This window comes from Electrophorus electricus, chromosome 23 (genome assembly GCF_013358815.1).
Source record: "Electrophorus electricus isolate fEleEle1 chromosome 23, fEleEle1.pri, whole genome shotgun sequence".
Taxonomy (NCBI): Eukaryota; Metazoa; Chordata; class Actinopteri; order Gymnotiformes; family Gymnotidae; genus Electrophorus; species Electrophorus electricus.
Genome location: NC_049557.1, coordinates 458,125 through 530,213, shown reverse-complemented (window position 1 = coordinate 530,213; position 72,089 = coordinate 458,125). Strand labels below are relative to the sequence as shown.

The window sequence follows — 72,089 nt, the reverse complement described above, 5'->3', positions numbered from 1 at the left end:
GAGCTCATCTACCAGTTTGTGAAGAGGTACGGTATTGAAAGCAAAGGTAAAATCAACAAATAGCATCCTGACATGCTGGAATGTTCCAGATGTGACAGGGTTATCTGAAGTGCAATTGAGGTTACATCCTCTATCGAACTGCTTTCATGATAGTCAAATTGGTAGCTGTGCAGATCAGTGGGGATATTGGCCTTGATGTGAAATATAACAACCTCCTCAAAGCACCTCATAATAATTGGTATTAGGGTAACCCAACAAACATACAAGTAATGGCACTGTTGGTAGTGCCTTTCTCACTCTGCGTCGGAGAGGCAGGTGTTACCAAGCTGCATGGGTTCAGCCAGGTGTGAGCTCTTGCATACTAGTTCGGACACTCCTTGTTGATGAGACTGGGGCTACAGTCCATGTTCGCCATATCATGTGTCAAATAAACATAACCAGATCACTAATAACAAGCAAAACTAAAAAAGCACAAAGAGAAAGGAAGGAAGCAGGAAGCTAACCAGGTGCTTGTGTAGTGTCTTAAAGCTAGACTACTGCAACTCGCTACTTGCTGGTCTTCCTCTAAGAGCCATCAAACCTCTTCAACTTGTCCAGAATGCCGCAGCACGACTGGTCTTCAATCTTCAGAAGTTCACACAAGTTACTCCACTGCTGCGCTCCCTTCATTGGCTCCCTGTAGCTGCACACATCAGATTTAAAACCTTGATGCTTGCCTACAAAGCCAAAAATGGACCAGCCCCTTCATACATGATGTCAATGGTCAAAGCCCGATCTGTACCTCGAGTACTTCAAACCTCAAGGCTTGGCTTGAAATACCTTGCTTCAGGTCTTATGGACGACAAGCATTGGTGGAATGAACTCCAGACAGCAGAGTCCCTTGCAGTCTTCAAACGCAGACTGAAGACCCATCTATTTGTAGAATATTTAAAGAACAACTGACACAACTCCCATATTGACTGACTAAATTAATACTTATTGTAGGGTATTGTTTATGTTGTTTAATAAACTCTAGAACGTTTTGTTTATTGCACTTATCATTGTTTAAAATAGACCTTATGTATTTTGTACTTCTAGGTATCAGCATTCATCCCTGTATTCTACAGTATTCTAGTTCATTGGTATGTTTGATTCTAACCTACTGTACTGTACTTGGATATATTCTATGAGTAAACGACAAAGCACTTTTGTAAGTCTCTCTGGATAAGAGTGTCTGCTAAATGCCATAAATGAAATGAATGAAATAAATAAATGAAATAGATAGCTAAACATACAGAGAAGGCCACAGTACAGTCATAATTTCAGTAGTTACAATAATTATCAACACCCAAGAAACACCCAAGAACAATTAGCCAGGGAAGGAAAACAGGGTGGAGACAGAAACAAAAACAAAAGAGCACATAACACCAGAGAGGGAACCATGACACCTACAAAAAACATCCTAGGAACTTACACATCTACACATTCTGTCAGTACTGTATTTATACGGTCAGTATAAATTAAGAAAACTGAACACTTTCTTGTCAATGAAACATTTTTAAACCATTGTTTCCACAACCATTTTTAAAACCATGTCTAAAACCTAAATTTCTGAGCTGGAAATCTAAGGATGTAACAACTGAACAGTTTGTCAGATAAACATTCTACGTTTACATGTATGGCTTGTTATACACCCCAACCACCCCCCTTCCCCCAGCTATAGCGCTGTTCTTCATGGAACAAATGGGAAGAGTCACAGATCAAAGCTTCTGAGTGATGGTCATGCTCTAAGGATTTTCAGTAACAGTGCACTAATGTGGGGTAAAGACCAGATCAACAGGATTACAAGAACTTGTACAAGAGCGGTGGGTAACTGATGAGCTAGGAAAATGGTGCGGGAAATGAGCTCCTCCAAGTCCAGTCCTTCATCCTTAAAAGTCAACTTGGACAGAATGTTGGTATGCAGTCCGTTGTGATACACTACCAATAAAGCAGACTCACTCTATCTGCTCAAATTTCATACATTGGTGGTCAGTAATTGCTTGGTATACCCATAATAAACTGAATAATTGCCTTGGTGGATTCTAGCCAGTAGTTCACAGTTTCAGCTCCCTTCATGGGGATGATCAAAGGACGCCCTGAATTCTTGCAAAAAACAGACATTTGAGCCTGTATAATGAGCCAAATCCAGTGACTTGCCTATTAAATGAGATACTACAAACAAAATGCATGCTTGAGTCGAGCTTGGGGGAGGGTTGTTAAAATAGAGGACATTGCAATCATTGGGTTTCTTATTATATTTATCAGGCTTGATCACTGGGAATATTACCTTTAACAGTACAGAGTGGAAACACTCCTGACCACCGGTGCAGCATCAGGAAAGCACATAGACTGCAAAGCAATGGACATATTCTTCATGCTGTCTGCAGTGTGAACCATCTGTTTATGCTGTTCACCTTGATGCTGGATGTGGATCTTATCAGACTAGGTAAAACATAGGAGCCATCCCTGTTTGTTGACTCCCATATTGAAAGAGTCTATATCTGCATGTTGGTGAAGCATTCTGTAGTGTGACATACACTAGTGTAGTGGGAGCTGCTGCCCGCTCCTGAAATTAACCCTAAGATAGCCCCAACACCCCTCACAGAAAGGCTCTATATCAAGAGGCTCTGGAATACCAGTCTCTGCCCTACTAACCGACCAGACCTTCACATCTAGGACAACTCATTACACTCTCTCTGAGAGGCCTAGTTTTACAAATACCAGAACTCTTTTTGCTCAGCTAAAAGGGCATTCCCTTCCCTTATCAGGTCTCCAAAACCACTCTGTAAGGAAGGTTTATTACTTTGCCAGGACACATTGCCCAAAACTTTATGACCTCCGATCTGGGCTGAGGAACTAAAAGGCCATAAAGTACCCCGCTTGGAATTTAGGGATGACTTCACAGCCTGGAATGCTTAAATCAAGAGAAACTTATAAAGACCGTATTCTTGAAAGACTATTGGAAATGTATCTTACCCATCCAAAAGGCCTTCTCACGAGCATTGCAACAAGACCAGATTCATATACAGAATATAACTTTAAAAACAAGATGTTATAGTCCATACTTATTGCACAGACAATGGATCCATAACACCCTTTAGTGATTCCAGACTCCCCCATCTGGATTTGTTAACGATGTATGGCCAACAATGCATTGTTATATACATAACAGTCTCAACACATTCAATTCTGCGTGAATTCTAACTAGCCATCATCATTGAACTGTTATGAAAGCCCATCTCTCTAAATTTATGTTAAATTTCTTATGCCTTGTTATTTCAGTCACTCATACTCATTTTTATATGTATGCTTAACCCTTGATCTTATTCTAGTGTTTCCATATTAACCTTTATACTTGTATTACTTAGTGTTTACCTCCTCATCTCAAGTATAATAGACAGGAAAACTCCTTATTCTATGCTGTTCTATCTGTCTAAATGACTCACTTTGTCTCTAAGTGGTGTATCTTGATAATAATGTAACTGCTCTCTTATATATATATATATATATATATATATATATATATATATATATATATATATATATATATATATATATATATATATATATATATATATGTGTGTGTGTGTGTGTGTGTGTGTGTGTGTGCTTTACATTGCTTACAAAAACGTCTGCACTCTATGCATATGTGGACCAAATGGCTTAGGTGATATTAAGGTAACTGATCCCACCTGTTATAGTTTAAAAGACATACCTTAAGGGATATACCTTAACCAAATATCACTACTTAGTTGTTTTATTCCCCTCTTTCTCTTTTTATAATTTTTTTTTTTAATCATTCCACCAAAGCCTTGGATGAGACAAAGACACATGAATATGCATGAGCAAGCCTTGGCATGATATCTTCACTCTCCCTCCCATGAGCCAGGGGTTATAAAAACAAAACTCAGTAACAATGGGTTAGGTTAAGGTGGTAAAAGTTGGAGTTAAAAGTTGAGAAAAAGTTGGAAATTGAAACTTCTCACAAGGAGAATTAAATACTTAGAATAAGTGTATTATTTTATGTCCATTTTATATCTAGTGTGCTAGTCTGTCGTAACCCATTTTGTTTTCCTCTACTTCGTCAACAAAATTTTTGTTTTTGCATCATTAGTAAAGTTAGACTTAATCCTGTTTGGCCAACAGTAATTAGTGCTGGTTATCAAACCTTAGATATTTACAAAGCTATGTCTAGGATATGTATTCACTTTGACACCTGCGAAGTCAAGGTACCGTCCATCCCAGCTCTACACTCTCGGTGAAGCTCAGGCTCACCAGTCCTGGAAAACCTTTGGTGCAGGATTGTCGACAGCATAGAGAAGATTGGGGATCAGGTGTTATTTTCACCCAAACATGGCCACACCTAAACTTCAATGACCCCCTTGTGCTGACGGACCGGCCAACAGAGAATTTTCCCTTGAAATTGACATAAGAGCTATATTTCCATTTATATGCTCTCTCGGGGTGTCTATAGCAAGTTGCATTTCAAGTTCAAGTTCGGTTTATTCGTCACATACATACAGAGATAATTCTGTCCAGGTTAATATTTCCTCCCCTCATTAGTCTATATAATGATAGGAATAGGAATCTCCTCCCCTTCAGGCAAGCCTCCAGTAGTGATGCTAATCACTAGCTCCGTTTGATTTTTGGGATTGGATAGTTTAGCTGAGTTAGCACTATAGCTAAACAGTTCTCTGCTTGTGCAAAAGCTCTCCCCTCTAATCCTCTAATCAGTTATTTGCTATGTTGTTTGATTATTTGGGAATACAAGAATATGTAGCAGTTCAAAGTACAACTTCCACAACAAAACCAGCTATCATATGGAGATCTAGAAAACACTAATCTATCAACAAACTGTATTGTATAAATATTACATTTCACCTGGTTATACTCATGAATGGCATGTAATAATGAAGAACTGTTTTTTGTTATTATTCAACACATATTCTAGTTCATCTATTATAAAACATTAGAAATGTTTTAAAATAGTTACTGGCAAAGTAAACTTTTTTCCTTGATTTGAACAAAATGATCTAATTGAATTAATCAAGAGGTTTGGTTATGTAAGAAAGGGAAAGAAATAAGAAAAAACATTTGCTGCAAATTATTTTGACTTTAAAGTGCAAATTATTTAGCTTGCTTAATACATCACACAGTGATTGCAGAGAGAGGGTGGGGCTAGAGAAGGAACACCTTTCTGTTTGTTTCAGGTAAACAAGAAGGACGAGGAGATCTGAGGGAAAGCCAGTAATCAAACTTGTCACAGAGTTCTTTTGGATTACGTAGGTTCTGATCTCTGTATAAAGGTAAATATTTCATTTAACTTTCTTCTGTATTTTTCTGCAATAATTGGAATAAAAGAGAGCTGGACTAGCTGTTAATACCTGAAGCGAGTTTGGACTTTGTACTTTTATCCATTCATAAAGTAATGTATTCATAGTCATGCACCCTTAAATCTCTGCTCAGTCTCTGTCAGGTGTATTCTTTCACTCTATTTCTCACTCTTTTTGCTTAAAGATCCAGAAATATTAGCAACTTGAAAACAAAACCTGGATGAAATAAAAAAAAATTTGTGAATTAGCACAGGCTTTAGCAAATGGCTTCTTTGTTCGACACCTGCTATTTGTTTTTCTGTGATTCCCACTTTCTTCCTAAAGAAAGCAGTTTTTTAAATGCAGTACTCCTCGTAGCCTCCTTTAGCCTAGATAATAGCATTCTGTTATTTTCTTGCAATATTTGATATTTGGCGTGGTGAACAAATATGATCTATAATAAAGGAACTAAAACATATAGAAGGCCTTTTGGTCCTTTGCCTGTTTGAAAAGGGATTCAAAATGGATTCTATGGTCAGTGAAACATACATATATAATTCTGGAAGACCCAGCTATGTTTTGTTCTAAAATGTTCTAGAACTTGATGGAGTTCATAATGTTATGTATCCTAATAAGGTTCTCAGGGAACCAAACAGAAAAGTCAAAGGGAGCAATAAAGTTCTGCAATAGCTTATATATGCATTACTTTACTTCATAGTGCAGATTAGAATCTTTTTACCTTATCATTCCTCCTTGTGCCAAACATGGCTCTGATGTTTGTAAGCAAAATGTTCTGTTCTGTATAATAGCATGAGCCTTGATCAGACTAGCAACTTTGCTCTTGTCTCAGTTTATTTTTCATGTTTATGTAAGAGTTTTATGTGTTATCTCATATTTACACACTAGTTTAATAGGAAGTCCTAGGCCATTGTTAAGGTGTCCTAAAGACCCTGAATATGTAACTAACTAACCAAATGCATAAATAATAAGCACTGGATAAGAGCATCTGCTAAATACCTTAAATGTAACTGTAAATGTACTAAATAAACAGTACAATTCAATATGCCTAATTATATGTATTTACTCATGATGTTTAATGACAGAGGCATATAAATCATTTTGCCTTCTCCTATACAGTAGGTTAACTTAAAATCTATATGCAATAGGAAGTGGTATAAATCTCTAATATTGTGATGTTCCCTTTGTTCCATGCAAGCTTTTCTCTGACAGTGACGTTTGACCATGGTAAAGCATTGTAATGATTTCAGAGTTTCCTTGGCTGTGCTATATGCTACAACAATTTATTTAAACTATGCAGGTAAGTACTATTTCTTTATTTTCTCTCAAAGGTCAGCATTTGCTAAACATCAATATTTCAGCTTTTGTGTCATCAGATGAAGTTCCTTTACGAAAATGAGTGTAACTGTAATATGTAAAATTAGATCTGATCATCATGAATCTGCATTGGCTACATCACCATTGTAAGCCAGACTGAATAAATGGCATGGATTTTTTTAAAAATCCAATATCCAATGTTGGGCAGTAGCACTGCCACTAGTTTAAAGACATTTCTCAGTACTGTAGTGATAATATTGCTGTTTTCATTACCAAATAGCTTTTCAGTAGTGAAGTTCTTTTATTTGTCAAGCAGTGTAGTGGCATCTACACAAATTACATTTCCAGAACATTTCTGAAGCTCAAGCACAGCAAAGTTTTCTACTGCTGTCTGAAATAAAACTGAGGATCTTGTTTAGGACACACACAAACACACAAACTACAGAAGCACTTCTGTATGACAGTGACATTGCGTGCTAAGCCTCAGGCTGATGCCTATGACAGGGGGATACTGACACACACTCCTAAGTTTAGCTGCTTAAAAGATGGCAGAGGGAAGGTGTAATGCTAAGGATGGAAAGGAACTGACTGAGAAGGTGTCACCGTGGCAATATCTTAAAAAAATACATGATTTTAACTGCTTACTGTGAATCCCATGAAAAACCTGCTCACAACTCCAAGACATCTAACACTAGTTTAATAACACACAATCAGATGATTACTGAATAAGTTAAAACAACCATTGTCGAGTGAAGTCAAGACAAATATATTTATATAGCGCTTTTTACAACAGATGTTGTCACAAAGCAGCTTTACAAATGTTTGTGTCCAAACACCCAATGACCAAGCCAAGGATGGCAGTGGCAAGGAAAATCTCCCTAGAGCATGAGGAGGAAACCTTGAGAGGAACCAAGACTCAGAGAGGAGGTCATCCTCGTCTGGCTGACAATGGTCACCACAATAGTAACAATATAGACAATAAGGAGCAGGATAAATAGTGAAAGAGAAAAATAACTAAATAATATTAAAATGAAAAAATAAGCACTTGATGTCTAGTCTGGTTTTCTAGAAGTCCTAGTCTGGTCCTGATAATGTGCGCATGTACGAAACCCATCCTGCATGAGAATGTCCATCATGGGCAATGGACAAGAATTTGGCTGGGGTGGAGGTGTGGTGACCTACAGCAGGGGCATCAGGGGGTGGTGGGAGTAGCCATGGCAGCTGAGATGGGTTGAGGCTCAGTAACATCATGTCAGGGGTAGGTGTACCTCGGCAGAAGAAGAGAATAGATTATTAGGCATGTCCAGGTACGAGGGTGTGTAAATTAGGAAACTATAATGTGTTAACCAAATTAATCAACAGCAATTTGTTAACAGCTAAATGCTAGCTAGCTATTCTAGTTTTGTTTTCACCTCTGTAGGCAAAATTGGTTTTGTAGCAGTTGGTTGCTGTTTAATAAACAATTTAACAATATTTTTACCTGCATATTGTTTTGACTGACATTTACATTGATCACTGAAATAACATTGGCTTGGCATAAAGTTGGTTGAATTTTTAAAATAAATAAAGTTGCTTCTCATGTAGCAAACTACTTTTGACATGTTGGTGTGATGTGGCTTGCTATATTTCTCTGGGGTGGCTTCACTGTAGGCTTCATTTAAGGTAGCTTAGCTCACTACACTTTCCAAGTAGCTTGCCCAACGCTGCCAATATGTTAATCCACTGTGTGCACATTATAGTATATGGTTGTAGAAGAGTTATTAATTTGCATTGAATTATACAATGTTGGAGTTATAGGCCTTATTAAGCCACACGGTCTTGTTATGTGTGAAGTGCTACTTCTTACTGTAGAGTGTGTTTTCCATGTGTGTGTGTGTGTGTGTGTGTGTGTGTGTGTGTGTGTGTGTGTGTGTGTGTGTCTGTGTGTCTGTGTGTCTGTGTACTTATTAGCTAGAAGAAATGTAACATGACAACAGCAGTTATCCATTTTTGGATATCATTTAATTTTTGTTGTCATCTACATGTCCATTCACTCTATAAAGTATGTGGATATATATATATATATATATATATATATATATATATTTATATATAGATATAGATAGATAGATAGATAGATAGATAGATAGATAGATAGATAGATAGATAGATAGATAGATAGATAGATAGATAGATAGATAGATAAAGTATTAAGTATTCTTTTATAGGCGGTCCATTTATACTAATATAAACTAAAAGTATGAAATGTACATATGAACATAATTTATGTACACATACGTAACATTTAAACTGTGGCTTTTGTCAGTGCCAATTTATCTTATTTATATAGAATTGTACATTTTAATTATTAAGTGATTTTTTAACTAATTTGAAAATAAACTTTCTCTCTGTTTTCTAGTTTTCTCTCTCTAATGTAAAAATAACTATCAGTGATATTTGAATGATATTCGATTTTTGTTTGGAGAAAGAGATTAATGAGATGTGTCAATTTAAAGCAAACCATAACTCCATAACTTCTTTTCACCCCCTAAACATTCAGAAAGCATACAGGTGATATCCACGGGGCCCCAGACCATCAAGAAAGCCCAGGGAGAGAATGTAACACTGGGTTGTACATATGTTCAGAGCCCATCAGACACTGGACAGCTGGATGTTGAGTGGTCCAATGTCAGTCCAGACATGACCCAGAAAGACAGACTGGTGAGAATACAAGGAGCTAGGGCATACAGTGAGAAATTAATAGCCTGTGATCAGTACTTCAGTGTTCAAACAGTGCTCACACCTTTGCATGAAGGGCATGGCTTTGTGGCATGCACCTTAAATGCATTGTCTCGTGTTGGTTCACAGGTTTACAAGAGCCCTGCCACTTCAGAACTCCACCCCAGTAAATTGCCACTTCTCTGATGAATACAGTGCATAGTTAGTCAGGTTGGACAACATATGACGTGTCAGCTTTTTGTCAGCTATTCAACACATCAAAGTTTATAGCAGGAGACCAGTTCATAAAACACTAATTGCTTTCTCAGTGCCAACACATCAACTTCATGTTATGAAATAATTTTATGAAATAATTTTACATAAACAATCTGTGTAACTGTTGCTTTTAATTATTTACTTCTTTAATTCTTTATACAATAGCATATTAGAGACAACATGACAACAGATTGACGTGACTGTTATAGATCTTATGACTTGAAACTCGATAAACTCTGCTATTTTTGTAGTTTTGTTTTGGAACAGTGCTATACATATGTATATACATGTATATACATCAGTGCTATGATATACATATATATACATCAGTGCTATGATGTATATTAATACATATTAATGTATGTATGCTCTATATTGCGATATGATGGATTTATAATTGTATTTAGTATCTTGCTTTTGTTCAAATAGTGACAACACTACACAAGTCAATCTTCATAGAAAGACTGTAAAGTAAGGAGTTAAGTTAGTTGTACTGAAAAAGTGATTATATAAGAAATTGTAAAAGTTTGTAGCTTTTTTAAAACTGTAAAGATATTTATGTTTCTATAAAAACATTGCATTTTGCTTACCTAGTACATATTTGTACTGGACTTTTATACTTGATCACACATGGATTTTACATCCAATTATTTCTAAATTCAGCCACAGTTACATATGTTTTGACAAATGTGTTTATATTTTTACTGTTGCTAAGTAACTGAAGAAAATGTAAGTAAATGAGAAAAACTAGTTTTCTCAGGTACTTTATGTTACATGTACAGTAAGAATTTTAAACATTCCTCCAGCTGTGGGTGTTTAGGGACTATGTCATGTATGCTGGGTGGATAAACCTGTTTTTCAGATAAGACTGGTCTCTGTGTTAACGCCCCAAATCTGCGCTGAATCTCTTTTCCTGCCTATCTCTAAGATCTTATCCTACTCTGGAGGGACGGTGTACAAACTGGGTGACCCAGGCCTGATGAGTCGGCTGAAATGTGTGGGTGACCCCGGCCAAGGAGATGCTAGCATCTTTATCTCCCCACTGCAAGCCTCAGATACAGCCACCTATGAGTGCAAAGTGAAGAAGCCACCTGGAATTGACTCACGGAAGGTCACTTTAGTTGTGCTTGGTAAAGATCAAGACATGCGTGTTTCTCACAGTTCTTTCTAGTTTCTGTTTTACCGGTTCTCCTCCTCTCCACCCATTCATGAGTCATTGACCTCCCTATTATTTAGTTATTCACTGTGGGGGAGCAATGGGTGGAGGATACACTCCCTATAAATCCTTATACAAATTTTGTTACAATCATAATTCAACCAGTCCAGTCTTGGTCAGATGGTTTATAAAAAAAATGGTTTATGATGGAAGTCAGTAACAGAAACCAGTGATCTCTTTCACCATTTCACCCAAACATTTACTCTTTTTACCCTTCAGTGCGACCCTCTGTGCCTAAATGCTGGGTGGACAATGGTGAGGAAATAGGAAGCACCATCATACTACGCTGCAAATCCTCTGAGGGCACCAGTCCTCTAAAGTACAACTGGATCAGAGAGAGTGGTGGGAGTTTGCCACCCACAGCAACCCAAAGTAAGCTAGTATAGGAAAAGAAGTCAACAAAGTTCAACTTTCTCTGACAGACATGAAATCTGTACGCTGTTTCATTTGAAAAAAACAGATTCTGATCATAGCAACATGTATGCTGTAAACTGAAAATGCAGCAAGCACTGAGTATTTTAAAATATACTTTCTTTCTACCTTATCTAAAGTAAAGTTTATTAATTTGGTCATTGTCTGGTTGATTTCTGTGTTTGAAGATCCTCAGACTGGGGAACTATTGATCCAAAACCACTCACAGAGCTACACAGGCAGCTACCTGTGTGAGGTCACCAATGAAGTAGGCAAGGAGCAGTGCAAATATTCTTTGAGAGCATACAGCTGTAAGTCTGGGTGTGGCATGAGAGTAAAGACATTTCTTGCAGCTTGAGTGTGTGCTGTGTGTATATGTAAACATACACAGTATATATGTGACAAAGGCTGACATTTGAAGCTAATCAAAAACACCTAATAATATACAAGGTATTTGCTATATTACAAGATTTTGTGTGCAAATTGCTTTCCTCTTACCCTTTTGTTACTGAAAAACAATATGGTAGAAAAGTATGTTCTGACTAAGACACCATACTTTTAATAATAATACATAGTTTTAATTTTTTTGACAACCTCCTTTTTAATATAAAATTGGTATTTTGTTTTCTAGCAGCCAATAAGGCAGGAGTAATTGCAGGTGCTGTGATAGGTGCTCTGTTGCTGCTCCTCCTTCTCCTATTGCTGATCTGGCTTCTCATTTGCTGTTGTCAGAAGCGTCGAAAGGAAAAGGACACTGCCAATGAGATTAGGTGAGATTTTTCTTCTTTTCATCCAATAAAGTATCAATTAAATCTATTAGAAAGACAATAGGATGAAAGAAAGGACAAAAGGGTTAAACACACATACTATTAGTATGAAATGGAGACAGTTTATTATGGAAAAATATGGAGGCCATGTATTAGCATGGAGAAATTTTAGTGAAATCTTTGAGGGTTTAAGTTTCTAGTCTCTAGAGAAGGAAGGAAAGAAGAAAGAAAGGATGAAAGATAGGATAAAAGGGTTAGAGAGATCATTGCCATAAGTATGAATTACAGTTTGGTCATTGGGGTCAGGAGCTGATGCTTTATACAAAGTTTGATGAACATTGCTGTAAATGTTGGTATCAAAATCAGAGGGTTCCTACTGCAATGTGGAAGGGTGAAAGAAAGGGTTAGATAGATGAATGTTACAAGTATAAAATGCACTTTGATGTTTGGGGTCACTTATTGAGGCTTTATGCTTAGTCTGGTTGTTGTAGCTTGGAAATTCAAGACTACATAATCATGTGTTGACTGAATAAAATATATATGCTTCTATTTGCTCAGTTGATTCACTGGAGGGAAAGAAAATGTTTATATTTGAAGCCTACTTACTTTCACCATTTCAGTGGATGCATTTTTTTTTTTTCCATCAAGTGTACCTTGAGTTGGTGCCCAGATAAGTGTTCTGAATAACCTGCATTTAGGAAGGGCAAAAGCACCTTACACATTATGTACCTAACCTGGCACCATATACAGGCCAGATATAGTCTGTCTGTGTTTACAGTAAGTTTTTTATTTACCTATTTCATCCAAAATCCACCTCACATCAATAAAATGAAATTAGTGATTTAAAATGAAAAATGTTATTAGTAATTTATCATTCCCTATATTATCATCTTATAGGGAAGATGCTGCAGCACCAGAGAGCCGGTACTCCAGTTTCCGCTCCATGATGGGCTACCACCCTCATCAGGGGTTGGCCTATAGCTCAGTGAGGAATGCCCAACCCTACAGGGCTGAGTCTAACCGCAGCAGTAGCTATACCAATCACAGCAAAGGACCTCCTCAAGGAAGCTCCTCTGCCAATAACTATAAGCCCCCACAAAGATACAGCAGCAAACATGGATACCCTGTATAAGTTCTGTGACCTTGGAAAGACAGCCTGAATAAAAATTCCTCTAGAATGGGACAGATTACAATGCATAAACATTACAGGTTGGCTTTCCAAAAAAATTGACTAAGCCTAAGCTAATATAGACTAAGCCTACACAAAGAAACAAGCTGTAAGAGTAAAGGTTTCATCTGTTCTTTACAGAAAATAAGATATACACCACTGATTTATTTTACATGTGTATGTTGGTGGGGAGGGTGAGTGAGAGAGAGAAAGACAGGCAGTTAAGAATATATCTATATGTAAATGATTGCATAATCTTTGTACATTTGGAAGCAGTATGAAATGGGGAAAAAAATGTACAATGGCTATGCTAGAAGTTGTAAATATTTGGAAACCTACATACTTTTTCCACCCTTCTTTTCCAAACAATACATTTATTTATATATTATTAGCAATTGATCCAAAAGAAATAGTGGAAATAATTATTCTTCAGAGAGCTTTTAAAAGGCAAGATGTAAAAGTAAATGTTAAAACAGTTCAGGTTTTGACAAAGTGAAGAAAAAAAGTCTTAAATTAGCCAAACAGCAACTTATTACCAGTTATTATTATTTATTTAAAAATCTATTTAAAATCTGCTCAAAGTTCAAAATGTGCAAAATCTTCCCTGTTTTGATAGTTTGAGTGAGTCCAAACTTTACAATTTCTTTTACTAACTTTATTAAGTAATTTCATAAATACTACTGATTAGCATGCTAATTTGATGCAATTTGCTAACATAGTGCTTTACATGATATAAAAAGATATTTATGATCTAAGAAATATCAGTCCCATTGAATATTTAGGATAAGAAATTCAATTTAATCAGTGCAATGAATTGTGTGACACAGCATTACACAAATTACTTCATCACTTTGCTTTCTTCTTCCCTTTTAAACCTAAATGGCATTGTCAAATGCACTTTTCAAACTTGTCATTGGCCTTTCACTTAATCATTGCAATGAGGGTCTATAAACAAACTGGCAATCTTTCTTGTAACCTATGAAAGTGCTGACTATAACATGTACTAGGACTGCCACATATCAGTCAGCCTTCAAGAGAAGGCGTCATCAATTCTTATAGATCCATCTCATTACATAGGCAATCCTGTCTTTTGATATAACACTTTTTTGGCTACCCTGAAAGACTAAGGAACTCTATTTAGTGTGCCCTGTAGATCACAGAGCATTGTGCTAAAACCAAGGTTGCATATTCATTTGTCAGGGAACAAATATAGTAAAAAAATATAGACCAAGTGTAGCTATCACATCTCTGTGTTGTCCTGAATGTCTGTACATAGTTTATATATTATAATAATAATGTGATAATCTTGTATTGTAAAGTATTACATATATTGTGTATATATAAAATGTTATCACTGAAGGCAACAATGTATTTTTATTATTATTGTTATTATTCAAAGCAAAACATCTCATGAACCTGGCTTGTAACTCATATTCACTCTCAACACAATTCACCGCAAGGGGTGCTGTTAACACTTAAATAGTGTTGCACTTAATACTCCACATCAGTGACGCTATGTGACACCCTTGTTTTTGTAATGTGCAGACCCTAAACAATATTCTTAAAATGAAAATAAATCAGTTATTGATCATTATTTAGCTAATGAAAGAGGTAGATGGAAGAATAAACCACAGAGTGAGAGAGTTTGTAAATATTTTTTAATTAATTATGAAATCCCATCTGACGGAAGACAAGAAGCATTTTTATTTTTTCTGTACCAAGATTTATGGAATAAATATTTAAATGATCTCTCTCTAACACACCTTTTTTATATATGCTGTGTTTATATTTTCACGTGTTATATTTAACTGTTAAATGTGACTTTATAGTTGTATAGTGAACATGAAGCAAATACCTTTGGTTACATACTTGGTATACACAAATGTATGCAGAACTATGTGCCAACTGGCCTACTGATTGATTGAAATACTGATTGATATATGGCACACTCATTGGCCACTTTATTATGTACATCTATTCAACTGCTTATTATTTCAGAAACTGCTGCTCTACTGGGATTTTCATGCAAACTATCTCTAGGGTTTACAGAGAATTGTTTGATAAAGAGAAAATATCCAGTGAGCAGCTGATCTCTGGGCAATAAATGCCTTCTTGATGCCAGAGGTCAGAGAAGAATGGCCAGACTTGTTAAAGTTAACAGACATGAAACACTAACTTAAATCATTACAACCAACATATGCAGATGAGCATCTCTGAATGCATAACATTTTGAACCTTGAAGCAGATGTGCAGGGAAGCAGGAAAGACCTCAAAGGGTGCCCATCCTTTCAGCTAAGAACAGGTAACTGAGACTACAATTCAAATGGTTTAAGCAAAACTGGATAATAGAAGATAGGGAAAATGTTGCCGGAGTCTGATTTCTGGTTGGTAGGGTCAGAATAGACCTCTATCACACTTCCTGTTTCCTGTTTTTAGGAACTGAGAGGAGCAGTGTGTCCACACTTCTGGTTTTGATTAGCAATGGCTCAATCATATTGTTAGTGTTATTGTGACGTACCTGGCTGCTCTACCTCAAAACATAGACGCCCATATCTGAGTTTTCATGATTTCATGAAAGACCAAGAATTGTGGAGCACATGGGTGAGGTTAATGCAAAGGGATGAAGGTCCATTTATATAGCAAGGTGGCAATGTTTACATTTCAAAAAGTGGTAGGAAAAGACTGAAAACTGGTTCTGTATCATGCTTTTTTTCCTGGAATAACTGGGAGAAAGACCAGTAGTCTCAGGGGTCTGCTTATGACTGGGCTAGTCAACGTTCGAATAGGGAGTACTGCTATGCAAGCTAGCAAAGTTTCTGCTGGGGGGAGGAATCCAAGGAGGTCCAGCTCGTAGATGACGACAACTATGTATGTCATCCTTCTTATGCTAAGTACATGATATCTAAGTGTAGGTACCATGCGTCCATAGATAAGGCGTCGCTCTTCCGAGTACTGCCCCAAGTACAGGACACATGTACATCACCAGGTTGACCTCTTTAAAATAAATAATTGAATCAACCATTGAGGTGAACTACCCAGCTAGAAAATGAAATTAGCCAGACGGAATAATGTGATCCAACAGAACTTTCATCATAAAGCACACTAAAGAATTCAACCCACAAATCTACATGGAATACTGTGCGGGCTGTGAACAAAGGAAGAAAGACACTAAGTAACCATACATGTGGCAGAACTATGTTAAAGCAGTGCAGCTGAGATCCATGAATGTACATGCTTTTGGTCCATTGTGTTAAATGTAGAGATTTCTTACAACACGGTAGATTCAAATTAAGGGAATTGATTGTTTTTATCTCTCTCCCTCTATGACTCCACTAAAGTTGTATCAGATAAGCTGCACAAAGTCTTGCAAATTCCTGGTTGTAGCATAATGTCTCTAGCTGACAAGAGTGCTGGGTCAGGAAATAGTCCTAAAAAATTAAAAAATGTCATTACTACCACCTTACTGCTAAATAGAAGTAGGCAATATGGCAAAAATATTTAACCATGATATTTAAAGACATTTTCAAAATACACAATATCTATCTCAAAATTTTCAAACAGACAAAATGTAGAGCCAAATTTTAGTAGAACTGCTGCAGAAATGAGGCTAAGATACACATACAGGCTTTCAGATATTCATACATAATTAAAAGATCATGCTACTGTCATATATCACTAAACACAAACAATTGATCTTATATTATTAAACAGTAGTAATACACTAATTCTTGGATGATTCACATGAACCTTTATGGCAAACAAGCATAAATATGGACTGCAATAACATGCAAAACACCGATTCTCCATGATCACATTTTTCACATTTTGCCAATCCTGGTAATAACTGAGAACCAGTGAAACACAGCAGGTTTTGCAGGTTTAGCAGGTTATGAACTGACTCATGCCTTGTCTAGGGCCAATAAATCTCTCTCTTCCCTTGTACCTTTGCCAATAGCAAAACAATCATTATTTACTATTTGAAAACCATAAACTGCATTTAATAATATGCATCTGTTTGTTTTTGTGCACAAACTATCTAAGAAAGTTCCTAATGAATTTAAAGCATTTTAGTTATGTATGTATTTGATCTAGGAACAGTTGATATCATTTTAGATATGCTGCCTCACTTTAGGAATCCAAATTGTCAATCTTTGCAAAGTACAAAAACAATGTAAAAGGGATTGACATTAAAAAGAATGACAGAAAAATGTCTTGTGGTAATTGTGTAATAATATGCAATTCATTTATTTTTCATTTATTTTTTGGTGAAAAGTTAAATCACCACAATTAAAAATTGTGTTGGATCAACATAATTCTAACAGCAGCTGTCATGACTCAAAAAGACAAATGTAAAATGTTGCCTCTGTTGCCTTTTTTTTTTGTTGGGCAAATGTTTTGGGTCATTGTATGGTTTTGCAGGGTGTCATTAGTACCAAACAAACCACAAAGTCACATGTCTTGTTAGGGGTGACATGAGTCCATTCAGGCACTGAAACTTGGTCTGGCCTATGCTTCTATCTTGATCCTGACATTGTCATTGCCTGCATATTAATGATATAGATAGATTTCTATTCACATAAATTGCCTACTGAAAGAGCAGTAAGAGGAATGTTGGTCTATCCAGGATATTGAAGTAATAAAATGATATTGTAAGCAGAAAAATAGGGATGGTCCAGAATAAACTGGCTTCATGCAGGAAAGGCCTCTGTAGGCTTCAGCGTAAATCCTCTTTGACAGGCCTCTAGGGGCCTCAGTCGAGGGGGGAGCCTGGGTTCAAGGATGGGACATCCCAGTCTAGCACCAGAAGAAACAATGTGGGCAGCCGGTGATATAGAATATGATTGCCTTTCAAAAAATAGAAGTAGTCCAGGATGAACCTAATGTTACCAAGAACTGGTTGGTGTAAGTATTGAATATCAATTTACACACATTGAATAATGTATGGTTTGGAGAACAATACTGGAACTTGGCCAAGTTTTTATGAAAAAATAAAAATGGTTATGAAGAAAATAAAAGGTGTGCCCACCTGAGACTGTTAGACATTCTCCAGACAATGTCTCATTTGTAACACTGATTTCAGAATAAAGACGGGACCAGCTCTGCTCTTCAATTAATTCCAGAGGTTGCATCTTTATTTCTATTTAGTGTGTATTGAGTAAACAGTCTTGAATTTAGGAAGATCTAGGAATGACAATATAAGAAATAAAAGATTCATAGTAAGATTCACATAGGTAAACTGGACAAGCCATGTTTAATTAAAATGATAAGATCCTTTTTTAAAGATTTATACCCAGGAAAACATGAGTGCTAAGTAAGCTGAATGACATACTTTTTGAATAGACCAATGTACAACAGCAAAAAGTAATTGCCCTATGTTATGTTACTCCTCTGTCTCTTTTAACAAAAACAAACTTAAAGTAGTAAATATACAAAATGCCGATGCATATAAAACTAAGGATGAGTCCGCAATGTGAAAGCATTTTTGAAGCATTTTTAAGAACATACTGGACATGTAGCATTAGGATTACTAAGATACATTGATGACATTTTTGGTCATCAATGTATCTCAGAAATGCTAATGACTCCAAGTGTTCTTGACTTCTCCAAGTCAAGTTCCACACAGCTATGGAATATAGCACATCCTGGCATGAGGATACCTTTTTTTAAAGGTTCAGCTAAGTCAGAAAATTCTGGTTTAAATACCACCATCTATTATAAACCTACAGAGTGTAATTATATTTTACAGTACAACTCTTCACATTGCATGGCATGTGACCTGCAAAAACACCTTCCCTTGCTATTAAAAAAGACACCCTCCAGAAAAGAATGGAAATGTGTATATATTTTCATAACTGTGAATTTCCTAAGAAAGTTGGATGACTTTGTGTTTTACAAATTCAGACAATAGATGCAATGATTAATAAACAATCTATTCATAAGTCAATTATTCCTTAACTACTCTCTTATCCAGTTGTTTGTATTAAGAAACATGATCCATTCCACTGGGGTTGGACAATTTCTCCTCTTGCTCAAAATTTTCAGGCTTTGAAGAATCAGTCACATGATACTGAGGTTGCTAGAACTGAGATATGTTTTTATTAAATGGAATAAATATGGAAAGATGGCAGAGTCATCTGGCACAGTAGTCCATAGGGTCCTCTCCTCTGGGCAGATATGGAGATGAGAGATACCACTGAACCTCAACAGTGGCATCAGTAGTGCCATTCTGCTTCTGGGCTGTTTCACCCACTCACTGTAAAATAAATCCGTAGGGATTTGATTCAGCTTGATGTTTTGATTCAGCTGACTGGCCAGACCTGTTATAGCTGCTGATGTTAATGGCTGACAATGACTGCTTTAGGTGTTGAACAAATGATAGCACAGCACTCCAGTGTTAAATTCTTGACTGATTTGTTTACATCAAAAACCCAGAACCTTGAATCTATGATCCAGTAAAGTTGCCATTGCAAGGACCCTCACAGATTCCACTCAACATCGTACCCTCAAGTTATTCTGAAGGTTATGGCACAACTGTAAAGCTGTTGGATTTGTTAACTTTTGTATTTTCCCATGGACCTTGTGAAGTAGCATCCAAACTACGGGAATAATTTTAGAAGTGGAAATTCTTCTGACAATTGAAACAGTGTCTTGATTAAAATGGACAAGAACTTGACACTGACTGACTATAATTCATTCATGATGGCCACTATTTACGAGGTGTTACACTGGTGCTGAGGGAGGCCAATGCTGCTGCTACTGAGCCACGCTGCTCAAGCAAACACTACATCAGAAAGGTGCTATTCAATCTGGCCCAAAGTGTTTGAAGTGTTTGTTTTTGAGAGCTTCTTTTTCTGCAGTGGTGCTAGACCTAAACCGGCAAAGTTTTGAGTTTGTTCTCTGGCCTTTTTCTAGATTCATTGTGAGCAAAACAAGGCACATGTACCTGTAAAAGATGTGCTCAGGTAACAATATATTAGCAGCAGTGTCTGTAACAAGACATGTGGCTTTGTCCTTTATTCCCCATGAAACCAGAAGTGCAGTCTTGGCCTCTCTTATGTCCTCTGCTGTGTGGGTCTCAGGAAATTTTGAAAAATGAGTTGTCCAGAGCAAGCTCTGGTTGTTGATTTAATGACACAATTCTGTTAGATAGGCACCCATGTTTACTGAGATACATATATTAGATGTCATGCTCATCACTGTTGCTTTCATGACTTCTGTCATTTGCTTTAAGGGCCTTTCTACATGGACGTACATAATATTATGTTTAAGCTTGTGAACAAAATCTCTGAAGCACTCATCTTCCACAACAAAAAATGGTTGTGAGTCCTTTATTATTAAGTTGATCAGAGCCTCATCTAGCTAGTTTTGCCTTCCTGTCAAAAATGATAACATGAATACAATATGTAAAAAATTGCTATGAAATCGAGTGTATTTCACACTAAGCAGGCTAAATATTAATTTTTGTACTGACAATACACAAGTAATATAATGTTTATTGTATATATAGGCTGCTTAAAAAATAAAAAAGTCATAATGTATGTGGAACTTCAGAAGCCACATTGGCCCTGGACTATTAAGAATGCTTTGAACAGAGGTGTCACCACATAGTTTATTATTTCAATAAGCAAGATATTGCTGGCAAATCAAGCACTTTACTTGTTTGTCACCAACAAGTTCAAAGTTATCTCAAACAGCAGACCTTTGTGTTTTTTCGAGATCCTTTCATTTCACAAATACTATAATTTGCAAAATAATAAGCAAATAACAATAAATAAATTGTGTGTTAGTTACATCACTTTCCATCTCTTTTAAAATTTGTGAGGGTGTGGCAATGTTGTCATGTGTCATGTTGACAACAGTCAAAGATGTGTGATTAGAGATAAGATTTCTAACTCTCATTTAGAAGCATTTTGGGTCCAAACATTATGAACTCAGATCAGCAGCTTGCACCTACTTAGGCAGTTATTTGAAACAGTGTGACAATTCATCTTTCTCTGGAACAGTCATGTGACTTTTCATTTTGTTCCAGACTTCGAAGCAATATTTGAAACACTGTGTTTCAAATGAATTGATCCAGTTTCGAATCAACCTTCAACCTTGTTATTTTGGTTTTGTCTGCAACACCTAGCTCTCTCTGACTTTGATTTGTGGTTTGGCAAATAAAGCATGTTCACTCCCTAACTTACTCACCCATTATTCCACAGAATGTGAAGCCAAATGACAGGGGCACAGCTAGTGAGCCAGACATCATGGAAGCACTCAGCTAGCAAGGTGCCACTATGGGATCCTGTGGAAAAATGGCATATATCACAGCAAACTCCTCTCTTACACCTCCAAACCAGTTTTTTGCACAATGAACAGATCTTGTTGTTTGATCTCCTTATTGACTCTCCTGCATATACAATCACCTTAGGTCTTCCCTAACTCGTCAATATCTCAGATATGATCTTTACACATCTTGTAATGCTATCAGCATTGAAAGCCATTTTGTGTGAGTAACACACACTCCTTAACCCCCCATCTCTTAATCCTGAGGATTTCATCACATTCTTTGAAGAGTAGGTTGCAGCAATCCACCAGTCCTTTTCCTCTGTTCCCACTCTTCCAACCAGTGTTCATTCATCCAACTCTCTGGCTTCTTTTTCTCCTCTCTCCTCAGAAAAGAATTCTTCAACTCATGACTTCCAGCAATCAGACTACATGTCTGCTGGATCCCATTCCTTTCACTCTGTTCCAGATGATCACAAGGCATCTGCTTCCTTCCATCTCTGTCTCCATCAACAACCCCCTGTCTTCTAGACATTTACCAAGTATGTTCAAAAACACTAGGGTGGTACCAATCCTCACGAAGGCTACACTCAACAGCTCCAACATAACAAATTACAGACTGGTATCACTTCTCTCTTTCCTCACAAAAGGCTCAAAAGAACAGTTTACAATCAATTATTCCTTTTCGTCACCCAGAACTAACTCCATGATCTCCATCAGTCTGGCTACAATCCGGAACATCAACAGAAATAGCACTCCCTTGTATCACCGTGTGAAGCTGTGCTGAGCCTGGGCATAACTTTGGACAACCAGTTGTCATTCTCAACTCATGTTTAAAATCTGACCTGGTCTTGCAGATTTCTTCTTTGTAACATGCGAAGGATTCTGCCCTTTCTCTTGCAGAAAGCCACCCAGGTACTTTTGCAGTTTCTTGTAATCTCAAAGGTAGACTACTACAACTCACTACTTGCTAGTCTTCATCTAGGTGCCATCAGACCTCTGCATGCCCAGAATACAGCAGCATGACTGGTCTTCAATCTTCTGAAGTTCACACGTTACTCCACTGCTGCACTCCCGTCAATGACTTCCAGTAGCCACCTGCATCAGATTTAAAACCTTGATGCTTGCCTACAAAGCCAAAAATGTACCAGCCCCTCCATACATGACGTCAGTGGTCAAAGCCCAAACCGTACCACGAGTGCTTCCAACCTCAACTATGGTTTGGCTTGAAATACCATGCTTCAAGTCTCATGGAAGACAAGCATCAAGACTGTTCTCTGTCATGACTCCTACATGGTGGAATGAACTTCTGCTTGCTGTCCAGACAGATTAGTCCCTTGTGATCTTCAAATGCAGACTGAAGACCCATCTATTTGTGGAATGTTTAAATGACCACTGATCCTGCTCCTATGTTGACTAACTCTAGTCCTTATTGTAGGGTATTGGTTATTGCACTCAGATAGTTATCTGAGATAGAGCTTATGTATTTGGCATCTCTAGGCATCAGCACTGATCCCTGTATTTCAACAGCATTCTAGCTCATTAGTGTCTTGGACTCTAACCTACTGTACTAAATAGGATGTGTTGTATGAATAAATGACAAAGCACTTTTGCAAATTGCTCTGGATAAGAGTGTCTGCCAAATGCCATAAATGTAAATTAATGTGTTCCCAATTGGTAGAAATTGCATAAAATGTTTTTTAGTGTGTACACTTTATTTTTTTAATAACCAGGCCATTCTGGCTTGAATGTGTAGCGAATATCAAGCCTGGTATCTATCCTACTAGGCAGGCAGCTGCTTTCCTTTCCTATAGCATAAGTCACAAGCTGCATTTCCATCCAAACAATTAGCAAATTTTACATTTACATTTATGACATTTAGCTGACACTTTTATCCAAATCGATTTACAATTATGACTGAGTACAACTTGAGCAATTGAGGGTTATGGACCTTGCTCAGGGGCCCAACAGTGGCAACTTCGCAGGCTTTGAACCAGCAACCTTCCAATTACAAGTCAAGTGCCTTTACCAGTGTTTTTTTATGCACATTTACAATTCGGAAGAAAGAAATGTGGATTAAGTCGTGTTTCCATCCACTATGGTTATGTGAAGAAATTTTAAATGACATATGCTTGATTAGGGGCAGCAATAAAACTGGAGAAATGTAAGTCAGCCTTATGGCTTTATACACTATATTGTCAAAATTATTCAATTACCCATCCAAATCACTGAATTTATGTGTTCCAATCACTTCCATGACCACAGGTGTATAAAACCAAGCACCTAGGCATGCAGACTGCTTATACAAACATTTTAAAGAATTGGTCACCCTCAGGAGCTCAGTGAATTCCAGCGTGCTACCCTGATAGGATGCCACCTGTGCAACAAGCCCAGTCATGAAATTTCCTCCCTACTAAATATTCCACAGTTAAGTGTCAGTGGTGTTAAAACTAAGTGGAAGCGATTGGGAATGACAGCAACTCATCCACAAAGTGGTAGGCCATGTAAAATGACAGAGTGGGGACAGTGGATGCTGAGGTGCATAGTGTACAGAGGTCACCAACTTTCTGCAGAGTCAATTGCTACAGACCTCCAAACTTCATGTGGCCTTCAGATTAGCTCAAGAACTGTATGTAGAGAGCTTCATGGAATGGCCAAGCAGTTGCATCCAAGCCTTACCTCACCAAACGCAATGCAAAGTGTTGGATGGAGTGGTGTAAAGCACACCACCACTGAACTCTAGAGCAGTGGAGTCGTGTTTTCTGGAGTGATGAATCACACTTCTGTCTGGCAATCCGATGGACAAGTCTGGGTTTGGCAGTTGCCAGGAGAACAGTACTTGTCTGACTGCATTGTGCCAAGTGTAAAGTTTGGTGCAGGGGGGATTATGGAGTGGGGTTGTTTTTCAGGAGTTGGACTCAGGCCGAGTCCTTAGTTCCAGTGAAAGGAAATGTTAATGCTTCAGCATACCAATAGATTTTGGACAATTTCATGCTCCCAACTTTGTGGGAATAGTTTGGGGATGGCCCCTTCTTGTTCCAACATGACTGTGCACCAGTGCACAAAGCAAGGTACATAAAGACATGGATGAGCCAGTTTGGTGTGGAAGAACTTGACTGGCCTGCACAGAGTTCTGGCATGAACCCGATAGAACACGTTTGGGATGAATTAGAGTGGAGCCTGCAAGCCAGGCCTTCTCGTCCTACAGCAGTGTCTGACCTCACAAATGCGCTTCTGGACAAATGTTCAAAGATTCACTATAAACACACTCCTAAATCTTGTAGAAAGCCTTCCCAAAAGAGTCGAAGCTGTTATAGCTGCAAAGGGTGGGCCGACATCATATTAAACCATGTGGATTAGGATTGGGATGTCACTCAAGGTCATATGTGTGCGAAGTCCGACGAGCAAATACTTTTGGCAATATAGTGTTCATTATCGTTTATTCAAAAAACCCTGTCCATCACCCTTTTTTTGCATTACGGCTTTATCAATATTCTGACTTTTCCACCTCTTCCTAACGTAAAATCTTTTTGCAATATTTGGGTGTTTTATAAAAATTTTTTTTTTAATAATGACACATTAAGGCATAAAGCATGAAGCTTGTTATGATTTCAAATCCTTTGAAATTCTTTTTATTAACATAAATGATGTAGCCAATGAAAAGAAGCTTATTTTTCACTAATTGGTATCTACATATCAGTCACAATGTAGTCATCTCACCTCGCTACCACACCAGAGACAAGCTCACATCAGCTACTGCACCTAGCTTTAGCCTTCACATCCTATAGAACGTAATCAAATGAATGAATTCTTAGAATCAGCATTTCAATACACTCTTAATGATACTGATCCACTTAAGAAGAAAAATGTATAAAAAATTTTGTAACACTTTTTGTACCACTTTCACAATTTAAAAACAGAACACTCAAAAGAGTTGAGGTGCACAAATGGTGCCACACTAACTTGTAGTCTTCCAGATGGAAGGACAAACTTCTTTACTTTATAAAGGAATTTATTACTGCTCAAAAAACGTCTCTCTCTGCCATAATAGAAAATGACAAAAAAAAAATCCTAGATTTTTATTTAATACAATTGCACAACTAGGAATAAAACTGACACCAAAGCTACGATTGCAGCATCATGTAGTTATGAGTTCATGATTTTTTTCAGTGAAAAAACCAATCACATAAGAGAAAATATTCAGAATATTAATGAGGCTTCAGACAGTTACCTCTCACCATTTCACTAAGATTTTGAATATACTATGGTAATCCTTATGAAGGCAAATCTTCAGCCATGATGGATTCTGGTGATGAAATAGCGATCTGGCTTATGAGACACACACACACACACACACACACACACACACACACACACACACACACACATTTGTGCGCAGGTGACATAACGACAGGTATAGCTCTGGCTAGCATTGGCCATCATGTCATACTTCTGGATGTCCATGCTGGAGGTGGATATAAATTGTATGTATAACACAGTTGTCACAATCAGTCCCTCCCAGCTTCCGTGTTCCGTGTTTTCCCTGTTCTTGTGTTTATTAGTTCCATTCCATAGTGTTGTTTTCTCCTCCACTTGTTTGATTTTCAACACCTGTCCCTCGTTTAGTTGATTGTATTTAAACCCTGCTTTGTTCCCTTAGTTTTGGCTGTTCATTGACTATTTTATATGGTTATGTTCCTTTGTACTCTGTGCCTTTGTTTATTCTACCTTTCATATTTCTTAGCCCCGAGTTTTTGCTAGCATCTTTTGTTTTAGCCTACTTCCTGTTTGCCTTTGTGTGTTTTTGTTTAATCATGTATCCCTGTACTCTCCATTCTATTGGTGATAGATTACTCATTAAAGTTCTCAATCATATGGACTACTGCTTTCCTTACCTTTTTCTCCAATACAAAGATTGTGATCATGCGGATCACACAGATCTATCCTAAAATATGTTCTCACTGTGGTGTTTGTCATTTTCTTGTGTGCATTCAACAGTTGTCTGTCACTGCTAAATGTCTTGGGATTTGACAACAGCAGTAATGGAAAGGGGAAGGTTGAACAAAGCTACATTATCTACCTGGTAGTCTTTGCCGATATTGTTCCAGGCACATTGATGATGAAATTCAGTATATCCAACTCATACCACCTGGCTATTCACCTTTTCCACATGAAGGAAAGCACCAATGACATTCATGTTCTAAATGATGATTAGGCAGATGATTAGGATGAACCTCACCATGGTAGTAGTGTTCCTTCGTTTTCTGATTGGAGATATTTATAGTCAATCCAAAACACAATGAGTTTAAGCATTATTTTCTCCACAATTTATACCACAGTCAGCGGAGTGTGCTTATGTATGGAAAGAATAGCTTCTAGAAGGAGTTTCTTTTCTGGTATAACCTTTTTTGGAGGTGTACCCTGCTTTGAATTGTATGGGAATACCTGAAAAGTAATAAATGACAAAGTGGTAACAAGCACAAGAATTTAGAATAATATAGTTGTGTCAGGGGACCCTGTTTGAGGTATGCTGCTTATTTTATTATTATTTTATAGTCTTTTATTAGTCTTTGAGACAAGAGCAGTAATATTATCAGTGATTACATACAGAATTCATAAAACATTTAGATTCCTGGAAGTGTAACTTTCATTCACCACTAAATTCAATTTTGTTCAATTAAGTGAGAAAATGTAACCGGTGGTTTCATTCAGCAATCTATGTATCCTGTGTCATCTTATGTAATACTACTAACCCTATTTCAGGTTTGTCACTCACTGTACAGGTCATATTCATCTCATTTATAGACTAGACATATAGGCTATGTTAAAATATCTTCCAGTCATCCAGTTCAAACCGTGTCATTTAGGCTACTTTGTCTATTTTATCTGTTTATTGTTATAGGCTATTGTCTGTTGTTATAGGATACTTTATCTATGCTCTCCTAATAGGGTGTTTTATACAAAATAAATAATTGCAATATAATAAAAAATGCATTTTAACAAGTAAAACTACTAAGTTGAAGAGAACAACCTAAAAATTATTTTCCCAAAAGTAAGAGTTAACCATTTAAGTAGTCAATCTCTATTAACTGTGCTTTGGATATGTTACAGATTAACACTCAGGATGTGCATAAGATATGCTAAAAAGTGAGAAAAAAGTACAAATTGTAATCGAAATAAACTAATGGCATAAAATCTATGAAAATGTCTCTTTTCCTAGTTATCTCATCTCTATATTTCAGTTTGCACGTGCATGAGTAGACTCAAATTATTAATTGCTTTGAATAATAAGATTCAGACTAATGTACATCATAGACACTAAACAAGCCTATAGTGAAACAGATCAAGGCTATTGATGCTATGTATACCATAGAAAGGAAAATAAGCATTCTATGAGTAGCATGTCTAGGCAATAAGATGCAGAACTTCTGAGTCACAGTTCCAGATTTCCTCTGAACAGTTCATATACTGTGTGCTCTTTTTCATTATTCTGCTCATCAAAGAATTTTCAAAGCTGAGATACATTTAACCCCCCAGAAGACCATAGAATTTGGCTCAACAAGGCTCAACAGAAGTACCCTCTAATATTAGTATGGTACTATTACACTTAATGCCAAATTTGTATCATTATAAAAACATGTACAAAAACTTTCTGAAGAAATATAGGAGTGCACCTATATCGCACCATATTATTTTCAGGAATTAAACATTACAAAAATGTCACAAAAACAAAATTAGCAAAATACATTAATGCAGTGATCATTAGAATTTTAAATTGAGAAATTAAAGCAGATTTAACATGCGTATTAGGATTAAACAAACAATGGATGCAGACTGAACATTTTATCTTGCCAATGCTTATGTGTTTTGATCAAAATTTGACTTTGGTTAACAAAATGAGTTCCAAATTTAAGAGCATGTATGCTATCCAATGAATCTTGGCTTCCCACCACCATTAATCTTATTAAATACAATTTTACACTTTTAAATATGCATTTAAATATGGCAATGCTTTTTTTGACAATTTTTTTCTTTAAACATTTGTTTCTGCCACATATGTACAAGGAAACAACAATTACATAGACAGTATGTTTATCACAAGAAAATTTATTTTGAAAAATTTTAATTTAGGATTTCAGTCAGTCTTTTCGTGTGATGTTTTGACCATTCACTGTAAAATGTAATATTTATAAACAATCAAATGATCACTGCAGTTTCTTGCTTAAGAATATTTACAGAGGAGGTCATTGTTGAGATTTGCTCACAGGATTGTCCAAAAACAAAATAATTACACTCCCCAGTACTAAACATACATTGAGTTTCACCTAAAAATTACTGCAACTTCTAACCAACTATTAGGCAATGTTATTTAACAAGAAGTCTTAACACTAGACCAACCATATGCAAACCACTCGCTCAACTGAAAAAAAAAAAAAAAAAAAAAAAAAAAAAAAAAAAAAAAAACAGTAGAAAGCACGCACCAACTTTTGCTTGAAAATGTGTGGAGATCATTTAAAATAACACACTAGAGGCCAGAGTCCCATTCTTTTAACTAACATATTTACACACATGTGCACTAAGGCAGTATAATGTGTCAACTTTTTCACTGTGGATTGTATTCCTGAGTGGGAAACATGGACTTGCGAGTTTTAGGTGGTGGAGGTGGAGGCTTACAGTCCACCTTCAGTGGTGACAGAGAGGTAAACTATGGATAAAACATAACAAATTGGGGCTGGTTTTAAAATGCTATTTATATTTAATACGAAATAATTGTGAGATGAAGTAGAACTGATGTGATGACAGTGCACGAGGGGGAAGGCTAGGACAGCCCCAAATAGGCAGCACCCTTTTAACCTCTTACCTCATAGGGGTTAAGAGCATGGTCACCCTCATATGGATGCTTTTTGGGGGGCATTGGTGGAGGTGTGGTTGAGTTGTCAGAAGTGTTGGCACTGTGGTTACTCAACAAAGATGAATAACCTACAAAAATGATCATGTTCAGTTAGGGTACATGATATGGACAAAAAATGTGATGCATGATCATCTTGATACTGATGAGAAACATGGTATATTATGATTAAAATAGAGAATTTCAGTGCATATCTGAACAGTTGCACATTCAAAACATGAAAGGAATAGATTGTTTTACTATGTTAAAGACTATTTTGCAGGACTATTCAGCAATAAATCTCTTTATATTACACAATTGTTCAAATTATTATATAGCAAACATTTGTGCAGTCTAATGATGTATTCCCTGAATAACCAATATGACAAATGCATATAAGTAAATAATATAAGACAAGTAAAATATACTTTTTTGGGCATTAGTGCAAACTCTATAAGCTTAACATTACATCAAAGAAATAACATAACTAATCTAAAAAAACAAAAAAGTCAAATAATTCCATTTGCTTTAGTACATGTTTGCAACATTGGAGAAATGCTTTCATGGTTGAATCCAATATTGTTTATTCATCTTATTTAATATGGGCATAAAGGGTACTTTTGTGAACCATTGTAAATGGCATCATATCTTTAGCCACGTTATATGTGGCATCATTGGTTCTTTATGATACCAGGAGCCCAATGGTGGCATCCTTTTACAGCTTTGAGTAATTAATCGTTTTACAACACAGTGAGAGGTAGATCTAATCATGCTTTCAGATGTTATTGCTGAACACTCTGTGGTTGTACCAAGTTGTACTAACTTTATCTAGTTGTTTATCTTGTTCCCTTTGACAATAGCTAAAAGGGCTCAGGATGCGTTTCCAAGTGTTTCCAAACTACAGATATGTCTCCCCTTTTTGTAGCAATTCGACTAGATCTTCACTCCTCTGTGCATTTTCAGCACTTGGCCTGAAAATGCTCTAATTTTTCCTTGGGAAACCAGCTAGGTTGACTTTACTATGGACCTCTCTGTCTCACTCTGGCTCCAACCTAAATATATAGTATGCCCATATTATGCATTGTAAAGTGCTCACTCTGTTACTGTGTAATGCTCATGTAATGCAATTTGAGTGGAGCTGTTATTCACAACTTTTGTCATGCTATCATTGGTCCTTTACGATGTTATTATTGTGAAAACTCATATCGAGATAACAACAAATATACGATTAATCGTGCAGCCCTAATGTTCATTTCCTCATGCACTGAAGTGTTTCCACTCACTAGAGCTCCGAGGGGTGTGAGGAGAGGCAGGCAGGGGGCTAAGAGGGTTGTGCAGGCTGAAATTAGCAGGCTCTCCATGAAACAAAGACAGTGCAAGTCGTCGATCCCCGATAGTCAAACTCTTAGGCCTCTGCTGCTTCTTAGGGGAACTCTGTATGTATACATGCAAACACAAACATGTTCACGTGTATATGAAGATTAATGACACTGCACAAAACTTTAGTTTAAGCAGCAATATGATTTTGCATCTCAAGGTTAAAACTGCCATCTATCAATTTCACTGTAAAAGACCTGTCCTTATATAGTTAGGAGTTTATGTCACAAGCTAGAAAGAAGCAAATGCCCACATTAGCATATTTCATATGGAAAGCCAATGTGGATATTAACTTCTTTTCAATTAATGTTCGTTTCTTTTAGTAAAAAGCTAATGTGCACATTTGTTTTGAATATGAAAGAATCTACCATTAGCTTTTTTCATGTAACTGCCTATATACATTTCACCTCCTTACAAAGGCGTGCACACAAATACACACATGCACACATTGTTGCCACGGAACGCTCGCCTCCCGAGTCCTGTGGTTGGGCCCGCCACGTAGAGTGGGAGGGCTGTTCTATTTGTAACCACACCTGCACACACTTGCACCTCATCTGGCTAAATGTATATAAACCCGTGGCAAAGAGTGCAATGTGTTGGTTATTGTTGACATAGCGTGTGGATGTAACGTGTTGATGTTTCGTGGTAATGTTACGTTTTCGATATTGTTAACTGTGTTCGTGTTTGTTTACCGTCAATCGTTTCATGTTCGTATTGACGTTTGTAATGCTTGTGAGTGTTCCATGTGTATCTGTAAATAAATGTACGTCCCAGTCGCTGGAGTCTGTGTGTCCTGCCCCTCGCCCTGTGGCACTCGGGCCACCACACGTTACAATTGTAAATGTCCTTTAAAAATGTATTGACTGAAAACATTTCTGATTCTATATTAATTAGTGGGAATTAAAATAATTGCAAAAATATTTCAACATCTCAGTGATTGCACCAATATGAAATCATTGGCAAACAGTACAACGTACATTATAAGTGAGGATTATAGCAACAGGTTTTTGTAAATTTTGTCTTATAAAGTGACTATATGGGAGGCAAACAGGAGGCACCTCATTTGTGTCTATTGGTCTTTCACAGAGGACCTGAGACTTGCTCATACTCCATTCTTTCCTGTTCTTTTTGCTGATTCGATTATCCTCCTCACAGCCGGACAGAACCGATGTTCTCCTATCATTAACGTGGAAAAAGTTATTATTATTAGTAGTTATTATTATTATTATTATTATTATTATTATTAACAATAATATCATCATCATCATCATTATAATTGATGTTATACAATAATAATACAATAATTATACTATGCTAGTGATGAAGATAAAATACATATACTGAATTTCTGAAGTTCTACATTCCAAATTGTTCTGTCACTGCTAGAATTCACTGTACTGTTCTTTATAGTTTGTGCATACGTGTGTTTTTCTTTTCATATTAAATAATGAAAACTGAAGATTACTGAAAATATTGCTATTAAAAAATAGAGAATAATCAATATGTTAATGCCCTATAGTTCAAGAGAAGCATGGGATTTCAAAAACTGGATTAAAGAAAAAGATGACAGTACAACTTAAAGCACATGATAACATTCAGTGATGGTTTCAAAACTGATTTTTCAAAGTAACAAAACATGCTTGATTTTTTTGGGGGGGGAGTAGAGCTGTTGGTGACAACAGTGGGACTAATGTGGTTTACATACTCCTGGGAACCAGCTCTGTAAGAGTTGCCCTCAGAAGACCCAGAAGTACTAGAGAGGCTTGAGGAGGCATTAGACAACATGGAGTTAGAAGACATGGAGATGGTGGACATGCGTCTCAGCGTAGAGGACATGATGTAAGGCATCACCACTGATCCCACACGGCTTTTCTTCTTTTCTGTCAGAGAGCATGGCTGAAGCCATCGATATAGAGACAGACACAGCACATGTAGACATACCATAGATATACATAGTAAACATCTAGGCAGATTAATGAAGACATGTGGATGCAACTTTCTGTGAATTAAACAGATGCCTCTGCAAAAATCTTTTTGTTTAGTTCAGTTTTAAATATTCTTTTTTTGTACTACATTAAAACATGTACATTATTACCACACAAATAGCTACTCTCCAAATAGTAATTCGAGTTAATACAAGAATGGTATTTCAAGCAGCCAGGTACTCAAGGTTTATACAAGAGAAATTACTGAGAACATTTAGACTGAAAATGAACATAATAATCTATATGTGGGAAAATAACAGGATATAATAATATAGATGTAATCAAATCTCTGATATTTGGGGTGTTGACTCCAACTGCACTGACCAGAGTAATGACGCCATACTGCTTTTGCACCTTCTCCCTCAACTCCTGAAAGCAAGTGACAAGGCGGTTGTGAAGAGGCTTCAGCTGTTCTGTGGATTTTTCTCCATGGATTTGTATTCCCTTATCCAACAGTGGGATCTGAGAGATGGGAATTTTAATATACAGTGAACTTGTATTACTTTTTATTCATGCACAGTTCTTGGATCACAGCCTTATCACCCATCTTTGGAGATGAGGCTAAAAGGGCAAGTTGAGCTCTCCATTTTGTAGTAACTGCACATTTCCAGCATACAAACCCAGGTGAATATATGCTGTTCTAAAGACTAAATAATGTGTTTCTAATAAACTGGACATTCAGCATGCATGTGCTGTTTCAATTTAATTTGCAAAGAGGTCTAAACAAAAAAAAAGGACCTGTAAAGCAATAAGGTGCTTGAGCACTTCAATGCGCTCTAGATCCTCAGGGTGCTGCTGCATATAAGCCTCAGTGAAAAATGCCTGTGGAGAAAACATTAGAGGGCTATAAATATGGCTAAACAGAAAGTACCAACCCATATGCAATATATACTGAAAAAAACAAACATTTAAATTATGTAATATTCTTAGAAACATCTTGAATTTGAATTAAAAGGCCTGACCTTCTCGTAGTTCGAGGAACCACCCATGACGGCTGGGTCCACAATGCCACTGAGCATCATGGACAGAGGGTGTACACTGAGAGTGTGGTCACAAGCCTGTTGCTGCACAAGATTACTCAGCTTCTCGTTAGCCAACTCCATGGTTTCTATTGCATTCTGCAGTGGACTGATCTCATCCTGATAATGATACAGTTCATTTAACTTTGGAATTAATCATTAACACTTCATAATAAGGCCACTTGAAGAATCGGAGGAGGACATTTTGTGAGACATGTTCACCACACTCACCACTGACATAGATTTCACTTCAAACCATTTAAGTATTCCTGGAAAGCAGTAGGCTGTGATGTATGTGGTCCTTTCAATCCACATCGTCTATGAGGCAAGTTTTTAAAAAATACATAAAATAAATAACAAACAGTGATTTCTGTATGATATTCAGTAGTAGACTACTGCCTGTGAATTGTTCCTTGTTGAGGGTGGTAACTTTTCACTTTAATCAAGTAATTACATGTAATTATATAGCATGAACTGAATTCTTATTACCGGGAATTCTTATTTAGAAAGTATTTGGTAAAAAAACATATGTCTAGCTGCACTTAGTGGAATGTAAATGTCTTAATAACTTACAGCAAACTCATTTTCTGGAATTCTTTCACCTTTTCTGAATGGTCTAGAGTACTGGAAATGGTCTACCTGATTTGTCCTGTAGTAACTGGGAAGGACAGCAAGGAAAAAGGTTTAGCGTAAAATGCAAGTACCAGTATTCTACATTGAGTTTTTCAAAGATTTTGATCATTAGATTTTTTTATGTGGTACAATACTTAAGGATTTGTTCTGGAACCCCCTTGTCCTTGAACTGTGGTGGTAAGCTGAGGACAGGCTTGACAGTAAAGCACTGGATATCTGCAATGTTTAAGTAAAGGGTTATATAAAAATATTCAGTTTCAATTGGCTACATGTTGACAAAGACCCCACAATGGTCAATCAAGAAGTATTACATTAGCTAATTAATAGTTCCAATAAATATCAATGTCAGGCATTTAATGTGCAAATGAAGTCTAACAAATGCCCTTTGAAAAATTTGCTAAAATGTCCATAGATTCAAACTCAAAACACAAAGGAATACAGTGTTAGTGTAGGATACGTTGCCCAGCTGAGTTGCATATGTTGTCACCAGGGGCTGCTGTGCTGGTCATCCTGACTGCATTGGGAAACTGAGAGAGTAACTTCAAGCTGAAGTCTTCTAGCCATTCATACTCCTTCCCACGGTAGATGAACATCTTGTTCTAAAATAGGAAAACCATGAAACAGGGTTGCCAACAGAGATATCAAAAACATTTTGTCAGTTTTAAATTAGGAAATTTAAATATAACGTACTGTGGGTGCCTTAAAGCAAAATAACTAATTAAAAAAAACAAAGATTAAAAGAGCAAAGCCACTGTATGCTGTGATCCTGGACTATTTATGACAATGTGGCACTCCATGATTTAAAAACATTGTAATTGGAATTGTATTTGCTTTGTTGTTACCTGTAATCCCTACATAATCCCTACATAACTATAATTACTTATTAGTTTACATGTTTCCCTACTATTTTCTAAGGTCAAAATAATTAAATGAATAATAATTAACTGAACTTACTTGGGAACACAGTGTTTGGTTGTTTCCTAGGCTTGGGTGTACAGTCTCACCAGGAAATTTAGAAACACATACCTTGCATCCTTACACTGGCTGGCACACTTTTATTATGCACACTTTATGCACATACATGAAATATCAGCCATCATCTGCCCTGTTCATGTCTGGTTAATTTTTGACAAGTCAACTGCTGACTGGGTGTTTTATAGTAGTTGGTTGGTAGACCATTTTCAAAACAGTAGTGACATGGTTGTAGGTGTTGAATAAAGAGTGTGTAAAGCACAGAAGTACTGTGTCAGGGTTACTGCTAGGTTGAAGGTGGTCTGTATTTATTTATTTAATGCTATTTTTTAAATTCATGTTTCACTGTAGTCAGTAAAATGTTCCTTAACATGTTTAACATTACCACAAGGACTTACCACGAGTTAGAAATCAAAATATACAAATAAATCTCAGAACAAATGTCTCCAACTATATATAGCAGCTGTGTCTAACAATTAATTACATTACATATTAAACGTGGCGATATCAGGAAGTTAGTGGCCAGAGGATTATTGGGTCTAGTTACATTACTGCAATACATGGAAGATGGCAACAGCGAAAGTTTCTGATTATGTGTGCTAGCCTGAAAATAGCAATACTTTAATATGAATAAAACAAATTATGCTATTTAATGGTTTTGATTCATTGCATCATGTCTATAAAACAAAAATAATTTGTGGATTTCCACAGAAAATGAATAATGATATCAGCTTGTAATTGAGCCACTTACCCTGAGAAAAGAGGGGAAGCTCTGGCCATAGTAACCCACTGCAAAGTACTCAGGCTGAGGCCTCATAGCATGCATGATGTTCTCATAAAACTGTGCTTGCTGTTTCTGTAAAAACATGTTCAGAAAATGAAGTTGAAACAACAAAAACAAGTTCTTAAACTAAGAAATTACTAATTTGCTATATTTTGCTACTTTTTTTCTTTGTAGAAAAAAGTATACATCAGGCAAAAACTAATGTGAACTGTTATTTAAATGTGTGCAAAGTTTGAATAACCAAAAGATTAGTTACCAGACATGCACCATCTGGTCTGACTAGAGCTGATGTTTGACTAAATGATGCATCAGTCCCCAATGGCATCTAAGCAGTGTGTAACTGCTACTGTACTGTAGCTCATTTTACTACTGTGTTAGACAATGGGCCAAATCTGATCAAGTAGAGCATGGTACTAATAACGCCAAGGTGATGGGTTCAATTCCCAGGGAGCACATGTATTTTGGGAATATTTTGACCATATCCTTTTTATGCATATTTTCCAACTCCAAGCTGTATAAACTTGGTTGCTTACTGGATTTAAGCATATCAGGTGATGCGGATTTGTGTAATGTTGGAGGGTATGGCCTAAGGAGATCAACAACCTATATCAAGGTGTGCATAATTATTAGGCATCTTCTTTTCCTCAGGCAAAATTGGCCAAAAAAAAAAAGATTTAATTGACTCTGAAAAGTTAAAAAGTGTAAAAAGTATTTCAGAGGGATGCAACACTCTTAAAATTCCTAAGCTATTGTGGTATAATCACAGAATGATAGTCAACCATAGTCAAAACCATAGTTTTGTTGCAAATAGTCAACAGGGTCACAAAAAACATGTTGAGAAAAAAAAAATGCAAATTAATTGTTAAAGAAGAAGCAAACGTGATGCGACCAGGAACCCATTATCCTCCAGTGCTGATTCCAGAACTGAAACCTACCTGGAGTGCCCAGAAGTACAAGGTGCTCAGTACGCATAGACTTGGCCAAAGTAAGGAAGGCTGAAACCTGACTACCACTCAACAAGACACATAAGGTGAAATGTCAAGACTGGGCCAGGAAATCTGAAAACAGATTTTTCAAAGGTTTTATGGACTGCTGAGACAAGAGTGACTCTTGATGAACGGGCCCCTGGCTGGATCAGTAAGAGGCACATTTCAGCAACACATCAATGAGGACAGTGGTAAAATTGCAGCATATTACAAAAGGTTTTTAAAGAAACAGGAAATAGGTTTCAAAGATCCTTCATCAGCTGTGCAAGAAAAGTGCTTTGTAACCTTCAAAAGGTGCAATCGGTTTATGTTTGACCTCATAGAGCTTCAGAAGTACTTCACTTACATAGCTGATGAAATGAAATGTCTGTCTGAAATGTTTTATTTCTTTGGAAACCTTGCATACAACATAAACGTTTTCAACATTTTTTACACTATAGATACACTCTGGAATATATATGTAAAAAATCAGAAGAAGATTCTAGGTGAGTAACTGCAGTTTACTGTAGTAAGAGATGTAGAGATATTCAGCACTGAAGTAAAGTACACAGAGTTTAGGGAGAAACAACGTTTTGTCAGAGAAGAATGAGAGAAGAAAGAGAGAGACGGCCCATCTCAAAGTGTGTGTGTGTGTGTGTGTGTGTGTGTGTGTGTGTGTGTGTGTGTGTGTGTATATATATATATATATATATATATATATATAGTGTTATGTTGATTTTGTAGTGTGCATTAAAATCTCTCTCTGTGAGTGTGCCCTTTACAGGTCAAACTGTCTATTAAAAAGAGCAAGTCTAACTATGGCATACAAATGAAATAGTGCCAGCATTCAGGCAAAATTGCTTGAATGTGTTTCTTTACTAATTGCAAATTTCAGCCATGTTATCTTATCTTATTTCTTTATTTGAAATAAATTCTTCAATGGGCATTAACTGATCTTTTTGAACTTTTCATCTAGACAATGATTTGTATTTTTTGTGAGTCAAATCTATACATTTTAAATTGTCAGCAATCAAGGTGAATTAAATCATGAAGCATTTATCTTCAAAGAAAGGAACAGTTAGAGTGTTAGAATTATTATTTATCATCATCATTATTTAGCCTGCATTAGTTAGTCATTAGCCTGAATCTAAAAACAGTATCCATTTTGGAGAAAAACAATGGAGCAGGGTGGATTTATGCAAAAGTCATTTGACATTTTGTCTTGAATTGAATTTGTTTTAAAAAAAAAAACTCCTGGTTACTGCTCTTTCCCAGAGCATGTTGCTGTGGAGCATAATTTAACTGAGATTAAGTTATAACCTACCAAGAAAAGGTGAATAACCTCGCAAGATATGAAGTTGCCGAATGGCTGGTTAACACTGTTAAGCCCATAATAACCGAGCTAATTCCAGAGTTACATTGTTCACCCTAGAATTCCACTTTAGCTCTGATCTGTTTGAATAAGCATTACCCAAGCATGAAGAGAAAACTAAAATAATTACAAAATGTTAGTTACCAAATAAAAAAACTTACTTACAAAAATAGGTTTAGAATTCAAGTAATGGAAATAATTACATGGTGTGAACTTCACTTTCTCTAGTCTGATGCATTTAACATCTTTTTTTCTTTTTAACATCTTTTTTGATCTTGTGTAACGTGTTACTTTTTTAAGGTTAAAATGAAAGGGTAAAATTAAAAAAAAAAAAAAAAATATATATATATATATATATATATATATATAAGTGAAGGCTTTTGTTTTATTTTTTTTATGTCTTACCAGAAGATGACTGAGCTCCATAAAGTCAAAGATTTGATTCTCATGCATCTTGCCAAGCTGCTTGCTCATCTCAATGGCCTTCTCCCACATCTATACATAAACATGCAAACAGTAAATGCATTAACATGTACTGTAACTTAGAATAATGAATTATGGGTTCTAGTGCCTTGTGTTGGATCCATTCACCCAAAAATCCCTCAAGTCACAGAATATTAGCTTTCACAATGAAAATAGTAAAAAATTACAAAAATAAATGACATAAAATGGCGCCTTATTTTGGCATTGAGTGTGTGGCAATGGAATATATTTATTTTAGTATGTGTTAGAAACTCACTTTGCCCTTGTCCAGGTAGCATATAATCTCCTGGAAGAGCCTCTCTTTCAGTTCCTGTTGGGTACATGCAGGAGCTCCCAGAGCTCCACGTGGTATTAGGTGGGGAGCACAGAGCTTCTCTGACCACTGTTGAGAGAAGAAAAATATGACCAAAATCTGTCACGTTCCTCAAGGCGAACTACAACATTTCAGAATAAGGCCACCAGAAAATGTTTTTATAATAAATTAGTTAAAAGGAGGAACCTTTAGGTATGGCAAGTAGATTTTTCAATGAAAATGTCAAGAAAAATAAATAAAGCTAAATATGCCAACATATTAAAAAATAAATAAATAAAATAAAGTCACTCATTGAAGGTATTAAAAGAATAGGTATGATTCTAGAAAAAAAACACAATGCAATTTAAAATACAAATACATGGCTAAACAATCAACAAGATAATTTGACTGAGGCAAAAAGATAATCAAAAATAAATAACATTACTACACATTTTAATAATTTTTTTTAATAACCCATTTAAATTTAGTGAGCTCTGAAGTTGACCATATACTCATATTTACAAATGCAATATGAAGACATTTAGAATCAAAGGTGTAATTTCAGCTAAATATCAATACTGAAAGCAGGGCTAATGTAAGGATTCTAAGATAATGGATGAAAGGAGAGGCCCACCTCCAACAACTCAGCATGCAATAGCAGTGTATAAGCAGCCTCAGTGTAATTTTCACAGTCTAAGTGCAGGTCACGGAGTTTATATAAGTACCTGAAAAGAGGGAGCAGAGCATCAGAACATCAAGGATGGCACTACCACCTGTTCTATTTCCATTCACACTCACCGGATGTAGATGTCTTCCCTTTTTTTCTCTTTGTAAAAGTTCTAGAGACAACAAAAAATGCTGAAAAATTAACAAGTGTGAGGGCAAATACCAAATTTTGTCACAACACAGTTTAAAATATCTTCACCTGATGTCACAGATACCCTCAGAGCATGTGTGGATTAAGAGAGTGAGGTAATAGTGTGGGACTCACCAGCACATTGACTGTGCAACTCATACGGAGTTCAGGGTTCTCATCATGGGTGATAGTACGGTAAGCCAGCAGGTTCTCCAGCAAAGTGCTCAACAGCAGAGCCAGCTCCTCACCAGACTGAGACAGGTACCGGTGACGCCTGCAGTGATCCAACAGCCTGCACAAAAACATTTTAAAAAGCCAATTATATTAAAAACATTTTAAAAAGCCAAGCATTTTATCAAATTACAAAAGTATGATTAAATATTAAGTGTGAATGTAGAATATATTTCCATACAAGTCTGCATCATGCAGAATTGATTTGTATCCTTGGCAAAAATTAACCATAAAAATTGCATGAAAAATGGTCACTGATAAATACTTCTAACATTCAATGGAAACCAAAACATTGCGCACAGCTACAAATCAGAAACTGTACTTTCTTCAGTGGCTGAGTGTCCAGGGAACTGCAACTAGCAGAATTCACAAGCTGCAGAGTTTGGCTGGTAGGGATCATTTAGGTAGAGTGAGACACTCAGCAATTCTACATGACTATGTGGCTCAAAAAGGCAAATCTTACACTCCTCAGAGAACTATAACTAGAAGTATAACTAGAAGAAGTATGAAGTGTCTTCTAACTACATTTTTTGTGTCCCCTGACACAATGAAGCTGCAACAAAACTTCCAGCAGGGTTACAGTAGGGCTCAGCGCTACACTCCTCTGGATTAGTGCCTTAGCCAGATAGGCCATTCAAATAAACAAACAAAAAACCTAAATGAAAAAATAACTACATTGATTAATAAAAATGTTTTCATTCAGATACATACGCAGTATACAGTTGTATTTGTATTAGGACTATGATAATCTACTGTAGGTAGACTTTCATAGTCCTAATGTACATTAGGTTTATATACAAATATTATTTATTATGTAAATAAGATTTGTATTTATTTATTAATTATTGATTATTTATTCACGTAATGACTACAAAGGCATAGTTTAACATGATATATTTATGGTAAATAGAAAAGAAAAATAAAAAAAAAACAGAAAGAACTTACGTTTTTTCCAGTAGAAGTTTGTATTGCTCATCACCACGACCTCCTTCAACCTCTTGATCCAGCTTAGTAATCAATTCATGCTCAAACTGCAACACATATGTACACTGTTATCCACCATTACACAGATTTATATACTGCTCTGAAGAAACACACAAACACACATGGCTGTGCCACCAGCCTCACAGTGACTAGAAATTGCATATGCCTGGCAGTTTTCTAGTAGATTATTATCTTTTTCATATTTGAGACAGTTCAATAAAAAAGTCTTTGTTCATCCTTAATTAAATATGTTCATTTAAACAAAAAGTTTACTCTCTGCTTTTTTCATCTTCAATCATGCACAGATCCTTACCATTATAACATGTGGTAATGCTGACTTTCCTAGTATGTCAATATGTTTTATATTTACATGTTTTAGTTTCATTATCTAATCACTGGTTTTAACAACATATTTGTTTCCTATGCATTACATCTTGTATCATGCACTACAATGTGTATTTATAATAAGGTGAAAAAACCATGCCTGCACACCTGCCCGTAAGCACTCTTTTTATATCTGCCCACTGGCACTACTATTTACAGAAAGTTAAAGCAGTCAAGCTTGATCTACTTGTGTTTGTCTTGGCTTTTCTCAGTTGTCAGTTTTCTTGGCTACAAATCTAGCTAGGAGTTAGACCAGCATTACGTGCCCTCAGAAGACTCACCCTTTGGAATGTTCGGTTGGGACTAAAGTGGTGTTCACACTGCATCATATCAAAGAAAATGGGTATAGTGGCCTTCCTCAGCTCTGGCTCAGGGACTAGAGTGGCTTCCAAGATAGGCCCCACCATTCCAGGGATAAACTTCATCTTATGAGGACCTGATGATCATAAAACCACACAATTGAAGACAATACACCTAAGAATACTCCTAATCTTACTTGTTTAGTGCTGCCAGATGATAATAATAAAAGTATCATATATGGTATAGTGCCCCAGAGAGTCAAATCACAACAGTATTTATGAAGTACACAAAAATCGAGAACATGACTGCATAAAACAATACAAATAAGTTAAGCGGGAACACAAACATTAACGCCAAACATAATTACACTTGGTGATTAAGCCACAGCACAAAAGCATTAATGAAAATGTTTCAGAAACACTGTGTTTAAGGTCACTCACAGAAGTGCTCCTGGCCATTTGAGGAACTCCACAAATTTATCTTAAATACTGAAAGTAAATGCAGCATTTTTAAACTATTTTTAAAAATATTTAAACTAATTTTTGGTTAATTCTGTTGTTGTATTTTAATGCTAATGCAACATTCATGTTTCTTTATTGTAAGCTTTTGAATGTTTCTACAAATGTAAAGTTTTAAAATGCTTAACTTTTGCAATCTTACTTAATCTAGTTGTGTTCTTCCTTAAGGTATTTATGTTCTTGTTTAAGCAGATCATGTTCATATTCACAACTTTTGTTTCCTTCATAAATTCCTTCATCAATTTTTTTATGGAGGCTACACAGCATAACAATTAAAACCTTACTTAAGGCCAATTTATGGTTGAGTGGACAAGTGCTGTAAAGCAGATAACTAGGCATTTGTGTGTGTGTGTGTGTGTGTGTGTGTGTTATATATATATATATATATATATATATAAAAAATCCAAAAAATACTTCTTGCTACCAAGACCTTTGAAAGGTAGCATGAACAGACTTTACATGCAGTAGACATTGTATTAATTGCAGAAACATTGACAAGAAGAATTTCCATTTCATTGTCTTGTTGAAACAAAAACATTTCCACAATAAAAGACAAAAGAAACCTCCCTACCAAGATTGTACCACATATCCCGTAACCTAAATCCAATGCATTTTCTCATGTCCCCATACCTATGAAAGAAAATGTTAGAAATAACTAGTTCAGAATGATGCATTCCATTCAGTCCTAATAACAAAATGCAGTGAATGATAATACAATACACACACACACACACACACACACACACACACACACACACACACACACACACAGAGTATAAACTCACTTGTTGAGAATCTTATTGCGCTTCTCAAGAGAGAAGGACTCCAGTTGCAAAGATTTGTGGGTAAGGAATGCAACAATGAGGTGAAAGTAGTTGTTCCATAGCTATGAAATAATTAGATAAATAATTTTTTACAAGGCTGAATGTATGATAACCAAGAGCAAAATATGTACAAAAAGTGCACATTCCAAAAGCAAAGCAAACTTCACCCACTACACATTGTTGTAAATTATTATATATTATTATATAAATTATTGTTCAGTATGAACAACATGAGGCTACATAAGCTCAGTTTGTTTTTTGCAAACACAGTACATGAACAGACTGACCTGGAGATGGAAGTGTGCAGGATCCAAAAAATAATGATTGAGAACTTCAGAGTACTGGTTTATTGCACGCATAAACACTTGCATTTGCAGGAGGTTCATGATTATCCAATCTGAGGGAAATACATTCCCCATCAAGTCCTTAAACATGATGAAAGTCTCCATCAGGAAGTCCTGGTAAGGAGACAATATCTGATCTCTATTGTAAAACAAACTCCATATGTTAAATGATATTTTCCTTTTTTCAGAGAGCATTTGCACCAGGATTTTAGCAGGTGTAGATAGAATTGCAAAGGTAACTATATGATGATTTTTCAGAGTTAATAAGTCTTTACGCTTTCAAACACAGAGATTAAAAAAAAATGCTTTAAAAAGGTGAGTCTGCTTGTTTTACTGCATTGGCATTATACATGCAGATAAATTTTAATTTAAGGACAATTTGTCATTTACATCAGTAAGCAGTGCCAAACTAAAAGGACAGGAACCTCTTATAGAGGGCTTTCACAATTTATATCATGACATCTAGGTTGGAGAACTTACAATGATGTCCTGCCTTGTTTTAAAGGTGCTAATATAGTAGTCATAGTGGTCATCTTCCATCTGTTTCAGAATGGCAGTCATGCAAGCCAGATAATGCCCCTGTGCTCATAAGACATTTTTATTGTTATTATTTAGAGCACTGAATAAAGAGAAGAAGAAAAAGAAAATCACTGCTGTGTGCATTAATACTCAACTTAATGGTTCTTTAATCTTAACTGTTCCCTCCTCTAAAACAATAAAACTACACTATACTGCCAAATCCAAATAATTGAATTCCATGGCTACAGGTATATAAAACCAAGCACCTATGCATGCAGACTGCTGCTACAAACGTCTCAGGAGCTGAGTGAATTCCAGCGTGGTAAGATGCCACCTGTGCAACCAGTCCAGTCGTGAAATTTTCTCACTACTAAAAATTCCACAGTCAACTGTCAGTGGTATTAAAACAAAGTGGAAGCGATTGGGAACAACAGCAACTCATCCACGAAGTGGTAGGCCATGTAAAATGACAGAGCAGGATCAGCGGATGTTGAGGCGCATAGTGCGCAGAGGTTGCCAACGTTCTGCGGACTCAATCGCTACAGACCTCCAAACTTCATGTGGCCTTCAAATTAGCTCAAGAACAGTGCATAGAGAGCTTCATGGAATAGATATCCATTGCTGAGCAGCTGCATCCAAGCCTTACATCACCAAGTGCAATGCAATGCGTCAGATGCACTGGTGTTAAGAATACCACGACTGGACTCTAGAGCAGTGGAGATGTGTTCTCTGGATTGATGAATCACGCTTCTCCGTCCGGCAATCCGACATCATATTAAACCATATGGATTAAGATTGGGATGTCACTCAAATTCATATGCGTGCGAAGGCATGCGAGCGAGTACTTTTTGGCAATATAGCATATCTTGCTGTATGAAAAAGTAGCTTAATTTCAGTAGTAACTGACTGGAGATGTAAATAACAGTGAACAATAACGTTTCATGTTTTTTTGCTTCCCAAACTAAAATAGGTATAGCTTGTCATACTTTTAATGCTGAATTTGAACCTGGTTTCAAAGTTTTCTATCACATATGGTTTCATATGACAGGGCACTTATGCCATTCAGTGTACAGTAGTAGTTTGTCACCATAGAGGAGACCCACCTCACTACTGATTTTTCACACTACACACAAAGACATATGTATACTAAATAACTATTTTTGTTTGCAAATCATTGCTGACCAGTGTATTCTGGCTAAGATATTTAGTGTACTTTACAATTAGAGGAGAGTCTCTGCTCATTCCAATGACTGTGCGGTTGACTCTCCTTAAGAGTCGCTCCATAATTAACTGCACATGACTCTTCATGGATCCCTGGAAAAAAAGCATACAGAGAACAGAGACATACAAGAACTGATGGATGATATATAATAATATATATCCATAAAGATGGTCATGGAGTATTGTAGAGTAAAATCACTGAGTTTGAGAAGTAAACCAAAGGTACAACCGGAAAATAAAATGAACATAACTGAACATGACTGAATCAAAAAGGTGTTTCTTGCTGAAAATACTGCTATTGTACCTTTTGTCAATCAATATGGTTAACCTATTGCACAGTCATCTACCATTATGCATCACACCATTGCATAATGCGTTAGAACTATTGATTTGATATGTGTAGGGAGGTTTCCACTGACAGACATACCACATCTTTGCGGTCCAGCATATCCAGTATAGCACTGAGGAGGTGCACGCAACCCTCATGATCAGGCTTATTGGAATGGTCATCCAACTGACCACTAAGCTGGTCCGTGAACAGGGGTAACAGCACATCACGGCAGTCTGTTAAAGAGGTTACAAACATTATCAAAAAATGAGCAGTATTTTTGCCAAATCTTAATTTTATGGGAAGAGGCTTCTCACCAGGCAGTTTGAAAAGGTCACCCTCCACAATCTTCACCATACACCCCAATTTCTGCCTCACCAGCTGGGTGTCTGGAATACTCTCAATAAACTTAGCCACCAGGACACTGTTAGGGCAAGATAGATAATAAGAGTGAAAATGTTTGAGAAAACCTGTGTCAAACTGATGTACTTTAAATGTATGTTTTAGAAAAATGCTTAAGAAGGCTTTCATCAGTACATTCATTTAAGGCATATGAACGTTTTTTTCAACTGCATCTTTCCCTTGTGTGAGGACTGCTTTTACAAAAATCTGCTTTTATTTAATGTGCTCACTGAATAATGAAACTGAAGATATTCAGATATTCTGCTCCTGAGACACTGACAGTGTAATTTTACCTAAGCTCCACTGGATCAAAAACCTGCTGGATGTCATTGAGGATGGCTGGAATGTATTTCAGAATTGCCCCCTAAAGAAGAAAAATAAACAAACAAAAAATGAGGGGTCCTGTTCAGTTAACTACAGATCAGCAACATGGTACTGTAGGCTAATCCACACACTGAAGAATTATAGAACTTTTTCTATTGTAAAACAAACTCCAACAGCCTTTAAAAATGCAGGTTCCCATACTTACATGTGGCTTTAACACTCCCTTAACTTTCGCCTTACAATCCTCTTGTATTTCAAGTTGTGATGGTTTAGAAAATATTACACATTTTCGGTTTAGCGTTTACTTATCTTTGGCTTCTTTGCACTGCTGCACACTTACCTTTATCTTCACAGCTTCATCCAGAGGCCGGTCCATCAAAGTGTTAACAGACAGGAAAAGGGTTCGAATGGAGTCAAAAAAATCATCACCATCCTCGCTACTGCCATAAAATCTAAGAGGGATGGAATTCAGCAAAAAATTCACTACACACAAGTCTGAAACGTTTTGACTGCATACATGCATATAGAGCATACATGGAACAAATAAAAACATACTGAATATTACTGCACTTTGTGGCAAAAAGCATCCTAATGCAAAAAATAATAATTCAGAATGAGACTACTCTTCCTTTGAGAAGTAACATTCCCCATGCTTTGACATACAATGTATGTGTACATGCATACTGAAAAAACAAGATTTTTCAATCCATTTAACCACATTAATTAAAACCCAGTATATTGCTGGGCACAATGAGACCAGGCCCACCTGAAATAAAGGATTCGAGACTGTGCAATAAAACGAAAGAGGTACTTGAAGGCTTTAAGGGCAGCATAGAGCCTCTCTGAGTGAACTGGGTCCTCAGCATGGCTAATGTAATAATTCAACACTTTGGTCAACTTCCTATAGAGAAGAAGTGGCAAAATGAGACATCAAGACATAATGGTGATGGCATATATGCAAGTGCATATATAGAAAAAAAAGTGGGAAAGAGAGAAGACTAAATGACTACAAGGCTATCGAGTGACTACAAGTTGAAAATAAGGTATAAAAAAGAGAAAAGAATCATCAAGTCAGAAAACTCTTACATGTAAGCCAGCGTGGCGCTGAAGTGCTTGTTTATGTATGCCTCAAGGACTGGGTTGAAGTGCTGAAATTTTACATCCCCAATAAGCGAAATTACAAACACCTGAACAAAAGAAATGTTTACTTAGTAAAGTTATTACTGCACCATTCACCAATACTAGAAAGTATGAGTTGTTTTTAGTCAACTGCTAATTTGAATACCTGAAGACACTCCCCAGCTGATCTATGTCACTGAGCAAAAAGACTTATCCTTCTGTCCTCACTCATTTCCTCAAACTGCACTAAATCACAGTATAGATGCCTGAACTTTCCTGGTCACCAATAAACTGTGGATAAGCTTGGACACTGTGCTATAGGAAACTTCTAAAGGTAAAATATGCTTATAACATTTTATCAGTCTGCTAACTTAGCAATAAAGTATGAAAAATAATGTGTCAAAGTATGAGAAATAGCTGTGCTCAAATATGCTTATAACATTTCATCAGTCTGATAACTTAGCGATAAAATATGAAAAACAATGTGTCAAAGTATGAGAAATAGCTGTGCTCACCAAGGCATTGAATACTAGAGTATCATAAGTATCCTTCTCAGAAGTCTCCATCATGATGTTAAAAAGTGCATCCAGTGTGTCCTGAAGGAACTGAAGTTAAAGGAAGAAAATATCTGAGATAAAAGGGCTTTTCAGAAAGTATAGTTGCCAAACAAGAATCCAAAATCTTACTTTAACAATCTCTCCTCCTTCAACCTCCATTAATCTCTGAAGATTCTCCTCTAATTTCTCAGGATTTGATCTCCAGTTAAGAAGGCCCAGCAGATCCACTGAGAAGGAAGGAGAAGAGTCTGTACATGTTAAACACTCATGGACTCAAGCGAGGGCAACTCTGGTGACGCGTGGTTGAAAAGGCATTGCTAAAGTGACATCTAGAAAATGTGATAACATGTCTTAATGAGTGCCTGCATTAGTGCATTCCATTAATGCATTCCTCAAAATGGAATACACTTGATATTGCCTACAGGTGCCTTTCTGATTAACACAACTCATTAGATGCCCTTCCAATCTGAAAAACACAATGAAGTACCCTTGCAATGGAGAGAAAACAATCCCAGTGAGTAAAATGTGATGCTGTGCCCAACAATCTCCCCTACAAGATGCCCCCCAGGCCTGGCTTTCCCAAAGAGGGGTAATGTGACATCAGCCCTGGGGTGCTGCCAAACACTTTTAGAATTTCCATTTCAAACCCTGCTTAGACAGAGGAGTGGTTATCTTTTAATCTAGATCACCCAATCTGGAACAGCTAATAAAATAATGTTAATCAAGACTGAAGACTATTTCCTTATGCATAATACATCATAGCCTTTTGTACACTGATAGGTCCCCCATTTCATGCATTAGGTACCATTTTTTTTCCAACTCCTGCCCTTCAAACAGACTGAGTCTCCTAATGATGTTAAAAATTTAACATCCTAATGATATTAAATTAGCAAGGTTTTCATACCATTCTGCGTGAGCTTTGTAGAGCAAGTGAGCGTGCTTATCTGGAAACTGTCCTTGGTGATGGGAATTAGGGTTGAATGATGAATGGGTTTTCCACTCTGTCTCTCATACTCCTCCACTTCAGCCCATGAGCCAGGCAGAGTCAAATATGTCTTGGCATCTTCTGCTTTCTTCACATCCACCTTTGGCATAAGACAGAAACATATTAATTAGCTTACTTCAGCTGCCTTATTCTTATTCTTCAGCTGTCAAATTCTGCTTAATATTCAAAGAAGATTTTTGCCAGAACTTACACACTAGTCCTAAAAAGAAGCCATATACCAAAATAATGAACTTGCATGGGATTAAATATGATGAGATGAAAATATGAAAATGAAAATACTCAGCAAAACATTTTTGCATCTTGTTTGTGGAACAAAATTAAGCCTTGCAAGCAATGTTTCTGCAAATGTTGCTTTTTCTGTATTAGATGGCAAAAGCAAAAACAAAAGGAAATGCTTAAAATGCTGCCTGCATGTCCACCTTGTAGACTACAAGGTCATGTCTTCCATCTCGAAGAGTTGTACCATCCGACTTCATCAGCCGAACAAAAGCCACGCCAAATGGTTTTTCTGATTTATCTCTTGCTGTAAAACAGAAAACAGCACAAAATATTGCTTATTAAACTAACAAAACATAATCAAACAAATGTAATAAATGTACAATGTAAATTATTTAAGATAAATAAGAAATATTATATAAATATATTTAAATAAATATTTAGATTAGTAAAATTAGTATGAAAAAAAATCTAAGACGATTCTTTCACTAAGAAAGAAATTTATAAAGAATAGCCCACCATCCTGAGAAGATCTGTGTCTGAAAGTCATGCTGAGATGGCAGCGGCACACATCCTCTATGGGGATTGCCACCTAATCCAAAGAAAAGCAAATGCATGAATGACAATTTCACACACGAATAATACAGCTTTCTGTTCATCTTTCTCAGTCAACAATCTTCTACTGACAGCTTTCATTCGGCTGATGGAGATTCTTGAACATGAGCAAACTCTCGAATACATTTAATGATCTGCTTTGAGAAGTGTTAGGATAGATTAAGTTTGAATTGAAGATGTGGCTACTGTATATATCCATTTTCTCTTTTGTTTCTGTCATTTTAGGCCACCATTACTATATGGTTGAAACATATTTTGAAACATGCATGTATTAATAAAAACAGTGTAAGCGCCCCTACCTTTACTGTTTCATTCCAGCAGGGCTGCTTGACTTGGTAATATATTACTGACTTGTACTCAGTTATCCCATCATAGCCTGCTCCAGGAAATATGGCATTCTAACCAGAAATAAGCTTCATTAAGAAACAATTTTATTATTTAATGCCCTAAATGAAGGAGGAATGATAACAACAATGTGCAATGTTTTTTTGTTGTTGTTGCTTTTTTTTTAAGATTCCTGTTGGGCCAACAGGGCTCCAACTCACAATATAATTTGCTTAATGCAATATAATTTGCTTAATGCAATATGGGTAGTACTGAGATCTCATAACAGAAAAAAAAAAATCTATTTATCCAGTCCTCAAAAGACATGATCAGGGATTTTTATGTTGCTTTTCTTAAACTCCTTGGCATCACTGGGATGTCATTCATTGCTTGAGCACAGATGAAAGCTTTTAAAATATTTAGTAGATATTATAGGCACTGTTACCTTTTTCACCTATTAAATCAAAAACATTTTTGCATAGTAGGTGAACATTTTTAAAGGAATTTGACAGACAGGGCAGTGAAAGCCTTCTGAAAAAGTACATTACTTATGTAATGATCCCAACCAATTTATTAACTTTTTAATACTTTCTGAATATTAACATCCTATGTCCTTCTCTTTTAACACTTATGGAGCACTCATCACCATGGAGTTTACTTGCAACCCTAATCTAACTCACATGATCCAGTTAATCAAACTATTCAATAGCATCTGAAATTAGAACCAGGTGTTAAAACTAAATTCTGTAGGGTGGTGATCTCCAGGACTGGAGTTGGGTAACCCGAATAACTGTTATTTCTCTGTACCTCTATTTGTTTCCCTTCATCATCAAGCACACTCATCACAACTTCTACGTTTTTAGGTGTCTTCTTCTTGCCACGATCAAACTCTCCTTGCAGCAGTGTCACATAGATGTCATTCCTCACATCTCCTGTGTGGAATCAAACACATGTCACATTGAACAAACTCCAATTAAAGTGCATGGAAAATTATTAATTAAACATACACAGATAGAATAAGCATTAAACCTGTTTGAAAGACATTTACACCATCGTAGTTCAACAAAAACTGGAAAACAGTGAGCCCCTCAGAAACACAGTCACTCAAAGACAAAAAACATAAGCAAAGACTGTTTCATGCATTTGGAAATGCCTACTAACCTGGGAGGATGATTTCAGGAAAACCCATTTTCCTGACTATGGAAGTTGTGCGATCCACAAAATGAGGATAGTCCTTTTGGACTTGTGCCAGATCACCTGGGAGCAACTTTAGGGTCACAAACAGACCTGTGAGCAACAAAAGCAGAGATGATTTACAGTTATCTGATGCTTTCATCCACAGCAACTTACAATCATAGCTGAGTTCAACTTTTGAGTAATTGAGGATTAAGAGCCTTGCTCAGGGGCCTAACAGCGGTGGGGCTTGAACTGCCAACCTTCCCATTACAAGCCAAATACCTTAAGCACTGAGACAACATCTAGTGTTCAATTAAACTATTGTCATTTGTTTGTAATTTTTTTTTGTCATTAGAATTATAGTTTGTGCCAGTTTGGTTTATGAGATAAAACATTATATATCAATGAAAGTCAATGGGTCAGGGTGACTTTACAATGTATGTGCAACATCTGAAAAGATGTTATCAATTTTTTGTACAGCACAAACATGTTAGACTTTTGACCTGGTTTTGTATAAACAGGGCTTAAATGTACAAACAAACACAAACTAACAAACTATATGCACTCTGACTGGTCACTTTATTAGAGACACTTTCATGATTGGAGATTCCCTGTATGAAAATTAGACATGTGACCCCAGAGTGCAGCATAAAATCAGATGAGCATGTTTTCTGTGGATCAGTTTCAGTGTGAATTTACATGAAAATCAAGCAATCTAAGCAACTTCAAACAAGAAATGGTCATCGATGCTAGACTAGCTGGGGCCTGTGTTTCAAAACATGTCCACATACACAACTCATCAATCCTTAGCATGTATAGGATATAACAGCAGATGACCAGTTCATGTGCCATTGCTGTTTAAGAGAAACAGAAAGGCAAGATTCCAGTGGGCAAGAGAGTGCAAAAACACTGAGCAGTGGAAAAACATTGCCTGCTCAGATGAATCCATATTTCTGTTGCACGATGCTGATGGGTGGGTCAGATTTTGGTGAAGCATGAATCGATGAGTCCTTCCTGTCAGGTGTCAGCAGTTCAAGCTGGTGGATGTTTAGTAATGGTGTGGACAATGTTTTCTTTGCATACCATAGGTCCTCTGATAACTGTTGATGGACATTTGGGCGGTAGGGCTTGTCTAAGCATTGAAGCTGCCCAAGTTCATCCCTTCATGGTAGCTGTTTACCCTAAGGCAGGACATTGTAAGAAGGACAATGCATCATGCCATAAGGGTCGCATAGTCATGGATTGAGGAAAACGAGTTTTCCTTGCTTCCCTGGCCTTCACATCCCCCAGACTTTAATCCTGTAGATCATCTCTGGGACAAGGTAGAATTGGCTGTTCAGAGCATGTCGGTAATTTGCAGCAACTTTGAGAAGCTATTTTGTCCACATGGGCAAAGATTCCTCCAGAACAATGTGAACACCTAGTGTAATCTATGCCATGACAAACTGCTGAAGTTCAAAGGGCCAAATGAGGTTCAACGTGATACTGCATGGTTATCACAAGGTGATCAGAATAAATAACTTTAGTAAATCTGTCCAATTGACTTTACCCTGTCCTTTATGGTTGACTTCTCGTGTTGCAATTACTTTGTTGAAAACTGCTGTAAGAGGCTCATTTTCTCCAATAACACGAGATGGGATGAGAGGAGACATGATCAGTTGCCTTTGGCGGATGTATGTTTCCATGGCAATCCTGAGAAGAAAATATAGACAGAAAAAATGGCTTAGTCAGTAGTAAAACTAAGTGCACTTTTGTATAAATGTCTCTGATCATTACTAAGAACCTCTGAGAGGTCAGTGAAACCTGAATGTGACCAGTGTGGCTTAAGGTAGTATATGCACTCACTGCTGAAAAGGAATGAAATGTTGTTTTTCTTCATCATCAGCTTTCCCATGAGCAATGTCTGTGATATCCATTACTGTGGGACAATAGTCAAATATGAGTTAAATACTTAAAACAGCATTAGACCCTTAAATAAATCTTATTTACATGATATGACAGATAATTTAAAGTAAAGTACTCTTATGCAATTTTGGAACACAAGCTGGACATTTTCATGTAAAATTAGATATGATAGTAATATAGTATTCTTATTCAAGATTTGCCTTTAACAGAGGACTGTGCAACCTTCTGGTCCATACAAATTACAATAAGCAACGCAAAACACTTAGAACCATAATACAGACCCATCTGTTTTAAACACATGGTAGTCCATGGAGTGCTAGCCTTTCATGACAAGGAGCCAACTGCTGAAAATGCCCTACTGAAATATTCCTCTTAAGTTCTCACATACTTTAATGAGAAAGCTCCAGTCTCAGTGATGGACCTTCAGGTAAAATGATCCAAGGACAGAAAATATAAAGCGCTTTGGCCATATAGAAGAGTGCAGTGTTTTTATTTCCCAATACATCATATGCAAACGGTTCTATGATCATAGCAGGCTAAAGGTCTGCAACAAGGCAACAATAACAATAAGAAAGTCATGTAGCCTCAAAGAGCCTTTAAATGCTGCTAAAGCTCATTAGCCTTCAGATGACAGTTTATTTTACAAAAAAGGCACACTACCTTCCTCAATATAAAAAGAATCACTGCAGTAAGCACAACACCTAAACTCCATAAAGGTTTAAATGATTAGACATAGCTATTTGATTATTTAACATTACTCATCTGCTCCCATTTAGAAATTACATTCCTAATTCTGTCAGTGAGTGAATGAATAAGGCTAATTAAACTTATAACCAACATGGTGGGAACACAGGTACAGGTACATCCTGATGTTTAGTTTAGCATCCAACTGTGAAAGCATTTTTGATGTTATTAGAAAATCTGTTAAGGGCCATTCTGTGAATTTATGACCTGCTACGCCAAAAGGCCTCCGTAGGCCTCCTGTGTGCCTTTTGCCATCTTTCAGCTCCATGCAACCCACACGGATTATCTGACACACCAGGAACAGACGAGGCCTGATCAGATCACTGCTGCTTAGGTCCTTAACACAGAAATATGAAAGAGTAAAATATCAGCTAATGGCACTTAATACAACCCATAGAATAATACACAAGTGGTTATGACAATCATCAGTGATATCTCTTCACTACATTCATAAATACAATAATAAAATAACTTTAAAAGTCCCTTTATAGTTGGTGCCACCTTGTGGCATATTATATGGTTGCCTATTGAATGATAGCATACAGGAAGTTCTAACACACTATTAGTACAGGTTATTCATCTGCTAGAATTATGGCACCCCTTGTGTGTATATCTACCATAATATATGTTCTCTTGTAAATCTACATTAATATTGTAGAGTATTTGAGCATTTCAGAAAGTTTAATAATAGTGTTAAACCTGAGAATTGCAATAGCCTACTAAAATAACATTTCATGCTGTGTTAGCTCTTGGTATACTAGTCTGTGAATCTGGAGAGTAATATCATACTTCTGCCATGTAGATTTCATAGTTTTTTTTGGCAAATTGTTAAATTTAAGGCAAACCTATAGCCTATTAATGTTAGGCTATATTCCTTTCATTTGTAGTTTCACCCTTTACAAATCATTATACCTCTCGACAGAGTCGTGGTTGAAGAAAGGCATTTATCTGACTCATAATATCTCATGTGAACAGAAAGCAGTGGAACCTGACTAATTATGTTCATATATATATATATATATATATATATATATATATATATACACACACAAAATTTTTTTGCACATACCCATGTATATAACATTACTGAATTTATAATGAAATTCATGATGATACTTCAGTTTTATTGCCGTGCAAATTAGATTTATCAAAGGGTTACCGTGAAAAGTGCAGGCAGATTATTGAGCTTCTCAATCTCTTTAGGCATGCCTTTACTGTCCCAGCGTACCAAAAAATTTTCACTAAAGAGGGACAAAGAAAATAAAGACAATCATACATCCATCCAAGATATTAAACTATTTTTAACGTAATAAATGCTGCACCCGTCATAGAAGCTTGCAATACACCTCTTTAAGCAGATGTGTGGCATTTGTATGATATGGACAAATATCACATTATTTTGAGATTACAAGTCTATTTTATAGGAAAGGACCTCAGCACAAAGAAAAGGAGAAAAGGAGAAAATGAGTGGCTAAACAATAAGCAAAGACAATTTATGATATAAAATAGAATAAAAGACATTCTCAGAAATAAACAGTCCTTAACCACACACAATAAAAAGACAAACATTTTTCAATTATCAGTAAACAATTTCAGAACAATGAACTTTGAAATGACATTAATTTCAAAGTTTTATCATTAAGAACACAATCTTAAATTTTTAAGTTCAAATGAATTAATCATAAATCTCATCTTGTCATTTCATCACTTGCCATAGAAATCAACATATTTTCTTCCTGCATATTTTGGAATAAGATCAGACCTGATGAACTCAGACTGGTCCGGGTCATAGAGGGACATGAGGAGTTCAGCATCCTCACCAATGTTGCACACAAAGTTTTTGAGGTTCATAAGCAGGCTGTAGGTGTGTGCTATGCTGAAGAAAGACTGCCGTCGCATGGCCAGGTTTTGGAGACGTGTCTAAGAGAAGCAGGCACAACTTTCAGCAATGTCTCAACTTGTAACCAGTATTTCTATAAGCCTTCTTGTGCTTAGTGATAAGTGTATTGCTTATGTAATGCTTTATTTTCTTCAGGCAAATCTGATGTGTTCACATTTCTGCTATGCATCTGATACCTTAAGTTCTAAACACCTCTAACAGGATCTAATATGTGTGATAAACATACTGCAACCACCAGGAAAAAAAAAAACTGAAAATGTAGATTACTGTAAATCTTTAAAGCACAAACACTTTAATTAATGGGTAATGAAATGCATTGTCTGTTTTGATACTGTTTTGATACAGGACTGTGAAATTTTATCTAGTGGACACAATGTTTGTGAGTGAATGTACAGGTGTGAGTATGTACAGACATGTGTATATATGTTTCCATGGTGATCATGTTCCCTGTCTACCTGAGGCACTCTTTCATTATCCTTTCCTTGGGGGCAATTGCTTGGATGTAGACATAGATGTTTCATGTCTCATCTTGAACAGCTCTTACACTTTGTATGCCCCTTTCCCTTCCTTCCAGCTGGCGTACAGACTTTGGATATTGGATCTTGGGTGGAGTGCACCATTCATTGTGAGGAATTTTATGGTCTTGACATGAACAAATTCCAGCTCTTCTCTTGTCCATCTTATTGTGCCTGCTTGATATCTGATGACTGGCAGGGCATATGCGTTTATAGCTTTGCTCTAAATGCTCTCATTTAACTGGCTCTTGAGGTCCTGCCTTAGCCTGTGGAGGTGCTTAGATGTTCCTTAACCATGCTCTTTGGCCCCTTTCATTTGGACCTGTGAGTGTCCAACTTATCTAAGATCTATATATTCTATACATGATCCCTGACCCTTAGTTGTGTCTCTCAGTGTGTGTTGTCTCCCCATAACTTTGCATCTTGCTACTAGGTGCTGGATTTTCATGTGCTCCTTTGTGCAGTGCACGTCTTGGGTCTTTTCTTATATAATGTGCCCCTACTTCGAATGATGTAGTGCTAAGTGCAATGTCCTTCAGTCCAGTGGACATTGAAGTGCTTGTTGTTTCTGGCACATATGTGATTGGCGAATCCACAGGTATTTGTAGCTGTGTGTTATATGGCCTTGTCTTAGTTCAGTGCCCCATCCTGATCACATTTGCTCTTTTTACTATTAGCTGACCACATTTTCCAGGTTTCAGTGACATTCCAGTGACCATGCCATAGATTCTAGTCAAGTGGAGCAGTGTGTAAATGCCCCATTCCATATTGGTTTACACCTTGATGTCACACATGTACTGGAGGTGGATGATTGTAGTTCCAATTTTCCCATACCCATTTGTATTGATGATCTGACTGAGAGGATTCAGGCCTATGCAGAACAGCAGTTGGGAGAGTGACTCTCTTGGGTATATACAAGGGTTGTCATACCGCTATTAACGATAATATTTAAAATCTTTGATATTTGACATGATATTTAAAAAATTAAATACTGAAATCATTTTAATAATACACATACAATAATCCAGTGCCAGTAACTAAGGCAGATGTTTGCATGGTAAACTTGGAAATTTACTATGCTTGAAACACCACATGAGCACCTACTTCTGGACAGCTGCTGTAATGCTAACTGGTTCCTGATCTATTATTATATTGCTGTACTCCTCTTTCAGATCTCTTAACCACTGTGCGCTGGTGATGTGTAATCAGTCATTCTCCTATATGCTCTTCCAGTACTGTTCTGTGTCAACTCTGGATGGATCCAAAATTAGGATTGAACTGTTGAACTGTTCTTGATTGATGCTTCTTTCATGTATCTTTCCAGTCTGGTTACTCATGTTATTAACATTTGTTTAACAGACTCAAGGACCTGACTTATAGGCTTCCAATTTTATTTCCTCCATGGCCAGAGATCATATTTGATCTTTATGCCCCTCTGGAGTTTTATCAGTTTGTTGACTTCTGTCAGTTGTTTTTATCTTGGTTTACACACTTTCTTTCCAAGGGGGACAGCAGACATGGTCTGTGGCTTCTATCTTGTATTCATAAAATGTATGTCTGAATGGATGTCTCTATTGACTCCATTGTGAATTTTTGAAGATGCCATCTTCTATGCACATGTGCAGTAGATCAAAATTTGAGCCAAAGTTCAGCAGGAACTGTAGGTTGGACAGTATTTTTGGCCCAAACCCTGGCCAAATTTGATACTGCATGTCCCCTCTCTTTATGCTGAGAGCAAACACCACCACAAAGAGAAGAAAAATAAAAAAATAAAAAAATAAAATAAAATAAAAATTATATATATATATATATATATATATATATATATATATATATATATATATATACACATACACACATACACACACATACATGATCACCCGCAATCAATTTCCATCAACTACGTTTTGGGATAAAAAATTATTTCATCACAAAAATATGTTACCAACGTAGCAAAATATTTCACAATTAACATTAGCTAGATTAACATATTCAATCCTTCAAGATAATGAGATATTTAGCTAATAATTGCCAGCTAATGCTCACATTATTGAATTTAAATGTGACAGTGATTTAATGTGAAATGAACTATAAAGTTTGATGTGAAGTGCTTCAGCACCATGTCTCAGGTGCACTAGGAACAGGTGTTATATTTGGGCAGTGGTATTACCTTTTTATTTCATCCATTTCCAGATGTGAAAGAAGGCAATGTTTGACGATGACTTACCTCTGGGAAACAAGTTGCTTGTCTGTGTGAATCAGTGAAGGGCTTCCCCTCACCCATACTTTCTTCATGTGCTTCATGTAGCCTCTTTCATTTAACTTGATTTGTAGTAGCATTCCAGTAACATATTATCCAGTTTATCTATCTCTGGTTTGTTCCATTAAATTGTTCAGGTTCCTTGACATTAGACACAGATCTTGTTAATCTGGATGATGTCTGAGCTGTAATGACTCTCAAGGAGTCTCAAGGAACAGGTTTGACATGACTTGTGACATGCAGTGTTATCTTGTTTGAATCTACCCTCAGAAGATGGGTACACTGTGGTCAAAAGGGATGAACATGGCCAGGAATAAAACTTAGGTGGGCTGTAGCATATAAATGATGCTCAACTGGTATTATGGGGTCCACAGTGTGCCAAGCAAATATCCCCCACACCATTACACCACCACCGCCCAGCCTGAACCAGTGATCCAAGACAGGATGAATCCATGCTTTTATGTTGCTTATGCCAAATTCTGAACCTACCATTGCAGCTGAAATCAAGACTCATAAGACCAAGTAACATTTTTCCAATTTTCTCTTCTGTGTACCTCAGATTTACAGAGTCATTATTTGAGTTAATGTTGTCATTCTATCTGCTTGAACAAGTCTAGTCATTCTCCTCTGACCTCTGGTATCAACAAGACATTTTCACCCAGAGATTCGCCATTCACTGTATATTTTCTCTTTCGCGGCATTCTCTGTAAACCTTAGAGGTGACCGTGCTTGAAGTAGATCAGTACCCCAGTAGATCAGTATCTAAAATACTCAGACCATGTTCAAAGTCATCTAAATCACCTTTCTTCCCTATTCTTGTGCTCAGTTTCAGCTTCAGCAGGTTGACTTGACCATGTCTACATGCCAAAATGTTGCCATGTTATTGGCTGATTAGATATTTGCTGTAATGAACAGGTATACCTACCTGTGTAGGTGTGTGTGTGTGTATGTGTGTGAGATAATATATATACACAGAGAGAGCGAGAGAGAGAGAGAGAGACAGAGAGAGAGAGAGAGAGAGAGAGTCTACCTTCTCTTCTTGTATCTTCTCATCGATACTGCGGGAGGCAGACTCGTGGGCTCTGAATAAATTAACTGTACTGGTACATTCTGGGTCTAATGTATTTCCAGCCTCATCACGAACAAGTAAATCCAACCCCAGAATCCTTAGGAGAAACAGAATTAGATTATTAAAATATTAGTTAAACAACTAATAAATATGCACACAATTTAGACATATTCTGGATTGGTACATTCCTGAATTATGTTATAATTACTGAATATTTCTACATTCATAATTAAGAGGAAAATATTATGGCATAATATGTTCAGAAAAAATAAATTAAAACATTAAGAAATGTTAAATTCTGTGTTATAAAATGTTAAAAAAAAACTGCACAGGAGTGCATATCTTATTTGAATATAATCTATTTTTAATTGATTTGTTTGTTTTGTCTTTGTTCTCACAGTGAAACTGCAATTAAAAACAACAATTAGCCCAATCTAGCTTGTCGGACTATCAACTGCACAGCATTTTCCACCATGTGTCAACAGTACAATATCTGAGATGCATGGAAATCTCTGGAAGAAGCATAGAATTTGATTGGTCTTTACTGTCTTTCTGCTAAGAATAATGCTTTTTTCTAGAGACCTGCCATCTTTCAAGCTGTGCTGCTGGAACTCACCTGGTAGAGCAGTAGGGTAAGGTTCTAGTAACACTAAGCGCACATGTTCGATTCCTAGAGAAAACTCTAGGATTAAGTAATCCTGGATTAAGAATACTAATTAAGTAAATTGCTTGTATTTCACTGACACTCCCACAAAGCTGACAGCAGTCATAAAGGGAAGCAATACACTCCAATAAAATGTAAATATGGCCACAAAATGTATGCTGACATTTTGTTACCTAGCAAAATGAATCAGCTAGCAAATAATGGCATTATAAACAAATATAATGAAACTTGAAAAATGTTTGGGGCTGGGTCAAAAAAAAAAAATGGAATGCCATTCAGTGATCACATAACCTGAATTCCAGTGAACATGCATTTCACTTACTGAAATCAAGACAGACACTCCCAAAACGAGCACTAATAGTTGTGCCTGAGGTTGAAAATTGTTCTAGTGAAAACAGTCTGAACATCAGCTTTGGGAGGAAGAGAATCATCTCAGGGAGTTTCAGAGAAACAGCATCCCACCTGTTTCCATAATCAATTTTTGCTGTGACTTTCTTCTTGAGCTCTATAAGGTCATCTTTTGGAAGCGTTCCTGACACAATCTGTGAGCGATATTCAATTAGGTTGTAGGTCATCTGCTGAACGGTCTGGAAGAGTGCGGCCTTATTGTTCTTTTATGGAAATAAACAGATGTCAAAAATTATATTACAGCTTACAAATGAACTGGTAACAGGTCTTTCATGGGAACCGGGGAGGCTCAGCAGTTCTACAGCAGAGAAAAGTACCCCCATTGAAGCTAAGTTCGGAGGGGCACTATAATGTTCATAAGTCACTCATCATTGCAAATGTGTGATTAATACATTACAACATTATTAGACACTATAGTTTATGAGATAATAGGCCTGCCATATTTAAAAAATGTTGGATTTCTACCAGGTATAACAGTATTTGCATGATACCAATAATTTACCATCTTTCTATGTATAGACGTTCATATAATTTTGAAGTTTTTTCCTTTATGGTTTACAAAGTAACTATGCAATATTTTTGTTATATAGTATAATCAAGTACTGTACAATAATATTTTATAAGGAAAAACAGGTTGGATGTAAAATAACTAATGAAATGTTATAATTAAAAATGCTTAAAAGCATTTGTTAAACATAAAATAAAGGCACACCAACAGATGATTGGTATATCAAGCCATGCTGTTATCAGTATGTAAGTCAGAGTTAAAATGGATGTTAGGTTTGAGAATAAGTTAGGAGGAAACATTCAGAGTATAATGAAAAATCAGGTATCCACATACCACATAAAGCTTGTTCCATATTTGTACCCACTCTCTCAGTGTAGCACCAAGCTCTTGCACCAGTGGCAAATCTGCTGGTATCACTGTCTCTTTTTTGCTATACACAAAAAGAAAATAAATATGGAAAAAGGACTCAGAAGCACATTATACATATATTTATCTTTTAACAAAGATACAAACCCATATATTCTTAAAACAGAAATAGGGTTAGAAAGGATTATTATAGCAGTCATTAACTTAAGAACAAAGGAATCAACTAGATGATGTTCTATAAACTGCAATAAAACAGAAGAAGCTATTTTGCTGTGTCACTATGTCTTACCCTGTCCCTTCAACTTTAGCTTCTTTCAAGTGGATATACGTGGCTGGAAAAATTCCCTTTGAGTTGAATTTAAAAAATGGTTATTAAAGAAGTTTATTAATTTAGTATGCATATGAATGCTGATGATTATAATTATAATCAATGTTTATCTAATTTCTTAATAAATCACAACCTTTTGGGATTTCTGGCGTAAAGTGTATCCTCTGTACCACCCTAAGAAACACAGTGAGAGAGTATGTTTGTGTGAATGATTGAGGCAACAGTTATGATCATGAAAAACAAGTTTATCAGTTCTAAAATTTTAGAAACACAAAAACTTTGACCCCAGCATCATGGGCCAACTGAATGGAATGCTAATGAGTTAAATTAAAGGCATACAGTGACATTCTTGACAAATATGGAACAATGTTTTATTGTCACTCTCAACATCACTGAGGAACACTTTCAACCCTTTGTCTGTAGGCTCACCTCCAAAACAAGACACACAGCGTACAACGCAATACCTGAAGTCATTTTTAATGTTGTACTCACTAGATGTTTAACCGCTACATTATGTTCAGTGAAAATAAGTGAGTAAGAAGAGAAAACAAGTACAACTACTGATATCAAATCTCAAACCAGATAATAATAATAATAATAATAATAATAATAAATAATATAATAAATATGAATTTGTAAAACACCTGGTCATACACTTGTAGAATATACAAATCTGCAGTAGAAAGCCAGCATATTAAAGAGTACTTTAGGCTGTGGAATCATGTTTAAAATGAACCCAGACAGATCTGTCAGGACATGTTTACCTATGACACTCACCTTCAAACATCTCAAGTATGTGTACTGTGTCCCCCACCTGCAGGCCCAACTCCTGCTCCCCGTTTGCATCATAGTTATAGATAACTGCATGGCAAATCCACAGACAAAAGAGAATAGAAGAAAAATTAATTATTAAAGCTATTTTTCCTTTTTACAACCAGAGATAGGGGTATAACAGAAAACCAAATATAGGACACAAAGTGCTTTATCACAAAGTGCTACATTGAAATTCTGAGTGAACTACTTAAATATGGACTGATACTGCCAAATAAATGTTACTACCAAAAGGTTTTTGAAAAATCAATGGGGTATGACTCCAGAGCAAAAGTTACATTATCAGATTGTTTGTTCTTTGATTTTTGTTATGGTTTTGTTTATGTTCCCTTAATGCATTAGCAATAAGGATTGATGATTTCTCAACATCCTGGTTCTCTTAGATTTAACAGCAGCATTTCACACTGTTAATCAAGATCACCTGTTGGCATTACTGGATAAGCCCTTATCTGGTTGTAGTCTTACATCACCAATATACAACAATTCATTTCAACAGACTCACACAAATCATCTATAGCCCCTTCTGATTGAGGTGTACCCCAGGGATCTGTTCTTGGACCGCTCTTCATATAACTACATTTCTTCACTTGGCCAGATTATCTGCTATCATGGACTTAAATTCCACTGCTATGCTTGGAATTTACCAGTGCATTTATGTATGCAATCTCGAAATCACACTGGTCTCTTGCCCACTTGATCAGAGTGGAGACAGTGCTACATTAAATAATATTAGTTAAACACTCCTGATTCATCAATCAATTGCTAGGTTTAGTAGGTGTGTCTAAGCAGAGCAATCCCTAAACTTTGTAGGACTCCAGCCCTCCAGGACCGGACTTGGATGCCTCTGTTCTAGAATGTTGATTAATGCCTTCCTGTAAACCTGATCGACTGCCTCCTGTACATCAAAAACTCAGCAGCTAGTGTCCTTACATCTAGCAAGCACACTGCATATATTACACCTCTTCTGCAGTACTTACACTGACTCCCCGTCATTTCATGGATAAAGTAAAAAATTCTTCTTCTAACCTTCAAAGCAATACATCATTTGGCTCCTATAATGCCTTTATGAACTCATTCTCCCATACCGTCCCTCTCACACAATTAGATCTTCCATCTCTGGACTTCTTATTGTTCAACCATGACACTCAACCATGGGTGGCAGATCCTTCAGTGCTGCTGACCCCAAACTTTCTACCTCAAGCTCTGTGTAACTGCTCATCACTCTCTTATTTCATATCCTTGCTTAAAGCTTTCTTCTCTTTTCCCTTCTTAATCTTTCTCTAATACATATCCATTTATTATTACTTACTGCAAAGCCTCCATGGGTTTGTGAAAGGCACTACAGAAACGGAACTTTTTTTAAATTAAGGATGTATTTTTACACTGAATGGCCTTTCTTCCCATTCTCATTCTGAAATGCATCTAAATGAGATGGCAGTAGCATATGCTCACCAGAATACTGATCTCTCCATATTGCAAAATATCTTTCAATATAATTTGTGGACAAACATGCTTATTATACCATCACTCATAAAAAATGTGAGATGAACTCACTCTTCAAAATCTTGATATGGTCTTAGTACCAACTTACAATATACATACACTCCTTGGCCAAAAAAAAAAAAAAAAAAAAAAAAGCTAGGCCAAACCCAAAACTGCATAATAATAAGCTTTTAATGTTCTCAACAGCAAAGAGTCATTATATATGAAGACACAATCAAGTGCTTAGAGTGTTAGCATGTTTGATAGTAAACTTCTAGAGGTTAACGCGTTGATGTGGCATTTCTAATAAAGTGATTAAGTTTGTACAAGAAGGAGAGCACATTGAAGAATGAGCACTGGCTTTAAATATTGATCAATAAGGTGAAGCACGCAATTGGAAATTGCTTGTGGCCATAGACTAAAAACCACATGTCCAACATGGTACTGCATTAACTGCTGAGTCCAGACATGGTGTTGTACTCAAAAAATAACTACATAGTTTATACTGGGAAGGGCCATCAGTGGTTGTAGGTAAGGGGGGCTTAGACTGGTTGGGATATGGCCCCATAAAGGCAGAGTGGCTGAGGTTGTCATGTCATAGTGTAAAGTGGTAGATCCAGATGGAGTTGCTGGCGTGGAGCAGGCATTGACGGTGCCAGCTTTAGTCACTAGGGAGCCCAGGAAGGATTTGTGTTGGAGAATGCTTGTAGTCAATATTCATGTGAAACTGGCAGCACTGAGCCAGTGGGGCTGGGTATGGCCTTAGTCATTGGGAAGGCCATCATGGATTTTACAGTTGTGTTTCCTAGTGGCATAGTGCATAAGGGATGTCACAAAGTTTGCTTGTGGCATAGTGTTTAAGAGGCCTGGCTTGTTTTAAAGTCAATTTGGAGAGGGTTGGGACGCAAGAGTTCACTGTTGAGCCTCCTGGAGGTATTGCTTAATTCAATGAATCAGACAAAAGGAGGTGCCTACCTGATGATCCCTGAGAAGAACACAGGGACCGGAAGCAGGTCCCTATGTGAAGCTCTAATACTTTTCTAATGGCACAGGATATTCAACATCTTATCCTGTATATATAAACAATGTGTACAAGAAAGCCTTTTAAGCAAATTGACCTGTTTCCAACTTTCCGACCCAAAAACAGTTCACTGCAGCAATGAGAAGTGACAAGCAATTTTCTTGTTGTTGTTCTTTTGTTAGAGCATTACATTTAATTTTGGGTTTGGCCCACGTTTTGCCCAAGAGTATCCAATTACTGTTTGTGAGGCTCATTTCTGCAACATTCTACCCATCCTAGAAGTCAAGAGTAATACTGCAGTGGCCAACTGGAAATAATTATTCAGTGATCACAAAAGATTGACTGAGTTTGAATTCAAGGACCAGAATTGAGCATCAGATATACCATATAGCACTTCATAATAATAATATGTTATAATGTATAATAATGTATAACTTCAACGTTTAAGTAGGTTTAAATCATGAAAAAAAAAACATTCAAATAAGCAAGATGAAAAAAGACTATACTTGAGAAAACAGGCCTGCATTAACTCAATTAACCTTCTTTTCTCAGACCAGAAATAATTGAGATTTTGTCCAGACATGCTCCATTCTGAACCTTAATGCTGGAAAGGAAGCCTTCATTATAGGCTTCTAACAACACTTCTAACAGTTCTTAAGTCTGACTCACACAGGATAACCCAATTTTACTTAATACTACTGAACTTCATGCCAACACATGAAATGCATGGAAGTATATTTGTGTTAGTTTATTTTTGATATTAGGCTATCAAATATCAAAAATAAACAATGTGGGCATATATTCTCAGCACAGCATTTACCACTGTGCAGCTTGTCTGACAAACCTGGTTATTCTGACCTTTCAGCTTAATCATTTACACAGAACATGGACCAGATGACTAATTTTACAGCGTCCACACCCAGGCAAATCTAGGTCTTGAAGAGGAGTAGCACATGAAGGTAAATACTGTTATGTTTCTGTCAATGAATTAAAAACTACTAGACACAAAATGAAGGCGAAAGTACAAAAGTATGTGCAAACACAAATGACAGCCTGCAATTCAGAAATTAAGAAAATATAAAGCATGTTAATATGTGTGATCTAAATGGGCAATAAAAAATTATGACAGTAGTATCTGCATTTTTGTACTCTCAGCTACAATAGTACTGATAACGAGGGTAGCTTCCATCTCAGTTTCATAACAGACTAAACCCAAAATACTATCATGCAGAATGGTTTTGTTGTTGTTGTTTTCCCCCCCCCCCATCAATTTGATCATTTAAGCTTTTAACATGAGTTTCCCTGCCTTCCTGTATTCCTGGGTCATGGTAAATCAAGAATTAGAAAGCAGACATGCATTTTTAATAACATTAATGGTCGTTGCTGGGACTAAAGAAAATTATTTTACATTTGTAATAACTGTAACATCATCTGAGAGAAACACTAATTGATGGACGATAATATATAAGCTCATTTACAACCTGTAAAAATAACATAGAATAGCTTGCAAGCCTTTATGCTATCTGTGCTTTGCTAAATTGTACTTACTTGACTCATGTTTAAGGTTATAAAATTGGGAAAATTAAATAAATTTGAAAAATAAACCAAAAAATTAAGAAAAAATTTTTTTTTAAAGAAACAAAGCCCAAAACTAGACATTTTCTTGTTACATTTACTATAGCAATACTATAGGATACCCCACCAAATTAAAGTTAGAATAGTCATTTAAATATTTAATAACTCAGCAAAGTTACATGTGTAAAGTTAAACATTAAACCATTTAACATATGGGTAATAAAACATTTCCTGATCCATACATGGTAAAAAATACTGATCTAGGATCAGCTATTCGTGTCCACACAGCTGCATTATTTAGGTTATGAAAAACACAAACATATGCTGTCCCAGCTAGTATACTTTACATACGTAAGATAGTTAACTTAGGTTTTATATATCGTTCCAAATATAAATCTCTGTCTATAGTATTACTATTATACATACAGAACCTATGCACATTAAAAACATTTACTCTATAAACAAAAGTTGACTACTCTTATTGCTCACTTCGTCTACAAACCCAGCAACAACAGGTTGATTAAATTCGTGCAGTATGCACTCTGTCCACAAGTTTAAAATTTGAAGAAAGGCAATAGAAACTTATTGTCTACGTCACACCACCTTAAGAGAAGCCCAATTAGATTTCTGGAGTAATCACTATGCGTAAAGTTCAACGAAATCTACTCCAGTCGAAAGAAAAAAAAAACTGTCTTATAAATTTTTTAATAGGCTGTAGTAACAAATTGCAGTGATGGACTGTTCAGATGGTACATCTGGAACACGGAACCCGTGTAAAACTTCTGTAACCTGTGACAGACGTCTACAAATCTAAGACGTCGCAATTTTTCCACTTCAGGTCTGCATATTGCTACAAATCCTGTCAAATCTATACATCCACCAACCAACTTCAACATCTCCTAACTAGGTCATATAATGACAAAGGTAAGTTGAACTAACTGCTAAGCAGTTTTTGAATTGGTAACTCCCGTTCGACTAGGGCGACAGATGTGTGAACACATGAACATAACCAACACGGCAACAAAATAATATGGTTTGTCAAGACTCACCAACGCCATATTTTTCTTTCTTTGTCGGAATCCACCGAGTCATTGTGGTGAAACTCTGTGGGATAAAATAAATATAAATATATATAAATACCAGCGGTGAATACCACCGTTTTCTGTATGGACATCACAGTTCCGGTGTTATGCAAAGAAAAGTGTGCTGGGAAAAAGTGTGTTTGCGTGCAAGGACAAGCCTATCGTACGTCGGACGCGCCAACACACGTATTGCTGCGTTAATGATCAAATTTTCTTTTTTTACATTATAGATCTTCTACTAAGCTCACAATCATGGTTTATTTTTTAATAAATAGGGGGTTTACAGAGGAGCGAAATACGACCATAATAAAGTAGAACTTTCCATCTCATTGGGCAGTATTAGCCATTGATTTTTTAAGGAGAAACATTTAGAGCGTAATCAGAAATTGCTTTAAGTACGTTAGAAGCAGAGCTGGCATTTAGAAATAACGCTGTCCAAGCAATAAAAACGCACATAACTGCAGGGCACGCTTTTTACTCTAACTTCATGACTCATTTGGGGCGGGCGTGAGTAAAAAGCGCAGAACTCTGTAAACTACTGCTCAATCCCTAGTTATAAAGGTTTTCGTAGTCAAGTAACACTTATGGGTGCACGGAAAGTATTAACAACGTCCTTGAAGCATTGCCCCATATGACTTCTTACCTGACTTTTATTAACCAAAAATAGCAAAAAGAAGAAAGTAAGATGTCCAAACATTCAGTCAGGAGCCAGGACTGGGCATGACCTTGATGATGCAATGTTGATGTGCCTACATTGTTATGGTCTGTCTTACCCATTATAGAGAAAGAATGTCTGGAATCCACTATTCTTGCTGCAGCTGCTTCGTGTCTCTCTCTCGCTCGCTCGCTCGCTGTGTTCAAGTCTGTGTGTGCTGTAGATGCTTGAGCAATATCTGTGTTGTACTTTATTCAGGTGTCACTTTCACAACTGATCCTAAGAATCTGTTGTAAAATGTTATGCTTGTTGTTACACTGCTGCAGTGCACTCCTGATCCAGTTTGGCATTTGGAACTGTCTGTGCACCTCGTTACTGGCCCCACCGGTCCTTGAGTGATTGCTGTGGCTTATATAAGACCCTGCTGGAAGAAGATGGCAGCTTGCCCAAGCTCATTCTTGAATTGGTATACTTGTGTATGATTTGTGAGTTTGTCATCATTGCTGTGCTTACCTTGTGTTGTGATATCCCTAGTTATCTTGCGTTTGTGTATGTGCAGATCTGTATGTGGGCATTCACTCTGTTTTGTTTATGATATGTTTATATGTATAGTTACTGATTGTAGGGAGTGATGCCTGTTTGTTTGGGTTTGAGGTTATTGCTTATTGTCAGGGAGTTAGTGTAGAATTGTATTTTATTTTTGTCCTGTGAAGTGTAGTTAGTTGTGTTTCGTTTGTTAGTGTGCGTTTTTTACGTTGGCAATTAGCCACTCCTGAAGTTATTCTGTTTTTTTTTTGTTTTGTTTTTTTAAATAGATGTATGTATGTATGTATGTATGTGTTCATGATTTAAATACACAAAATTTGACCTCGTCTGCCAGTTCACTCCAGTGATTAATCATTCCACATACCATCCTGCTACCAGTATTTTCAGTGCTGTTGAAACCTCACCGCCTAGACAGGGTCGTTACAGAATTGGGGGCTCATCCTCTGTTTTGTTCCTTCCCTCTTTTTCTTTGGTGGCTGGGGTTTTGCTGTTTTCTGTCTTTGGTTTGGTTGGTTTGGTCTTTGTTTGGCTGGTGTCTTGTTTTTTGTTTTTTTCCTTTCTTTTTGGGTGGGGCACCTTGTGGTTTTGTGACTTTGGGCCATGTCTACTTTTGACCTGGCCAAGTTTACTGTTTGTCCCACTATTGAGCAGTTTGATAAATGCCGTAAGGTTGACTTGCTTTTCATAGCTGACTTATATGATGTGGTTATGCCTCGTTAAGCTCCTAAGAGGGAGTTGTTGTTGGAGGCACGCTTAGTCAAAGCTTGGGTCCTTCCGCATAGAGGCAGTTCTCCAGGTGTTGCTGCTAACTCAGCCCTGAGCGCAGAAACAGTGGAGGCTGAGACTGGCTCTGCAGGCAGGTTGGCCATGGACTCTGGTAGGTATTCGTCTCCGGGGAGGGATCCTATGTTGGAAATTAGAGTAAAAGAACTTGAGCTGGAAATCCAACGACTGGAGCATGAGATGGAACTACTTGCGAGTGCGGGGGGGTTCAGGTGGAAGCTGTAAGAGGTTGCCTTAATGAGGATGAGTATGGGCTTGGAAAAGCCTGTGTCTCTTCCTCAGGAATTGGTCTCACCAGCACCAGTTTCTGCCACATGTGCCAGAGCTCTGGTTCCTAAGCCTCGATCCTCCAGTGTAATGGCTCGTCCAGCTATTCTCGTCCAGCTATTCCTGTTCCAGAAAATGCAATGTTTGATGCAAGTTGGCATGTCAGGTTGGTGCCAGTATTTAAGAAACATGAAGTTGATGTGTGTGTGTGTGTGTATATATGTGTATATATATGTATATGTGTGTATATATATATATATATATATATATATATATATATATATATATATATATATATATATATATATGCACACACCATTGAGACCAGACTAGGACTTCTAGAAAACCAGAATAGACATTGATTGCTTATTTCTTTATTTTTATCATAATTGTTTTCTCTCTCACTACTTCCAATTTGTTTATATTGTTGCTTGTATTGTTGTATTGTAGTGTCCGTTGTCGGCCAGAGGAGGATGGGCCCCCCCTTTGAATCTTGGTTCCTCTCAAGGTTTTTTCTTCATGCTCTAAGGAATTTTTTTTGTTACTGTCGCCCTTGGTTTGCTCACCAGGGGCTTGGACTCAGACTTTTGTAAAGCTGCTTTGTGTGAATGGCTGATGTAAGAATTGCTATATTAATTTCACCTTGACTTTGATTCCTCCATCATAACATAGAAACAGTGCAACTTTATATTTAACATGCCAGTATTACTGCTTTGTGTAGATACATTAGGTGAGGGACAAATGTCAGCTACTGTACTTTTGTTGTTAGGTTAGGCTTGACTAGGCAGGTTAGGTTTGAATTCTTTTCTTTGGGACCACCAATAGTCCACTGTAGCTGCTGTCTCAGTGTTTGTTTTATCAATTTTTAAATGATGTCATAACCCTGTACATTAGTACACTAACCCTATACATTAAGTCCTATCATTTTTCTTTGTAGTAAAACAGTAAATAACAGTGACAATTATAAAGGGAACTTATGCAACCCACATAGGAGTGGATGAGCGAGACACTGACAGGAACAGAACGGTGAAGCCAAGGAGCAGGGAGGGGAACCAGATGAAACACAGGAACAGACAGACCAGAACACAGGACATGATAAGGAGCAGGAGCAAAACACCAAACAGAAACAGACTGAGGACAAGGAGACACAACAAAAGACAGGTGGGAACTACGATGCAGATGAGTCGGGAGGCAGGTCTAAAAGTGTGGCGGTGATTGAAAATGGATCTGGGAGGTCTGGAGGCACGGCTGCGGCGTTCAGCAACAGGTGCAGGGGGCTCCGGAGGCACGGCAGTGGTATTCAGTGGCGGCGGGTCCAGGAGATTTGTATGTCTGGAGGTGTGGCCACAGGAACAGACCTGGTACTGGACATGAAGAGAAGAACTGGCAGAGCAGTGTCTGTCAGGCCGGGAACAGGCTGGCCAATGTCTTCCACGCCGGGAGCAGGAACTGCGCGGCCTGAAGGACGGCGACTGGGACAGGAGGAGTGACCCTGAAGGAACACACAGATACACAACCCACTCTGAAGCTTCCAAGGCTCACATGGGCTATGGTGAACTAACAATTGCACTTGAGAACACACCAAATACCTTAAAACAGGTCATCTGAGCCTTCACTCTGCATACTCACATCTTATGTTGCAGATCACTTCTCCCTGCAGCATTAATCAAGGCAGGCAGGCTCATGGCACT

At 36.8% G+C, this 72,089-nt stretch overlaps 3 protein-coding genes across 5 annotated transcripts; 2 read left to right on the top strand and 1 right to left on the bottom strand.

Annotated features, from left to right (window-relative positions):
• The first annotated feature begins 5,245 nt into the window (after positions 1–5,245).
• Positions 5,246–13,353, top strand: vsig8b (V-set and immunoglobulin domain containing 8b). Its single transcript, XM_027029159.2, has 8 exons — positions 5,246–5,327; positions 6,550–6,651; positions 9,208–9,368; positions 10,570–10,771; positions 11,077–11,229; positions 11,457–11,579; positions 11,900–12,038; positions 12,933–13,353. Exons 2-8 carry the CDS (start codon positions 6,576–6,578, stop codon positions 13,165–13,167), a joined length of 1,089 nt encoding a protein of 362 aa, XP_026884960.2. The 5' UTR covers positions 5,246–5,327; positions 6,550–6,575; the 3' UTR covers positions 13,168–13,353.
• A 12,933-nt stretch (positions 13,354–26,286) lies between these two features.
• LOC113589468 lies at positions 26,287–26,927 on the top strand (the record flags this gene model as incomplete). The annotated part of the gene is given in 6 exon segments (XM_035522200.1): positions 26,287–26,402; positions 26,404–26,683; positions 26,685–26,757; positions 26,760–26,816; positions 26,819–26,872; positions 26,875–26,927. Coding segments are annotated over 6 exon segments (633 nt in total), but the record flags the coding sequence as incomplete, so codon positions are not given.
• A 1,985-nt stretch (positions 26,928–28,912) lies between these two features.
• Positions 28,913–68,157, bottom strand: dock5 (dedicator of cytokinesis 5). 3 transcript variants are annotated; one of them, XM_027029156.2, is made up of 52 exons: positions 68,115–68,157; positions 62,934–63,017; positions 62,290–62,330; positions 62,118–62,173; positions 61,796–61,892; positions 61,009–61,157; positions 59,844–59,979; positions 55,901–56,058; positions 55,298–55,379; positions 54,346–54,475; positions 53,335–53,407; positions 53,039–53,181; positions 51,475–51,600; positions 51,121–51,245; positions 50,289–50,387; positions 49,894–49,966; positions 49,578–49,681; positions 49,057–49,237; positions 48,282–48,379; positions 48,111–48,200; positions 47,563–47,663; positions 47,243–47,377; positions 46,817–46,928; positions 46,446–46,516; positions 46,068–46,174; positions 45,850–45,986; positions 45,420–45,515; positions 44,163–44,261; positions 43,626–43,796; positions 43,300–43,400; positions 43,086–43,144; positions 41,978–42,132; positions 41,274–41,359; positions 40,233–40,389; positions 40,040–40,080; positions 39,876–39,966; positions 39,206–39,331; positions 38,872–38,961; positions 36,097–36,201; positions 34,831–34,972; positions 34,508–34,589; positions 34,314–34,398; positions 33,972–34,058; positions 33,684–33,860; positions 33,460–33,543; positions 33,046–33,183; positions 32,443–32,632; positions 31,786–31,940; positions 31,144–31,146; positions 30,643–30,781; positions 29,333–29,451; positions 28,913–29,176 (listed from the first exon to the last, which is right to left on the bottom strand). In XM_027029156.2, the coding sequence occupies exons 1-52, from the start codon at positions 68,155–68,157 to the stop codon at positions 29,075–29,077; spliced, it is 5,631 nt and encodes a 1,876-aa protein (XP_026884957.2). In that variant the 3' UTR covers positions 28,913–29,074. The 3 variants fall into 3 exon arrangements, with proteins under 3 accessions (XP_026884957.2, XP_026884955.2, XP_026884956.2); XM_027029154.2 differs by lacking the exon at positions 31,144–31,146 and having other exon boundaries at positions 30,643–30,793; positions 31,795–31,922; positions 32,425–32,632; XM_027029155.2 differs by lacking the exon at positions 31,144–31,146 and having other exon boundaries at positions 30,643–30,793; positions 31,795–31,923; positions 32,429–32,632.
• Positions 68,158–72,089: the final 3,932 nt, after the last annotated feature.

Coding starts and splice junctions, on each gene's coding strand:
- vsig8b (XM_027029159.2), top strand. CDS start 6,576: ATGGTAAAGCATTGTAATGATTTCAGAGTTTCCTTGGCTGTGCTATAT. Junction 6,652..9,207: donor AATTTATTTAAACTATGCAG/GTAAGTACTATT, acceptor CTAAACATTCAG/AAAGCATACAGGTGATATCC. Junction 11,580..11,899: donor TTCTTTGAGAGCATACAGCT/GTAAGTCTGGGT, acceptor TTTGTTTTCTAG/CAGCCAATAAGGCAGGAGTA.
- dock5 (XM_027029154.2), bottom strand. CDS start 68,157: ATGACTCGGTGGATTCCGACAAAGAAAGAAAAATATGGCGTTG. Junction 51,246..51,474: donor TCCTGAAATCATCCTCCCAG/GTTAGTAGGCAT, acceptor GATTCCACACAG/GAGATGTGAGGAATGACATC. Junction 34,399..34,507: donor GTTCCAGAACAAATCCTTAA/GTATTGTACCAC, acceptor TGTCCTTCCCAG/TTACTACAGGACAAATCAGG.